The sequence below is a fragment of the Vigna unguiculata genome, chromosome 10 (genome assembly GCF_004118075.2).
Source record: "Vigna unguiculata cultivar IT97K-499-35 chromosome 10, ASM411807v1, whole genome shotgun sequence".
NCBI lineage: Eukaryota > Viridiplantae > Streptophyta > Magnoliopsida > Fabales > Fabaceae > Vigna > Vigna unguiculata.
The window spans coordinates 8,315,851-8,387,939 of record NC_040288.1 but is presented as its reverse complement, the minus strand read 5'-3'; the positions used below and the strand labels follow the sequence as shown (position 1 = coordinate 8,387,939).

The following is a 72,089-nucleotide window of genomic DNA, read 5'->3' as shown; positions in this document are numbered from 1 at the left end:
AACGAAGGTATAAGTTTGGTTAATGCAAAGGCCAAATATGAGCATTAAACGAGTCTAAGGATTAGACAAGTTAAGGTATTAGACGAGTCTAACAGTAGAAATCATCAAATGAGTACATTAGATGACTCAAGTCTCTAAACAACCTAAGTCACTGTGTTAGATAACTAAGGTGTTAGATAACTAAGGCTTTAGATAACCAAGGTATTAGACGACCTAAAGTAGTTTAAGTCATTAGACGACCTAAGTGTCAAACGACCTTTAATGTTGAAACATTTATAGTTTGCTTTAATGATACTATGATACTCGTACACGCCCCATTAACATATGGGTATAAAAATACATGTACTCATTATCTACGAACATCCATTTATAATATCCACTTCCTACCTATTGAGCAAGGACAAAGATAAGAAGAAGAACAAAATTATCATGGCCACATGGGAGGACATGGACTTTTCTAACTTAGATAGTGAAGAAGCAAAAAATTGACTTCATGAAAAATGCGAATAGTGACACATCACAAAAATACCATGGCCACTTGGAAGGACATGGACTCTTCTGACTTAGAAGGTGAGGAAGCAAACATTGACTTCATGAAAAATGTGAATAGTGACACATCAGACAACTCTGATGATGAAGAGGTAGATTTCTTTGACATTGATTATGATAGACAAGCATATTATGAATCTATTTCCCATAATGGTAAGCTCATAGAAATGTATAAAACATTAAAGAGAAATACCAAAGAAATATGTAAAGAACTTGAAGATAAATTAAGAATAGCAAATGAAGAAAATGAGAAGTTGAAGGTAGAAAATAGTATCCTAAGCAATGATAAGTTAGAACTAGAAATGAAATTAGTAGAAATTAACACAATACATAAGGAACTCAAAAAGAAATTATTTCTAACCCAAAAAATAAAGGTAAACAACCCATAGAATTGAATGAGAATAAAATAGAAGAAATTGAGGCATAAAATGTAGCCATGAGAAAAATATTAGCACGGGCTAGTTCAAATGACAATACTTAAACATGCTTCTTAAAAGCTCTTGGAAATCACATGACAAAATAGGGATTGGATATAAAGAAAAAAAATAAGACTTGCTTTAATAAAGGTAGAGTGTTCTACAAAATAACTAACATCAAAGGACCCATAGATGTTTGGGTACCTAAGTCACAAGTAGTTCCTATTACAAATATATTCAACCCAACCAAAGAAACCCATATCATGGTACCTGGACAATGGGTGCTCGTGACACGTGATAGGAGAAAAGTCTATATTACTAGACTATCAATTGAAGAAAGGAGGAAAGGTTATATTTTGAGGATACCAAGATGACAGAATCATAAGAACTAATCTAGTAAGCCTTAGCCCTCTATATACATTAGTAATGTCTTATGAGTTGATTGGTTGAATCAAAATCTATTGAGCATAAGTCAATTATGTGACAATGGTTGTGATGTATTGTTTGATAAACATAAATGTACTATAACCAAACATGATGGCACACATATTTTCACCACAAAGAGGAAAGGAAACTTGTATAAGATTCACATGGATGAATTGACAACTAAAAAGGTGTCCTACCTCATGACTATACAAGAAGATCGCTAGCTATGGCACATGAAATGTGGCCACACAAGCTTGAGACTACTCTCAAAGCTAAAGAAACAATGCCCTGTAAGAGGCTTGCCAGATCTATCATTCAAAGACAATTTTTTTGTGTGAATCATGTCTCAAGGGCAAGTAAGTCAAAAGTTCTTTTTAAAGCATAAATGATGTTTCAACACAAAGACCTCTTGAGTTGATTCATATTGATATATTCGGTCCTACAAAAACGTAGTCTCTATGTGGAAAAATGTATGTTTAGTAATTGGTGGTGATGATACTAAATGTACTTGGCTTAAATTCTTAAGAAATAAAGATGACTGTTATAAAGTCTTTTGCAAGTTTATTAAACAAGTGCAAAATTAAAAAGGTCTATCAATTCTCTTTGTAAGAAGTGATCATGGTTGGAATTTCAAAATGAAAATATTTATGAACTATTTGAAAGCTTTGGCATTATGCACAATTTCTCAACTCCAAGAACACCACAACAAAATAGTGTAGTAGAAACGAAAAGTAGAGATTTACAAGAAATGGCTAGAACAATGTTAAATTCTAACTTCACACCTAAACATCTTTTGGAAAAAGCAATTAATATAAATTGTTATTTACAAAATGGAGTCTACATAAGACCTTTAATTAAGAAGACTTCTTATGAATTATGGAAAGATAGAGAACCTAACATTTCATATTTTCACTTTTTTGCTGTGCAATGCTTCATATTAAACACTAGGAAAATTCAATTCCAAAAGTGATGAAGGTATTCTTCTTGGCTATTCAAAGACGTCCAAAGCATATAGAGTGTATAACTTTCGAACGAGTATTGTGGAAGAAGCCATACATGTGAATTTAATGATTGTAAGCCTGATAAGAAATTATCAAAGCTAGAACATTGATTTCGTTTTGACATGAAGGTTATAAAGAATACTTTGACTACAGATGATCCTACATTAGAGGCTCCCTTATAAGACAACTTGTACCAAACAAGGAGGAAGTAAATGCTAAAAATGACTCATTAGAAGGACCGAACGCACCCACTAAAGAAAAGGAACCCTCTTCACACATAAAGAAATACCATCCAACTAAAGACATCTTAGGTGATCCTGAGAAAAGAGTCACAACAAGATCAAAGCTAAAAAAACATGAAGCAATTATATCTCATATTAAGCCTAGAAATCTGGATGAAGCTCTGGAAGATGAAAGTTGGATACAAGAAATAAAGGAGGAACTAGACCAATTTGAAAAGAACACATTTTGGACACTGGTGAGTCCTCCTCGAAATACTGACTATATTTCCTTTCATTGATCTTTTATATTAGATGTTACAATTGTATATCTCTAAAGAAGAAAGGAAAAGTTAAAATTAAACTTACAAAAACACTTTACATATATCTTCACATCGTCCAATAGTGCTTGTACAAATGATAAAAGCGAAAAACTACAAAAAAATTAAAAATTATTCCACCCTCCCTTAATGTAATATTTTCTATTTTTCAAAATATGTGACTAATAACATTGGGTAACATGAATTAAATCTAATGTGTCCTTCTGATATGATTTAATGTGGATCATTACCTTTCACTAACATGTGTGGGATGAGATGTGTGGAAAAACATTAAGAACTTTATCATGAATAGTGGCATGTGAACAATTCCTTAGGTAAAAGAATTGAATATGATATATCCATCAAGCTGTATTTAATCGTGTTAGAGAAAAGTCCAACACCCTATACTCTTTATTTAGTGCTATAAACAACTAAGTATAAAAACATGATTATGATTGCTTTGATAGGTAATGATTAATGTCAACAAAAAATCATGTAAGGCACAATTATTTTTTTAGATAGATGATATAACATTGTGAAGTCTTGTTTTACATCTAACATGGTACAAATATGTTGAAACAATATGCATATAGAAGTAAGTTAACCTCGTATTGAATGAAGAATACATAAAAGCATATTATATATTTTGCAGGGATGTCTACCACTTTCGTTTGTCAAAAGAGATAAGTTAGAAAAAAGGATAAGTCCATTAGAGGATCAATTGAGGAAACAAATCCCTCAACTAAGTATTGTCAACTTTAGGAAAACTATATAATTCACATGACATTGCAATTTAAGACAAATCAAGGAAATGCACATTGTCCAAGAATAAGATAACTACCTCTAACTATTGAGATGTTGTGAAAAAAAAAGATAACATTTATTTTTGGATGAAGTGTAATAAATGCATCCATCATTATTAAGCTCCTTAGATGAAAGGAAAGGCGTTCAAAAGAGTTGAACGAGAAATGATATTTACAATGACTACTTTCTTTAGTCTATATGAAGATATTCAATAAGAAGAAAGAGAGAGGTTATGTTATATAGTTCAAAAACATTGTTGAGATCTCTGATTAATCAAAAGTTTCAAAGCTGAACATTGATCATGTTCAAACAACATGCTAGAGGAGAACATCAATCCTACATAGTCTTTAGATGATCAACCTACCTAGTGAGCAACTTAGTGATCATTGATCATTTTACACAAAAACTACTTATCTTAACTAAGAGTTTTTATTTGGTATAGAATTACTCGATTATTAGTCATGGGTGGTTCTTGTTCAAAGAATACTCAGATTGTGTGATAAGTGACTTCTAAAAGAATAGTTGCCTAAGCCAAAAGTGACTTGTATAAAGAATACTCAAGGGCTTATATAAGAGTAGCCACACGCCCAAACAATACTCAAGGGATTAACCAAGAATGGTTGCAAGCATAAAGAATAATCAAATTGTACTTTGTAGTGTTAGTTTAATCAATTGACTGAGAACTGGTCATAGTTTGGTTGATTAGACGAACCAATATAAAAACATAGTGTGTATTCTCTCTTCTTTCTTATATCTTTACATTGCATGTTATTTTTATTTGCAAAAGCAAAAAAAGAGAGTTATAAAAATATATACAGGCATATATTTTAAATCAACTAAATTAGTTAAGTCTCGAAGCTTTATCTACTTTATGTAACATCCCGATCGGATATTACAGATTTAAATAATAAAATAGAGAATTAATAAATAAACTTCATTTATTGAAATATCATTTCCCAAAAATGCAGGAAATTTAAAACTGAAATTCATCATGAAATAAACTTTAAAATCCTTAATTATAAACTCCATTCTAATTATCCATGTCTGTAGTATAAAAAAAATTACAATTTATTTAAAACATAAAACTGAAAACTCTAATAAATCCTTTTCTCCCAAATAGCCCCGCTCCGGCTCTATGCCTCACCAGGTCCACCTGCAACATCATCTGCTCCCGTGTACCGCATACATTGTAAGACCTGGGAAAATTAAATAGTTAATTAAATAATTATTGAATAAATGCGGGTAATGGAAGCCTTTAAGGCATTTAATGCAGAGGGATATGACGTGGAAAAGTACTAGCTCAAGTGGTTGAGAGTACTTAATTGTGTGAAAGGACTTGGGTTCGAGTCCTATGTATGCCATATGTGTGTTATTTGATTGATTATTAATTTTAATAAATTGCATGGTTATGTCGGGTACTAACATAATTATATAATTAGAGGATTTAACACAAACATGCCTTGGTTGAATTGGTTGTGTCTTAACTTTGGAAATTCAAGGGTGTGTGTTCAATTCCCATTCATAACGAAATTACTCTCTTTATTTTTGCTAATGAAATGGTGGTCTGAATGTGAAAGAGTGGGAAAACTCAGGCAATGGGCAGCCAAGGGAGTTGGGAAACAACCCATAATGGGCCTTAAAATGCATTTAGAGACACTTAAAAGAATCATAAGGGCTTTTGGAGTCTAAAACCTAGAAGGTAGTGAAGAGCACGGGTTTGGGAGTGAAGAGTGCAAAAAGGGAATCAAGAGGGCTGGAATTAGAGGGCACCAAGAGAAGTTAATTTTGGGCAAGAAGAACCATCATCCTTTCTTATTTAAAGCCTAGGAAACCAGGTTAGGGGAGCTCTTCTTGGTAGCTATCTACATAATCTGTAATCTTTTTGTGTTTGCTGTAGTGTGTAATGAATAATTGTATCTTTGCTATAAAAATTTGCGTGCTCTATGTGTTGTTATGGAGTTGTGATTGTGATTGTGGTATTTGAGCAAACCCCTAAGTTTGTATATGAATATGCTAATGGTTTCTGCAATGCGCGAATTGGTAGGGTGTAATCTAATGTTTTGGGGGTTTATTTGTGTACATGACTTGTGCTCGTGAATGGTCGTTAAAATTAGACTCTTGGTATGTTGTAATGAAGATTTAGAGACTTGAAATTGTGGTCTGGGTGCGTGAACAAAGGGGAGGTTCTGCTATTCTCGCTCAGGCGAGCAAGGTCGCTTAGGCGAAAATAACAGTAACCCAAAACCTGATATTGGTCGAGCAACTCGCTCAAGCGAGTAGCCCATGAATTGGGCGACAAAACACCTCGTTCAGGCGAGAGGTACTCGCCTAAGCGAGAAAGCGTGATGGATTGCTTGTGGTTGCAGGACTCGCCGCCTAGGCGAGAGAATTTTGGGGTTTAGGCGAAGTGTGCTCTCGCCTAAGCGAGTTCTCGTATATTGTTACTGTCTCAAGCTCGCCCAGGCGAGAGAGCCTAGCTTAAGCGAGTCAGGCCTGATCGCTTGAGCTAGAGCTTCTTGCCTAAGCGAGATTTGTGGTTTGTGTGTGTGTTGTTTGGATGCAATTGATGCGAAACTTGGATCAGGGGATGTTGTGCCATGAGCGGGTAGGTTCATGGATGGAGGTAACACGTGATGATATGAGCGGGGAGGTTCATATTCAGTTACTCTCGTGTGAGGATACGGGCGAGGTAGGTTCGTATGGTTCGGCTCACACTTGAGAGATGCTGCGTGCGGGGAGGTACGTAGCTAGTGGATCACGTGTATTGGACTACGGGCGGGTAGGTCCGTAGAGTAGGACTACGAGCGGGGAGGTTCGTAGAAGCAGGACCACGAACAGGCAGGTTGGTGCGAGCATCATAAACCCTGAGTCCAAGGCTAACAATGTTAAGTGAATTGAAGGTTGTAAAACCTTGAGAAGTTAGGAACTTGGCCAAGAATTATCTAGAATAGAATAAATGGGTGTGCTATTGTTATTTCTGTGTTATTATATGTTATTTAATCTTTTATAAGCTCACACTTTCTGTTTGTGTATGGCGATGATCGTGTAATTCGTTACACGGGAGCAGATGGTGTTTCAGGTGATGCCGAGAACGCTCAGGCGACAAAGTGAGGGCTAGCTGGGATTAAGCTAGGATTTTGTTTATGTTATAACTTATGTTTTGATTTGTTTTGGAAATTGTAAGGTTTTAAATGCTACGATTTTAATAAATGTGGCGCGATGTTAAAACAATCTAATTTTCCCGCGTTTTGGGAATAATAATATCATGATGTTTTTTTTCTTTTCTTTATGTATTTATTTAAATTAGTAATATTCCTTAGGGATGTTACATACATGGTCATCGCCAAACACAAGCAGATAGGGTGAGCTAATAGTAAAATAATCATATATACAATCATATACATATATCACAAACACACCAAAGGAATATCATCTTTTAATTCCATACCCCATGGTCATGTTAACCGTGTTCTACGTCTTCCTATGAGTATCTCAGGACGTCTTACTGCCACACCTACCAGCCACAACTAGTAAAGCACATGCGGGAAACCTTGCTACGGATCACACACTGTAACGCCAGGTGGAGTTCCCAATACGAATAACATTCGTAACGTCTTAAGACTACCAAACTCATCAGCTTAATACTAAGAGGGCAATCTAACTGGACCCATCCATACACGCCACAACGTGCACACTCACACCAACAACACTTGCCAACCCGAGCCACAACTCAAGAGTTTCTCGTGTTCATCCGCCATCTTGAGCCACAACTCCAGAGATGTCATTTCGAGCCACAACTCAAGGAATGCCACGTGCTTAACCCCTATCCCGAGCCACAACTCAAGGGATACGTTCCGAGCCATAACTCAAGGAACATCAACAAGCCGACCTTCGAGATATCACAGAAGCCTTGTAGACCACGCACCTCAATGCAAGAAAAAACATAATTCCACTGTAGCAATATCGCCTGACGCTACTCTCGAGGTGCTAGGCGAACCATGCTTCCAGGCCGCCTGGCAGGGGACATGTGCCGCTAGGCGCCAAGCGCCTCTGATGCTATTGATTTGCAGACTTTACCTGGCAAAACCATCCTCGCCGCCAGGCGCCACTTTATCCAGAGCCCACTGTTTTTATTGTTGTAGCCTGGCGGTAAATCACCACTGCCAGGCGCCACACCAGTACTTGTGAAGTACTGGTCTTAGTTCAAATTCAGGCACAATTCGCACAATCACTCTCCCTTGTCACTCATTCAGAGTACCATAACCTAGTTCATTGCTATCTACAATGGTTTCAGTCATCACAGGTCCTCATATGTGAATTCACTCTCTAAGTGTGGTCACCTAAGCAACATCCAGCTATTCACACTTGGTATTAGTCATGCACTAAGTACAATTGTCCTCATTCTTTTAACACAAACACTTCATTGCTTTCACTTTATCTTAAGATAACACATAACTCATGTTCAATTATTACGTCTTCCCTTGGGAACTTAACTCCTAATTGTATCATACCTCTCAATCCAACAATACTTTTTCTTAGTAATACTACCCATTCAACTATTATTATTGTCGTGATTATCATATCTCCCATTATCACTCACATTAATTCATGCTACTCATTTAGTTGTATAATCACCGTAGACCTCCATCTAAATAATTACTCACTTCAACATTTGACATTAACCCGATTCACTAGGATCCCATACTCCCTAATGCACCTTACAACCACGCAAGTCTCTTAATCTGCGATGGCGCCTGACGACCCAATCAGCACCGCTAGGCGGTGCATAGCATTCTGGGAAAAGCCTAGAATTTCTAGCACCTACAATATTCCCGGACCTAGAAAACCCCTCTATTATCACCAATACATCAGACCATAACTCAATCTACTACACTCAAACCTTAAATTTGGATAAAATGAACCACTTCTAGTCCAACTCACACGAAAATTAATTCAAGCATTCAAATTCCCTAATTACTCAACCTTAAAATAAGAATGGTGTCATAATCATCCAATTTCCCTTCTTTACATCATAATTTCACAATGATTCATTTCCATTTAATCATTTAATGAGTTAAGCCCCCTTTCCACCGATCAAAAATCACCCAGAAAGCCCAAAACACTACAATCGAACCAGATTGGCTCGCATCGCCTGGCGGGTATTCATCACTGTTAGGTAGTTCAAATAAAAACCCAAGAACTGGGTGAATCAGTCGCGCGTCGCCTAGCGGTCGGGACCTTACCGCTAGGCGGTTCCTCTGCAGGAATCCAGAATTATACAGGACTTGATTTGTCGCCTAGCGGGTACAGGATCAATATACATGCATTATACATTATATGCAATAATTTAATACTTAAACGCGGTGAGAGCACCCCTAACTTGGAAATCCTTGCTTAAACTTGAATTCTAGAGTTCTTCCTTTGTTCAACAATGGCTTCCCTTCAATTCAGCTCCATGTTACCTCAATTCTCACAGAACACTCTCCAATTCGCTCTCCTCTCACTATGCAACAATGGCAAGTACAAAAACCTCTCTTTTCCCTTTTAACTGCCTTCATGTGGCTGTTAGGGTTCCGATAATACATAATTAAAATAATAATCAAATGGCATATATAAGACTTGAACCCAAGTCCTCTCACACAATTAAGTACTCTCAACCACTTGAGCTAGTACTTTTCCACATCATACATGTCAGACTTAAATGTCATAAAGGCTCCCACTACCTGCATTTATTAACTAATTATTTATTTAATTAATAAATTTCACAAGTCTTACACTTTACTTCATCATACACAATTGTCATCCACATATTACTAAACATATAAAATTATCATTTGAATATTCATATTATTTGAATATTCATATTAGACGATATTTGTGAAGAGTGTCTTAAACATAGTTTAACCCTTTATTCTTATGTATTCCTTGTTGTTCTTACTAGGATCTGGAGCGTGGACCTTTGGACAAGTGGCAATATTTAAGTAGCTTGATGACTCTTGATGAATGCTCTAGAGGACAAGAACACAGGAAAAGATCCACCTGCAAAAGACTTTATGATGCTCAATGGCCCGTAAGCAATGCCTCTGATAATGACAATTGAATCTAGTGTGTCCATTAGACCAAATCTAATTGTCCATGAGCAGTGCCTTGAGAAATGATAATTTAACTAATTCGTTCATTACAATTGTTTATTCAATTGCCCCGATGACACAAAATGAAGAAAATGCATGCCTACTTTCAATATGTTTGACCAAAATTGATTATGATTCCTTATGATCAATTGTTTGAGAGTTTAAAATAGAGTTTGTATTGCTATAAGCATTAGTGAAAAAGAGACATGAACAATCATATTACTGTAAACCTAGACAAATAAGTGATGGTGTTTTTATGTATGATGCAACAAAGATATTAAGCAATGAGCATGTATCACACATGATTGGTTGAAAGTCTTCATTTATTTTCATTGATATGATAAAAATATATGTTATTTTTTCTAGTGATGAAATTATTAGGCTAAAGTATCAACCTATATTTCATATTTTACTTTATTGGCTTAATAAATATAATTATTTATTACCATGATAACTACCTTTTTAATATGAAATAAATTTTAAAAGTGCTTTTAGAAATTATAGTTCCCTTTAGAGCATTTTTTCTCTCTTTTTTAATTTCTCATATTCTTTTCTTTCATGTTTTCCTCTTGTTAACCTTATGTTTGACATTACTTTGGTGCACCACTAACCACACTTTAAATACTTGTTGCATATTTACGTTAAAGTTTGTAGTTAGTTATTGTAGATCTTCAAAGGTTTTTTTTTTCTATATATTTCTTTCCTTTCTAATTTCTTATTTTTAATTTTTCACATAATCATTTGTCTTGAACATTTCCAACATCATGCATTTCTTTATTCATCTTCAATATTATCAGTGGTTTTGTTAATGCTAACCCTCTCATTTTCATCATCTTCACTATTCTAGCATGTCATGTTTTAGGACTATTATGATATTTTTCTCCTATTACTTGGGTTGATATAGCGTCAATAATTGCAAAAGAAACAAAGAAACTTGTTAGGGATGATTTGAATGACCTTATGGGATCAATGTTGATTACTACTACATTGATTTATTTTTTATAATGTTAACCTTGTGCCTCACGTAATTTTACATAGATATTGACACAAAGACACCATTCTTTTATGCTTTGTTTTTGCTTAATGTTGTGTTTTTGCTTAATGTAATAGTGGGTGTGTATTTATCAATTGGAAAAAAGATACAAGATTAACAATATTATTTGGCAAAATTAAAAACAATATATAAGTCACTTAAAGTGCAAAAGGTGTTTAATGATATAACAATTTATCTACGTAAAATGAATTTTCCTTTATGAGTATCTCAAATTGTTATTATTGAATGTTGGTACTTGTTGCTAGTAGAAGATAATAGGAAAAACGTTGAGGAGTTTTATTGGAAATATTTTGTTAAAGTAAACAAACCTCGACAATTAATAAGGTTTTGATAAAACACTCTACCAGACAAGTAAATCTCTAGTCAGAAGTGAAAATGTGATTAAACGACTAAGAGAGAGTGTTTAATGAAATAATGAGAAAGAGAAATTGAGCAATGTTGTTCAAAGATCAAAACACATGATAAGTAATATTGCTTTCACATGCTAAATTGATTTATACTCATACATTACGTGTGTTAACAAAAGCAACAAGCTTGGTTGATCCAATAACTAAATCTAAGCATTAGACGAGTCAAGATGTTAGACGAGTCAAGATGTTAGAAGAGTCTAACAATACAAATCATCAGGCAAATGCATTACACAATTCAATTTCTAGATAACCTTGTTAGAATTAATTGACGAATTAATTCTATTAGTGACTCATTTGAAATATTATGATTGACTCAATTGCGATTTAATAAAATTTAAAGACCTGTTGATTATTGTTCCTGCAGAGAAGAAACAAGATAAGTTAGGCACGAGCGTCACCTTACCTATGCAGTCCACTATCTCCTCAGTTGGCCTCTTCCCGGTTGGTACATGTCTGCTTGGACCCGGGAGGGGTTACCTGCAAAAGGGACTACGAAGCTCAAGTCAGCTAAAGCTCTCAAAAAGTCAAATCAGGTGATTAATGGAGTAATGAATGCGTACCTTTGTTATGAGTTTAGGCTGGCTTAGGTCTATGCCGGCCTGAGGCGTGTACCTTAGCTGTTTCCAGCATATATGTTGTTATTTATATGGTTAAGTTGGCCAGGTACGGTACAATATTATTATGGGAAGTGATAATAAAATAAAATAAATATAAAATAAAATAAAAACCAACTTGATGGACGTTGGTTTATAAAAGGGATTGGGGTTTTGTCTCTAGCCATAAGGTTCTTTTCACAGTAACCCATCAAAAATGTGTGAGAAGAGAAAAGAAGGGCAAAGAGATAGATTGGGAAATGGTGGTTGAAGAACACACAAAATTAAAATTGAAGAATGCATATTTACAAGATCTCTCTTGGATCAAGGTTGGTGCTCTATTTTGTTTTATCATGTGAGAATCATAAATCTTAACGATCCTCTTAATTGTTTTACATGTGGTATTAGAGCGTGTGTTGTAGGATTTATAATTCTTCAATTATGTGATGATGTTTCCCTAATTAGATAAACCCTAATGAAGGATTTAGGGATTTTAAAATTTATGCTTCGCAATTTATTTGACGAACCCTAATTATACGATTTAGGGGATTTTAATGTTCTTCCGTTCCGTTGTTATTATGCTCTTATGTGCTTTGAAAGCTTTTGCTCTTACGTGCTTTTTTTATTGTTCTCTTACGTGAATTGAATCATGCCTTTTCTGTTTTATGAATTTCGCAAGTATTGAATAATTGATCATGTGGATCGTAAACCGCAAGTGCATGAATCATCGTTGCAAGCTATTTATTAGATTTGATTGGTATTTAATCTCGTGTGAGGTTACGTTTCTACCAATAACAGTAATGGTCATTTAGTTGTATTCAATAACAGTAATGCTATTGGATTAAGTTCGTGCATTGTGTGAGTTACAACTAATGTTTCAATTTTATTTTGTAATTATATATCAAAAGATTTGACATTGAAAAATATTCCACTTTATGAGATTTTAATCGCGTGATTTGAAATTATGGTTTTCGATTTTATTTAAGGCACATAATATTTTATGTGAATAATGTCTATATGTTTTTGATAAATTAAAATTAAAGAGAATGCTATGTATGGTTTATAGCAATTAAATGTGTATTTATTTATTTATTTGAAATCAAGTATGATAACTATACCACACCTAGCCGGTCCCGCTAGCATATCAACACATATCACCCTTGACCGACACCTATGTCGGTCAAGGCTGGGGGACTGGTGTACCACACCAAGCCCACTTAACAAAATAATAATAAAACGATCACCATACCTATATACCAAAGCATTCAAGTAACCAACCTAGGATGGGCTGACCTAAGCCTAACCGGCCTAAACCGGTAACCTAAACATCTAGAGGAACAACCTGCCTAAGACAGCACGTGAGCAACATAAACCGCCAAGGAAAGTAGTCGATTTAGGTCGAAAACCTCAATATACTTAGCAAAATCAAAGCCCCTCTGGTATTCAATGAGTCCACCTAAAGGCTTGGGTTAGGGCCCAGGCCCACTTACAACCCAAACCAGGGCCCAAGCTAGGGCCTGGCCCATGGTATAACCAGACATAATTAATACTCTATAAATACACGTGGACCCCAGTAATTAAAGGTACGCATTCATTACTCCATTAATCACTTGATTTGACTTTTGGAGAGCTTTAGCTGACTTGAGCTTCAGAGTCCCTTCTGCAAGTAACCCCTCCCGGGTCCAAGCAGACACGTACCAACCGGGAAGAGGCCAACTGAGGATATAGCGGACTACATAGGTAAGGTGACGCTCGTGCCTAACTTATCTTGTTCGTTCTCTACAGGAACAATAACTTTTGTTAGTCACCAAAGTGGCCAAAATTTTAAAATTTTTTGTGATTTCAAATTATTAATGTTTTTATTTCAATTACCCGTAGTATGGATGCTAAATTATGAATAATTAAATTTATGGGTTAATTGAAATTCATTAATTACAAGGCATTTAAGGATCGCTCAAAGGTTGATTAATTGTTCTTATAATTAATGAGCATGATTGTAGATAATTTTGTATGTGTCACTAGTTTTATTTATATACCTAGAGGTAGTAGGTGATTCTAGTTTATGTATAATTTAATTATCAATAATGTTATAATATGATTAGCATCATTATGTTTATGTTTGTGTATTAGTGGATCTCCCAAAGAAGAACATTAGTATGCATAGAATGATTGTTTATGTCTGAATCTGTTTTTACGTTTAGTTTTTATGACTCAAAGCATTAATGTTAGGCATGTGTTAATTGCAGTCTCTGTTTCGGTATCTTTACACTCGCATGCTACGTTTGTTCTAGTTTTTAATGGGTTGAATTTCCCTGATTGGAGTGAACAAGTCCAATTTCACTTAGGTGTATTGGATCTTGATCTAGCTTTTCAAGTTGAAAAGTCGGCTGCTATCACGGATGCTAGTAGCTATGAAGAGAAAGCCCATTAAAAGCTTGGAAAAGGTCAAACAGACTTCGCTTAATGTTTATGAGAATGAGCATAGCAAGCAATATTAAGTCAGCTCTTCCCAAAATCGATAACGCAAAAGAATTTATGAAATCTATGGAAGAGCGCTCCCAAACTATTGATAAATCTCTTGCTGGGACACTGATGAGTACGTTGACCACCATGAAGTTTGACGATTCACGTACTATGCATGAGCATGTGATCGAGATGACAAATATCACAGTAAGACTTAAGTCTCTAGGAATGGCAACGGATGAAGGTTTTCTCGTGCAATTCATTCTAAACTCATTACCGTTTGAGTATGGTCCGTTCCATATGAATTACAACACCATGAAAAACAAGTGGAATGTGCATGAATTGCACAATATGCTAGTTCAGGAGGATACCCGATTGAAGAACTTAGGAAGCCACTCTATTCAATATGTGAAAAATCAAAGAGCTGTTGGAAAGAAAGTTACTAAGAAACATGGAAAGGGTAAAGGACCACTGAAGATTGACGAGTTCTCAACCAAAATCCAGAAGAAAAATGACAAATGTCATTCTTGCGAGAAGTCTGGACATTTCCAGAAGGACTGCATAAAGCGTAGAGTTTGGTTCAAAAAGAAAGGTGAGCATAATGCTTACGTACGTTTTGAATCAAACTTAACTGAAGTTCCCCATAATACGTGGTGGATTGATTCTTGATGTACGACTCATGTTTCTAATGTGATGCAAGGATTTCTTACAACCCGAACCATAAACCCAAATGAGAAGTTCATCTTCATGGGCAATAAAGAGAAAGTTCCAATGGAAGGCAGTTAGGACTTATCGTCTAATCCTCTACACTGGATATCACTTAGACCTTATGGATACTTTTTATGTACCTAGTATCACTAGGAATTTAATTTCTTTGTCTAAGCTTGATGTTGTTGGATACTCTTTTAAGTTTGAGAATGGTTGTTTCAGTTTGTTTAAGCATACTTTTATGATTGGATCTGGTACACTTTATGATGGTTTATATAAATTGAATTTGGATAATTTATATGCTGAAACCTTTATGACTTTGCATCACAATGTTGGCACTAAATGTAGTTTAGTGGATGAACAATATGCTTACTTGTGGCATAAACGTTTGGGACATATTTCCAAAGAAAGAATGCAAAGATTAGTAAATAATGAATTCCTTTCGGATTTGGATTTTATTGATCTGAATGTGTGTGTGGATTGTATTAAAGGCAAACAAAAAAAACACACAAAGAAAGGAGTCACGAGAATGTTCTGTGATAGATCACAAGGACTGTTAGGTTTGTCTCAGAATGCATATATTAATAAAGTTTTAGAGAGATTTAGAATGGATAAATGTTCAGCATCTCCCGTTCCAATACAGAAAGGAGACAAGTTTAGTCTCATGCAATGTCCAAAGAATGATTTGGAATGGAAACATATGGAAAATATCCCTTATGCATTTGTTGTTGGGAGTTTGATGTATGCTCAAACATGTAAGAGGCCAGATATTATCTTTGTAGTTGGTATGCTTGGTAGATACCAAAGTAATCCAAGACTGGAGCATTGGAAAGCTACAAAGAAAGTTTAAAGATACCTATAAGGAACAAAGAATCACATGCTTACTTATAGAAAATCTGATCACCTTGAGCTAATAGGTTGTACAGATTCAGACTTTGCCGACTGTGTGGATACAAGAAAGTCAACATTTGGTTATGTGTATCTATTAGTAGGAGGAGGATTTCATGGAAAAGTGTGAAGCAGTCTGTCATTGCTGCATCTACCATGGAAGTTGAATTTGTGTCATGCTTTGAGGCCACAATTCAGGCTAATTGGTTGCGAAACTTTATTTCAGGACTTGGAGTAGTCGATAGTATTTCCAAGCCACTAAATATTTATTGTTATAATTCCGTAGCAATCTTCTTTTCTAAAAATGACAAGTATTCCAAAGGTGCTAAGCATATGGAATTGAAATACTTTGCCGTTAAAGAAGAAGTTCAGAAACGTAGAGTGTCAATAGAACATATTAGCACAGATCTTATGATTGCTAACCCTTTAATAAAAGGGTTACTGCCCAAATTGTATGCTAGTCATGTAAAGAATATGGGCAATATGTCTACTAGTGAATGATAAATGTTAATTGTTAATGTTATTAATGTTTATGTGACATTCTAAGCTCCCTAATGTAAAAATTTCTGAAATCTGTGTTTTCTTCTTTATATTTATGGACGCAAATTATGATGAAGAAAACAAATTATGTTATGTTATTGCTTTGTAAAATGACATTATGTTTGAACCCATTATGGACTTCTTGTTTTAAGGTCATATTAAGGAAAAAAGGATGATATAATAGTACATGAAAGAGATCATGTCGATCGAATGATGTGTGACCGCCATGACTCTTATTATTTTTGTATCTTTAATTATGAATAATGATGGAACCAATTTATGCAAGGTCTTTTAATGCGCATTATGTTTATGTATTAAATCACATTATGTTATGACATCATATGAGTCAAGTGGGAGAATGTTAGAATTAATTAACGAATTAATTCTATTAATGACTCATTTGAAATATTATGATGGACTCAATTGTGATTTAATAAAATTTAAAGACCTATTGATTATTGTTCCTGCAGAGGTACAAATAAGATAAGTTAGGCACGAGTGTCACCTTACCATGTAGTCCGCTATCTCTTTGGCTGGCCTCTTCCCATTCGATACATGTCGGCTTGAACCCAGGAGGGGTTACCTGCAGAAGGTTCTCCGAAGCTCAAGTAAGTCAAAGTTCTCAAGAGTCAAATCAGCAATTAATGAAAGCGTACCTTTAAATGATGGGGTCCACGTGCATTTATAGAGCATTAATGACGTTTGACCATTTCATGGGCTGGGCCTTGGCTTGGGCCCCAGCTTGGGCCATGAGTGGGCCTGGTCCTAAAACAGGTCTTAGAGGCGTATTGGGGCATTGATGTTGGCTAACTTTCTAGATAGGTAGTCGGCCGAGACCGACCACTTGTCTAGATGACTTGTGTTGGTGGCGTCCGGGTACTAGGTGGTATGTGGTTTTGACATGTGTACTATTTACTTGATTGAGTTTGGTTAGGTACGGTACACCAGTCCCCCAGCCTTGTCCGATAGGGGTTGTCGGTCAAGGATGACATGTGTTGGTGAACTAGCAAAACTGGCTAGGTGTGGTACACCAGTCCCCCAGCCTTTAAGTGTGGTGAACAGTGTTAAGGCTTGGAAGTGTCAGAAGGTAGGTGAAAGGGCGTCAGGTGGTCACATCGTTATACTTTTGGCGCCGCCGTTTCTCATGTGTCATATATTTCATAATGATGGTGTCGCTTGGTCTGGGGTTTCATTTTGGCGGGAAGAGTTTGAGTCGTTTGGGATCGTGGACTATAAATACGGGTTTGAATGCAGCTGATGGTTTACTTGGTTCATTTGCGAGTTTTGAAATCAGAGATCTTGTGCGCATCATCTTGTCCGACTAGTTCCCAATTTCCGCCGACATCTTTCCGTAAAAAATCAAACAGGTATGTCTAGTAGCGATAGCTCATCGTTATCTACGTCTAGTAGTAGTTAGAGTACTGAGTCGGATAGGAGTAGAGATAACCGGCTTCGTGGAGAGGGTGTGAGTACTGGAATTGGCACAAGCGGGGTGCCAATGGAGGTAGTGGGGGAGATCCGAGAAGATCCTCCTGAAGAACTGGAGGAAAGCAACTGGCCCGCTAAGGGCGGTTATGCGTGGGTTGCGTCCGATGTTCGTGACCAGTCGTCCTTGTTCAGGTGGTCTCGTCTGCTGAACTCCTGGCTCAACTGTACGCCCGTCATCTCTAAAGGGGTTAGTGGAGATATTGTCTCATTAGAAAGAGTGAGCGCCATAGACCGAGTATGCCATGGGCAAGAAGGGGCTGCCGAAAAGTTCTTCTATATGTACATGTGCCATTTTTCTCAACTTCATATACGACTACCTTTCGATGACTTTACTATGGGTGTGCTACGGGCTCTGAACGTGGCCCCTACCTAGTTACACCCGAATAGTTGGGCGTACTTACAGGCTTTCCGCATCCTGTGCGAGTCGTTGTACTTGGAGCCTTCACCATACGCGTTCCTATATTTTTATGATACCAGACCCCGGAGGCCGGCTACCTGGCTATCATTGATCAGCCGTCCCAGCATTAGCAGATTGGATGCATTCTCCCAATCTTTCAAGCACTTCAAGGATGGATACTTCAAGGTTGTGGTGAAGGAAGGAGGCGAGCAGTATTTTTTGAATGCGGATGGGAGTACGAAATTCCCTTTTAGTTGGACCAATAACCCTTCGCGGTATAAGGATATGGGAGTGGAGGAGTTGTCGCCCGGAGACAAGGAGGTGGTCGGGATGTTATTAAGATTTGTGGATAAGTTGCCCACTAAGGGCTTAGTTAGGGTTTATAATTCGGTGCATCCGATTATAGATATTGAAGGTATCTGTTTATTACTTAAGCTGCGTTAACGATGCTAAGTTGTTTTGATCCGAGTTTGTGATATGTTATTGCAGGGCATATGGCGCAGTCCGGCAAGAAGAACTTGGCGCTCTTTCAGGCACTGAGGAAAGAGATGGCCGCCAAGGCCAAGGACGCGGGGAAAGCTGGTGTTCCCAATCTGCAGGAATCTGTGGTGGAGGTTCATGTACAAGGCGGCATGAAGAGGAAAGCTGAACTACCGTCTCGACCGGGGAGGGGTAAGGACGTGAAGAAGGTAAGGGCGGCTATTCTTGGGTCAGGCAGTGGGGCTGGGTCGGCTAGTGGGGAGAAGCTGCCGGAGGCTGGGCCGATTGAGTTGCCCGAGATATCAGTGAGGAAGGACATCGCAATAAATCTCCCGGAGACTGTTGTAAATTCTATTGACAACATGGAGGTTGATCACATTGTGAGGACAATGGTTGAATTTGGAAGCAAGGCATTAGTCCTGGGTCGCCGGGTGGGGTCCCTTTACCGACGGGAAGTGAAGGAGGTGACGGAGTTACAAGGTAAGCTGGACAAACTTGCTGAGGAGAAGGCAGCGCTGGAGAAGGAGAAGGAGGGATGGGAAGCTGAGAGGAAAAGGTTGGCGTCGTGGAAGGTGCGTTGCTTAGATTTGGAGGAGAAGCTGAACAAACGCATTGGGGAGCTGGAGGAAGATTATGATGACTTGAAAGACAAATATGACGGAGCTGTCGGTGAGTTGGATGACCTGAAGAACAGTGTTATTCAGGAGCATATAAACGGCTTTGAGAAGGGTTTGCGGCAGGCGGCCTTCTTCTATAAAGATGTGGATGCACTTGATTCAAGGTTTGATGTAGATAAGGATGTGGTGGGTGGAAAGCTGGTAGGGGAGGATGAAGAGGGTGAGGATGAGGTTGGGGGTGAGGCGCCCGGGGCAGAGAAGGAAGCGGATGTGACAGTGGAGGGTGATGGCAACCCAACAGCTTAGGATATAGTTTTCATATTGTTTTATTGGTTTATGAATCCTAAGTCTGTAATAACTCGTACAATATTTTGATTTGTTTTTAATACGATGCATCTTGTGGATATGTACATGTTTTGTGGTTGTTGATTATAGCATGTGATAGGAACATGAGATATGTTGTGTTGTATGTGTATTTAATTAGGGGAACGTTGTGGACGTTTGTATGTTAAACACGAGTAGAGGGTGTTCGACCCAGGCCGCTTACTTGTGGTAAGGGTGGGGAACTTAAACGAATTAAACACAAGTAGAGGGTGTTCGACCCAGGCCGCTTACTTGTGGTAAGGGTGGGGAACTTAAACGAATTAAACACAAGTAGAGGGTGTTCGACCCAGGCCGCTTACTTGTGGTAAGGGTGGGGAACTTAAACGAATTAAACACAAGTAGAGGGTGTTCGACCCAGGCCGCTTACTTGTGGTAAGGGTGGGGAACTTAAACGAATTAAACGCAAGTAGGGGGTGTTCGACCCAGGCCGCTTACTTGTGGTAAGGGTGGGGAACTTAAACGAATTAAACACAAGTAGAGGGTGTTCGACCCAGGCCGGTTACTTGTGGTAAGGGTGGGGAACTTAAACGAATTAAACACAAGTAGAGGGTGTTCGACCCAGGCCGCTTACTTGTGGTAAGGGTGGGGAACTTAAACGAATTAAACACAAGTAGAGTAATATAGAGTCGTAAAGTACGGAACCACTCATTTTATTTATTTAAATGGGGGTGCCTCGTTAAAACCTCCTTGGCCAAAACCCTCCTTAGGGAAAAAAGACCAAGTGAGGAAAAAGAGTACACCCGTGGTTACAAGCGTGGATTTGCTTATGATACATGTTCAATTGAAATAAAACTTGAGGTGGGATACATTCCATGTGTTGGGGATTTCTTCCCCAGATAGTTGCTCTAGGCGATAAGCCCCACCACCTGTGTCTTCTCGTATGCGGTATGGGCCGTCCCAATTTGCGGAGAACTTGCCATCCTTCTTTCTAGCACTGCTGGCCATTCTCCATACTAAGTCTCCTATGACAAACGAACGCGGTTGTAGGTTTGCGTTATATTTTCTGGCGGCTCGTTGTTTGGCGGCGAGGTTGCGTATTTGGGCTTTTTCTCTGAGTTCGGGAAGGAGGTTGAGATGCAAAGCCATGTTTTGGTGGTTGTGCGCTGGGTCGTATAGTTCTCGGCGCAGGGATGGTTCGCCAATTTCTACCGGTATCATGGCGTCTGCACCGTAGACCAGACTAAAGGGGGATTCGTTGGTTGACGACTGCGGGGTACATCTGTAGGCCCATAGTACTTCAATTAATTCTTCTGGCCACCGGCCTTTCGCAGTATCCAATCTTTTACGCAGTTCTACGAGGATAACTTTGTTTGCCGCTTCTGCCTGCCCATTGGTTTGTGGGTGTTCTACTGAACTGGTGATATGTTTGATGCCCAAACCGGTGTAGAATTTTGCTAGCTCTTTGTCAATGAATTGTCGGCCGTTATCTGTTATGATGGTATGCGGTATACCATATCTGCATATGATGTCCTTCCACACGAACTGCTGGACTTGCTGGGCCGTGATAGTGGTCAATGGTTTGGCTTCAATCCACTTGGTGAAGTAGTCGACGGCTACGATTAGGAACTTGACCTGTCCCTTGCCGGGTGTGAATGGGCCTAGGATGTCCATTCCCCACTTAGCGAATGGCCAGGGGGATAATATGTGATGTAGCTGTTCTTGCTTCTGATGTATAAGGTTGTCATGCTTCTGGCATGGCTTGCACTTTTTGACGTAGTCGTGGCAGTCGGCCTCTATTGTAGGCCAGAAGTACCCGGCTCTGAGGATTCTTGTAGCCATGGTGCGCGCGCCTGAATGATATCCGCAAATTCCTTCGTGTAGTTCCTTAATGATGTACTGGGCTTGTTCTGGGATTACACATTTAAGCAAGGGTTGGCCGTATCCGCGTTTGTAAAGATCGTCGCCTACCATAGTGTATCTGGCGGCTTTGGCCAGCCAAGATTTGTCCGCGTCGGCCGGGGGGTTGCCAGTTTTGAGGTACTGAATGTAGGGGGCGGTCCAGTCTGGGTTTTGGGTAGGGGTAATATTGTCTGATGGGGTGTGAGTTAAGGTTTGGCAAGTGTGTGTGACGGAGGGTGCGGATAATGTTTGCTGTAGCAAGGACCGGTTGCGGTTTTTGAGTTTGGTGCTGGCTAATTTGGAGAGGATGTCGGCTCTGACATTGTCAATTCTGGGTATGTGTTCGACGCGGACTAGTTCGAAGGCGGATTAGATGATTGCGCGGACCAAGTGATAATATTGTTGGAGGACGGGGTCTTTGATTTGGAACTCGTCATTCAGATGACCCACTGTGAGTTTGGAGTCGGTTTTACATGTTAGTTTTTTGACGCCTACTTCACGGGCTAGAGAGAGACCGGCCAGGATAGCTTCGTACTCAGCTTGATTATTCGATGTTTTGAAAGCAAAATGAAGAGATTTTTCAATGAGGATGTCATTGGGGCCTTCCAGTACAATGCCGGCACCTGCGCCCCTTGGGTTCGAGGAGCCATCTACATGAAGCGTCCATTGGTCCTCGATAGGTGTTTGTTGTAGGTCGTTGACGAAGTCCAAGAGACATTGGGCTTTGATGGGGCCGTGTGGTTCATAGCGAATGTTAAATTCGGAGAGCTCCACGGCCCATGACGACATGCGCCCGGCTAAGTCTGGTTTTTGCAATATTTTCTGGATTGGATAATCGGTCTTGACGGTTATGGTATGGTTTTGAAAATATGGACGTAAGCGGCGTGCGGCGTGGACCAAGGACAGGGCTAGTTTCTCTACCATTTGGTATCTGGTCTCAGGGTCTTGGAGTGTCCTGCTTACAAAGTAAACAGGGTGCTGGGTGCCTTCTGCTTCTTGGACAAGGGCAGCGCTGACGGTGTGATTGGTGGCCGTGATGTATACCAGCAAGGGTTGGCTGGTGTCAGGTTTGCGAAGGATGGGGGGTGAGGTTAGGGATGCTTTGAGCTTGAGGAATATTTGTTCACAGTCTTCAGTCCACGTGAACCGGGCGGATTTCTTTAGGAGCTGAATTATGGGTTGAGTTTGTTCTGCCAGTTTAGGTAGGAAGCGAGATATGGCCGTGAGGCGGCCAATTAGTCGTTGTACTTCTTTGATGGTGGTGGGGCTACGCATCTCGATAATGGCCTTGCATTTTTCGAGGTTAACCTCTATGCCGCGCTGTGTCAACATGAAACCGAGGAATTTACCCCGGTCTACGCCGAATACGCACTTTTCTGGGTTCAAGCGGAGGTTGTACTGGCGTAATGCGGAGAATACTGCCTCTAAGTCTATGGCGTGTTGATGATGGCTTGGGGATTTGACGACCATGTCATCAACGTAGACTTCGACGCAGTGTCCTGTGAGGTGGCTGAAGACTTTGTCCATTAGCCGCTGGTATGTTGCCCCAGCGTTCTTGAGGCCGAAGGGCATGACTTTGTAGAAGTAGTTGGCATCATCTGTGATGAAGGCGGTCTTATGCATGTCTGCTGTGGCCATGGGTATTTGGTTGTAGCCTGAGTATGCGTCCAAAAAGCTGAGTACTTTATTTCCTGCCGCGCCGTCTACGAGGCGGTCGATGTTGGGTAGGGGGTAGGCGTCGCGAGGGCATGCCTTGTTTAGATCTGTGTAGTCCACGCACATCCGCCATTTACCGTTGGCTTTCTTCACCAAGACCACGTTAGAAAGCCAGGTGGTGTAATGCGCTTCATCTATGAATCCTGCGCTCAGCAATTTCTCGGCCTCTATTTTGGCTGCCTGTCTGCGTTCTTCACCAAGTTTGCGTTTTTTCTGGGATACGTAGCGGGCTTCTTTGTATACCGAGAGCTTGTGGGACGCGACGTTAGGGTCTACCCCTGGGAGGTCGGCGGCTGACCAAGCGAAGAGATCCGTGTTGTTTGTGAGGATGGGTGTAATTGTGGCACGCTCGTCAAGACTTAAACCAGTGCCCAAGTTGATGGAATGGCCGTTGGGGAGTTCCAGGGGGGTTGTGTCCTCGACTGGTTCGAGGCGGGCATCTCGGCCTATTCTGGGATCAAGGTCTTCGCCGGATAAGGCTATGCGGGAATTAGGTGGTCGTGCGATGTGGTTTGTCTGTTGGATTGGGAGTTGGGGCCTTAAGCTTGCCATGTAGCATTCGTGTGCCAAACGTTGGTCACAATGGATGGTTAAGATGTCCCCGGACGGTGCTGGGAACTTCATGGCTAAATGCGGGGTGGAGACGACTGCTCCGAGGGTGTTGAGTGAAGGACGGCCCAGGAGTATGTTGTAGGATGTGGGTGCGTCGACTATGAGGAAGCGGATTGGGATTGTTTTTGTTTGGGTTCCCTCCCGAAAGACGGTATGGGGGTCTATGTACCCGCGGGTAGATACCTGCTCTCCGGAAAAGCCGTATATGGGCTCGTCATAGGGGATCATAGCGGTGTCAGGGAGTTGTAATTTTTGGTAGGTGGCCCAGTAGAGGATGTCAACGGAGCTGCCTTGATCAACCAGTACCTTTTTAACGGCATAGTTTTCGATTTCGACTGTGATGACCATGGGGTCGTCTTGTTGGTGGTCGAGGCCGTGAAAATCATCATCTGTGAATACGATAGGGGGCATACGTCGTCTGTGATGGGTTTGGGTGATGTGGTTGATAGATTGTATGTGGCGGAGGTGTTTCTTTCTGGCGGATGAGGTGGAGCCTCCGCTTGCGAAGCCACCAGAGATGGTGTTAATAGTACCTCGCAAGGGGGGGTCAGCAGGGGTGATGTTGGTGTGGGCGGGTTGCGAGTGTTGGTCACTGGGTTGGTTGGGTTGGTTATTGTGGTTGGCGGCGGTTGGTTGTCGTCTGTGGTCGTTGCGTGGGGGGTGGTGGGTTCGGGAGGAGGTGTGGTCATCTCTGCGGATGAAGCGACGAAAGTGACCGGCGCGTACCAGTTCTTCAATCTTATCCTGTAGCGCTTTGCACTCTTCTGTAGTATGACCGTGATTGCGGTGGTATCGACAATACTTGGTCATGTCAGCGTTAGGAGGGGTGGTTGTTTTGCGTGGCGGGGGGAGAAGGTCAGCTTGGAGGGCTTCGTCAAGGATGCGGGAGCGGGCTACTGTGAGTGGGGCGTATCTGGTGAAACGTGGTTGGCGGGGTTCACGTGGACGGGTATCGGGGCGCGGGTGAGGCTGTGGGGTGGGATTGGGTGAGGGGTTGGGATTGGGGTTGGAGGTGTTGGCGGCATAGTCGTTACAAAATTTGGTGTGAAGGGTTTGCATTTCCTCCATGCGTACGTAGTCAGCGGCCCGTAGCTTGAGTTCGTGCATGGAGGTGGGTGGGTGAAGGTAGACGTTGTTAGCGAAGGGTCCGGGTTGCAGGGTGAGGGTCATGCATTGGAGTATCATTTCCTGGTTAAGGTGTGGTGTGCGGAGGGCTGCTTTGCTGAAGCGGTCGATGAATGTTCTGAGTGGTTCGTTGGGTTCCTGTTTGATGCCCAGTAGGGACATGGTGGTGGTTTGGTGAGGGCGGCTGCCGGCGAAATGTGTGGAGAACATGTGGGAAAGGGTGTCGAAGTTATCGATGGAGTAGGGTGGGAGGGTGGTGAACCACTCTAGGGCGGGGCCTTTGAGTGTTGTGGGGAAAGCTTTGCAGAAGACGGCGTCCTGGGACGTGTACAGGGCGACGTGTGTGATGTAAACTTTCAGGTGTTCATCGGGGTCAGTTTCGCCAGTGTAGCGATCGAGGTTGAATGGTTCCCACTGGGTTGGGAGAGGGGTGTTAGCGATAAAGTCCGTGAACGGGTGGCGGCGTCTGGGCTGGTGGGGGGTGGGAATGTGGGGTGGGGGTGGGTGGTTGATCATGGCAGGGAAGGTGGAGGTGATGTTGTGAGGAGGGATGTGGGTTGTGGGGAGATATGGGGGGTTGTAGGGTGGGACGTATGCGGTGTGGAGAGTAGTGGGTAGGTTGTGGGGAATGTGGGTTGTTGAGGGTGCTGTAAGCCCTGGGTGACCGGGTGGGAAGTGTTGGGGGTGTGTGGTAGTGAGAGGGGTTTGTTGGGTGGAGGTGAAGGTGTGGGGGGTGGGGTTGTATTCGCTCTCTTCCTCTGTGGGTTGGAAAGCCGAGACTTCACGGCTTCAGAGGTCTCTTTGGTTTTTCCCTTCAGGTCGGCATCTGCCTCGATTTTCCTCCTGAGGCGGGAGTTTTCTTGTTTGAGCGCTTCCATCTCTTCAGCGTTGCGCTTCTTCAGGTCTGCGATTTCCTGTTGCATTTTCATCTGGCCGTCTAGGATGGCGGCCAGGTCAGGGGTGACGCCAGAAGGTCCAGAGGGACCAGCGTCAACTTGCTTGCTAACTCCAGCCTTGCTGCGGGTAGAAACCATCTTCAGAGAAAAGCGGGTACCAAGGGTGTTCGTCTCGTGCCCCACGGTGGGCGCCAATTGTTCCTGCAGAGGTACAAATAAGATAAGTTAGGCACGAGTGTCACCTTACCATGTAGTCCGCTATCTCTTTGGCTGGCCTCTTCCCATTCGATACATGTCGGCTTGAACCCAGGAGGGGTTACCTGCAGAAGGTTCTCCGAAGCTCAAGTAAGTCAAAGTTCTCAAGAGTCAAATCAGCAATTAATGAAAGCGTACCTTTAAATGATGGGGTCCACGTGCATTTATAGAGCATTAATGACGTTTGACCATTTCATGGGCTGGGCCTTGGCTTGGGCCCCAGCTTGGGCCCCAGCTTGGGCCATGAGTGGGCCTGGTCCTAAAACAGGTCTTAGAGGCGTATTGGGGCATTGATGTTGGCTAACTTTCTAGATAGGTAGTCGGCCGAGACCGACCACTTGTCTAGATGACTTGTGTTGGTGGCGTCCGGGTACTAGGTGGTATGTGGTTTTGACATGTGTACTATTTACTTGATTGAGTTTGGTTAGGTACGGTACAATTATTATTTTGGGAAGTGATAATAAAATAAAATAAAAACCAACTTGATGGACGTTGGTTTATAAAAGGTATTGGGGTTCTGTCTCTAGCCATAAGGTTCTTTTCACAGTAACTCATCAAAAATGTGTGAGAAGAGAAAAGAAAGGCAAAGAGATAGATTGGGAAATGGTGGTTGAAGAACACACAAAATTAAAATTGAAGAACGCATATTTAAAAGATCTCTCATGGATCAAGGTTAGTGCTCTATTTTGTTTTATCATGTGAGAATCATAAATCTTAACGATCCTCTTAATTGTTTTACAAACCTAAGTCATTGCATTAGATGACTAAGGTGTTAGATAACTAAGGCAATAAGACGACCAATGGTTAGACAACCTAAGACAACTTTAGCCATTAGACGACCTAAGTGTCAAATGACCAAGGTATTAGACAACCCAAAGCAACTTGAGTCATTAGATGCCCTAAGAGTTAGATGACCATTAATGTTGAAACTTTTATCGCATGTTTTGATGATATGAAACAAGTTCTTGATCTCTAATTATTCATGCTAATTAACACATTGATACAAGTATGTGAAATGGAGATTCATTTATATGAACTACAACTAATACTATCATTTTGGGAGGAAAAATTTTTTGAATCAATCGTTCAAATGAAATTTTTATTGAAAAATATCTTATGGATGAATTGTTTGATTGAATGAACTATATTATTACTATCATTTATATGAATTACAACTAATATTATCATTTTGAGAGGAGAATTTTTTTGAATCAATCGTTCAAATGAAATTTTTATTGAAAAATATCTTATGAATGAATTGTTTGATTGAATGAACTATATTATTACTATCATTTATATGAACTACAACTAATACTATCATTTTGGAAGGAGAATTTTTTGAATCAATCGTTCAAATGAAATTTGTATTGAAAAATATCTTATGAATGAACTGTTTGATTTAATGAAATATATTATTACTCTAACAATTCAAATGCGGAATCAAGTTGCACAAAGTTCCCTTAACAACACAATGTGTGTACATTGAATAGAGCATAATTCACAATAAAATATGAGCTCAATCGCAAAAGGAAAGAAAATATCCCGAACAACATCAACTGATTCAGACTTGAAGCCTTGAAGAATGACATTAAAGATTCAAACTAAAGAATTAAGTCAAAGAATTGATCAAGTCATTTCATATCAAGAAGATTACAATGAAAAGCTACAATTCAAAGTCTCAATGGCTAGTTAAAGTAACATCTATATAATGAAGGTTGAGCCATACGTGAAGAACATGAACAAGAGAAAAGAGAAAGAACAAAGTGTTGTAAATTTGTCATATCTATAGTGTCTTGGAGAAATTGGATTGAGAACTTGATTGTTGTAATATCCTTCACTAGGTGAAGTTGTAATCTGTGAGATTTGTTGTACACTCTTGTTAAGAGAATGTCATTTGCTTATTGTTGTAATTGATAGTTCTTGATCTCAATGGGAGATTGAAAAGTATACTTGGATAGGTTGATACTTGGTGTAACCTAGAGAGGTATGCACTCATGTACTTGAAAAGGACAAAACTCGTATAACCTGGACAAGCTTATACTCGTTATTGGTCAAAGTTGTTGACTGATTAAGAGATTGGACATAGCCCCAGGTGGAGTTGAACTGGTATAAACTTGTTGTGTGCATTCTTTCCATCCCTACATTTTTAATTTCAAGTAGTAACTTTGTTTATAATTTTATACTTGTGTGCATAGTTTTTGAATTTTATTTTGAGGCTCTATTCAACCCCCTCATTATAGAGCCACACTACACCAATACATTTATATTTTTCTCTTAATAATGATTTTATTTTTTAATAAAATAATCATTATTATGTATCTTATTTCTTAAAAATATATATTTCTTCAAATTTTGATAATTATTTACTTTTAACTCTATTGATTAAAATGTTCTCAATTTGTAATTAATATTTAATTTAATGTATCATGACAATTTCTATTTGTTATTTTTATAATTTTATGACTTTTAGAATGCATTATGTTTGATGAAATAGAATAAAAACATGCGATGAAATAATTATGTGATTCAAAGATACATCAAAAGCAAAAGTAGACCAAATGATGTACTCATCAAAGATTGAAATTCCTTAATAAATAAAAAATGAATTATTACACATTTTAAGTAAAGTTACTTTCATTATATATTTATATCTTAACTTTAAATTTTATTTTTAAGCAATTTTATATTATAATATTGAATTATTTTTAGAAATTAAATTAATTATTGGCACAAAATCAATTGTCAAAAAGATAGTTAAATTGGTAATGCTATTTTCATGTTTCATATAGTTTGTGCAAATTTTGTAAAGGTTTTTTATATTTCACATATACAAATTTATTTTTATTCTTTTATTTAATCTAATATCATATTACCTTATTTAGTTTATTATCAATAGAAAGAATAATTAAAAAGTGATGAATGATCAAGTGCAATGGAAGTATGGTAAGCTATATATGAGATCTCATTAAACTTGATGTATTTGGAATAGAGACAAAATTATGGCAAGTGAAAAAAAAATACTTCATTTGTATTTTAATAGATTTAGATGTTGTATTTGTTCTCATTCAAGTTTTAAAATTTAAGTGTATATATTTGAATTATGTGTAAGAATTTTAAGTTGAAATATGTAAGCAAGACATCACGTATTTGCCCATAAAAAAAGTATATATATAAATATTAGGAGTTATTTATGATTTGCTTTATATGTTAAAATTTGAGTGTTACATTTTAATTAAATTTATTTTATGTATGAAACATTTATTTTTGGTCTAATAATATATTCATAGAACTATTTTAGCATATTATGAAATATTGTCAATGTTAATTATTATATCTTAACATTATATAGGATATTTTGAAAAAGGTGGATGGAAAGTATGGGGAAGAAATTTTAAAAGCATTTGTACCATTGGTTAAATCATTTGCATTTGTATTAGGATCTAAAACCAAATCATTCGCAAGGTATGTGAAGTGTATCAATGACAAAAACTATACAAAGACAATGTGTTCAACATCAAGCGGAGAATGTACAAAAAAGAGCAAAATGATTTAAATTTGAAACTGCAAAAGTCAACTAACATTATCTGAAAGCAAGAAGAGACTAACACTCAACTTCAAAGTGAATTGCAATCTCAACATTAATTAATCAAAGTTCAACAACTCATTGTAAAATCTCAATTTGACCAAATGAAGCAAGACAATGTAAGGGAGATGAAAAATCAAATTAATACTTTATATTATGTTTATCACTTAATATGTTTGCAATTATATATTTACGTTTCTAAAACATTATTTTTTTTCATTAACATTAACAATTTATTTTATTTATTTGTAGGATCACATCCTTGAAAACGTTATCATTTATTTTTATTTTTTAAATACTTTTTTAATTTAAATGTTCTAAAGTAGAATCATGTCTAATTTGATATATAGATGCTTGTGACATGAAAGTTATTTATGACAACTACAAAATAACATAATTTCTAACAATGGTGATAAAATATTAATAATTGAAAGCAAGTCATAAGTAATTGTCACATAAATTTTCACATTAAAATAATAGTAGTATTCAATTGGTAACATTTACTTTCAGTATCCACGAGCATTGGCAGACCTTCTGCTTGACATAGGGGAGCCACGGCTCCCCCAATATTTCTTTTTCATTTAATTTTTCATATGTATTTAAATTATTTATTTCATATTATTATATTATTTATATTAATTTTTTAAGTTTTTTCTTAAAATCTCATACATACTTTCTCCTCTTTTTTTTTTCATTTTTCTAATTTGTATATCCATCTCTCTTTCATATATATATATATATATATATATATATATATATATATATATATATATTTATATCAATTTTTACCTTCAATATTACTTCTTTTTCAAAATAAAATTGCACCACAATAAAATTGATGAGTTAAAGAACATTTTAGATCAATTAATTTATTCCTTTGAACTAATTTATTTTGTACTTTTTAAGCATATGTTTTCTTCTTGCATGTGATAAATTTATCTACTGTGTACCGCTAGGTAGTGACAAATTCATATTTTTTCTAAATAGGTGAGAGGTAGTAACTTTATAATAGAAAAATTATGATAAAGAGTAAAATAATTGATTTTTTTAAGAAGAAGACTTGTGATGCATGTACATCAATTAAACTTGAAAAACATCATGAAAATCCAAAAATTAAAGATTATGAAAAACAACTATCTAAAACTCTCAAAGTTACATATAATGAATTTGAAAAAATTTAATTTGGCACCACTAAACTGTTTTTTCAAGTTTCGCCACTGTCCACATGTATTAGATGAATGAATGCTTCATTATCAAGTTGTGAAACATAGCAATGATGAAGATGTGTAGGGCATGATTTAACAAATTCTTAGTCATAAAGTTAGACTTGTTACAACCTTCCTTGGATTTTCTCCATATTCATTGGAAAACCAATTTCATGCACAAACAAGTTATTTCACCTATTTGCTTTCTACCTTTTCCAAAACTATTATGCTTCCTTGTAGAACTTAAACCTTATTAATGATGTGTCACTTAGACCTTAGAACACTTACACCAATTTCATGGACAAACAAGTTCTTCTATTGGTGGAGAGTGGCCCATCGATTTTGACACATAAAAAGCGTAAAAAGTCATATTGTCTTTTATCATAAAGCACTAATGGCAAAGAAAAAAATAAATTGAAGACTTACATGGCAATTGGGAATGATCATAACATGATTTACTTAGGTTTCTAAATGCTTTGGAACCATATTTTAATGGATTTATTATTGAGAAACATACAAGACCACTGTACAACCAACAAGGTGACTAAGTTCATGATTATGTCTATTTCCATAAAGTATTTTGGACTTTTAAACCATGTATTGATACCGCTTCTCCATCCTGATACCAACAGAGATGAGTCCTACACCTCCTGCCATAAAGAGCCTCGTATGGCGCCATGCCAATGCTCGCATGAAAACTGTTATTGTAGGTGAACTCTATCAAAGGTAATACCTCATCCCAAGCACCCAGGTAGTCTAATATGCATGTCCTCAACAAATCTTCTAACGACTGAATCGTCCTCTCAGATTGGCCATCGATCTGAGGGTGATAAGCTGAACTCATGGTGAGCTTGCTACCCATAGCACTTTGTAGTGTCTGCCAAAACGAGACGTGAACCACGGGTCTCTGTCGGAAACTATGCTCGAAGGCACCCCATGAAGCCTTATTATCTCTCTAATGTACAGCTGGGCCAACTTGGCCATTGACATCCTCAAGTTCATCGCCAAGAAGTGAGCACTCTTGGTCAATCGATCCACTATCACCTAGATGGTGTCATGCCCTCTAAAAGTTCGTGGCAAATGGGTTACAAAGTCCATTGAGATGTTGTCCCATTTCCACACTAGTACATCCAACGACTGTAGAATCCCACCGGGTCTCTGATGTTCCACCTTTGCCCTCTGACAGGTCAGACAAGCGGATACAAATAGTGCAACATCCTTTTTCATTCCCTGCCACTAGAAAGTTTCCTTAAGATCTTGGTACATCTTAGTCATGCCAGGATGCAGACTAAGGCGACTCTTATGCCCCTCCTCAAGGATCAACCGTTTTACCTCAACATCATCAGGTATACATACTCTGCCTTGGAACCTCAGTATGCCATCATCACCCAAAGCAAAGTCTTTGGCTTCATCTGATCCAAGTTGTTCTCTAACCTTGTTCAAACTGGCATCCAATAACTGTCTCTCCTTGATTGAGTCAAAGAAGTCACTTGATATAGCAAGAGTACTACACCTAATGGACTCAGACCCCAACTCCACATGTAGCCTCATGTCTCTGAACTTCTCCAGTAGTTCCACCTCCTTAATCATAAGGTGTGTAATGTGCACCGTCTTCCAACTCAAGGCATCTGCCACCACATTTGCCTTCCCTGGATGATATAGGAGCTCGAAGTCATAATCCTTCAGGAATTCCATCCACCTCCTCTGCCTCATATTCAGTTCCTTCTGATCAAACAAGTACGTGAGACTCTTGTGGTCACTGAACACGCGAAACTGAGCACCATACAGATAGTGTCTCCAGATCTTCAAAGCGAATACTATGGCTGCCAACTCCAGATCATGAGTGGGATAGTTACGCTCATGCACCTTAAGTTGTCTTGAAGCATACACCACCGCCTTCTTTTCCTGTATTAGAACACAGCCGAGCCCCAAATGAGATGCGTCACAGTAGACTTCAAACAGTTTCCCAACATCCGGAATTACCAATATGGGAGCACTAGTCAACCTCCGTTTAAGCTCCTAAAAACTCTTCTCACACTTGTCTGTCCAAGTGAAGGTTGGTCTTTCCGAGTAAGCAGTGTCAGAGGTGCCACTACCTTGGAGAATCCCTCTACTAAATCTCCTATAGTAGCCCGCTAACCCCACAAAGCTCCTTATCTCTGTGGCCGACTTAGGACTTTTCCACTTAACCACTGCCTCGACCTTCGTTGGGTCCACTAAAATATCTTGCACCAATATCACGTGCCCCAAAAACTGAACTTCATCCATCCAGAACTCACACTTAGATAACTTGGCATAAAGTTGCTTCTCTCTCAAGACGCTGAGCACTAACCTCAAGTGTTCTGTGTGCTCCTCCCGAGTCTTGGAGTAGATAAGTATGTCGTTTATGAAGACCACGACAAACTTATCTAAGAACGGTCTGAAAATCCGGTTCATGTAGTCTATGAACATTGCCGGAGCGTTAGTCACACCAAACGGCATAACCACATACTCATAATGTTCGTATCACGACCGGAAGACAGTCTTCTGTACATCTTCTGCCTTCACCAAGATTTGGTGGTATCCCGACCGTAGATCTATCTTTGAGAACACTGACGACCTATGCAGCTGATCCATTAAGTCATTAATTCTTGGAAGCGGGTACTTGTTCTTGATTGTCATCTTGTTTAACTACTTGTAGTCCACACACAGGCGCGAACTCCCATCCTTCTTCTTCACTAACAACACTAGTGCTCCCCAAGGCGAAGTGCTAGGTCAGATAAACTGCTTCTCCATAAGTTTCTCTATTGTTTCTTGAGTTCCACTAACTCTGCTGGAGCCATACGGTATGGAGCCATCGACACTGGACCGGTTCCTGGTACTAGATCGATAAAGAATTCCATTTCTCTGTGGGGAGGCAACCTTGACACCTCGTCCGGAAATACATCTTCGAACTCATGCACGACCGGTATCACTAACGTCTTCACCTCTTGCTCCACCCCCAGATGTGTGAAGATTATGTAACCCTGTGCACCCCCTGTAGCTCCTTCATAACCCCTTGAGATGTTAACAACACAGGCTCCTCTGAGTTGGGAAAAAACAGCTTCTTCTCTTGACAATCTATAAGAATGTGATTGGCAAAGAGTCAATTCATCCCCAAGATCACTTCTAACTCCTGCAGGGGTAGGCAGATCAAATTCACCTTGTACCTATGTCCCTCCACCTCCACAGGACACCTCACACATAAGGAAGACGTCCTAACCAGACCCGACGCCGGAGTAGACACCGCAAGCTCGCACTGCAGCTCGCACATTGGTAGACCCAGACGTTTCACACAATCATCTAACACAAAGGAGTGTGTCGCTCTAGAATCATACAATACACAACAAGACACACCAGCTATCATGCAACTACCCATAACTAGGTTACCTGAACCAGTTGCCTCTACTCTTGTCATAACATAGACTCTGCCCGTCGCCTGAGGCTTGTTGCCTCTGTCTCTCTGCTGGTGCTGGTGAGGAGTCTGAACTGGAGGGCGTGTCACTGCCCTGGCAAGGTTGGGACAATCCTTCCCAAAGTGGTCTTCCTTGCCATAGTTGTTGCACCGACGATAACCCTCCATATGTGGGCAAGCGTTCCTCAGGTGAGGGCCTCCACATATATAACACTGCACTCGGCCCTGCTGAGGGGAGAAACTCCTAGACCCCTGAGGCTGATGGTGAGGTCTATCATATGGCCTCCTCCGCTTTTCGTGCCTAGGTTTGGACCCAGATGGTCCACCGATCCTCTGAGGCTGTTGTGGCTGCTGTGGTTGCTATAGGTGCTGGCCTTCCACTTCCCGTTTCATCTTTTCCATCACCCTGGCCTTCTCTACCAGGGCAGCAAAGTCCTTGATGAACAAGGGAGCTACCATCAAGCGGATATCACCGCAGAGACAATTCTTGAACTTCCTACATTGCCACTCCTCGTCAAGTGGTAAAGTGTAGAAACGACTAAGGTGCTTGAATCTCTTAGCAGATTCTGTCACGGTCTTCCCTCCCTTGGTCAACTGGAGGAATTCCACCTCCTTGGCGAACCGGATGCTGTTTGGAAAATACTCGGAGAGGAACCTCTCTCTGAAAGCCTCCTACGTCACTGGCTCCCCTCTCTCCTCCAGGATGGATTTGGTGCTTATCCACCAATGCTCCGCCTCCCCTGTGAGCATATACACGGAGAATGCTAGTCTGTTCTCCGCGGGATACATCTTTGCATCATAGATGCGCTTCAGGTCCTTCAGCCATTGATCTGCGGTGTCAAGACTAGTCTTGCCGTCAAACTTCGCCGGGTGATGCTTCAGAAAGTCCTCCAAGCTCCACTCCCTGACTATAGGTCGTGGTTCAAGACCAAACATAGGGGCAGACGCCCTGTTCTGCTCCAGCTAGCGGAGGGCCTCCATATGCTGCCGATGAGCATCCTCAGCAACTACTCTTGCAGCCTCCATCTGCTACATCACTAACTGCTATTGTTCGAGCGACGTTGCTTGTCGCTGCATAGATGCCTCGTGTTGCTGCATCATAGTTGTGCTTTGCTGCGTCATAACAGCTACCATCGCCTTTATTGCTCTGGCGATATCGGGTGCGTCTCCATGAGATGATTGGGAGGTTCTACGATGAGGTGCCATAGGTCACTGGCACAAGGAAATCACTTGGTTAGGCTCGACAAGATAAAAATTTAACTAAGAACACTCAGAAAGACACAAAGAAAGCTAAGCGCACATCCAAGTCCACAGACCTAAGGAATGACCGCTTTGATACCATAAATGTAACGTCCCATTTAATTATTAAGCGAAATTAAAAGAAACGTCACACAAAGATAGTACAACAGCGCAGTCCTAGGGTCCTTAACACAATCCCTACAAAACTAGGCACACCACGATGCCAACGGAAAACCAGATAAAAAGATATCCAACAAATGAGAGTAGAGTAATGAAGCATAAGGCAATACATGGGCCATAACCCTAAAGAAAACCCATTAAGAAACAAAGTCTAGCCCATGGAGACTATGCGGTGGAACCATCACCTCCTTGTTGCCCACGGGTGTTCCTCGCATCTGCTCACATCAACAAGTTGATGCTCATCGCAAAAGAGAGTACCACACAGCGAACACACAACAATAAAAGTAGGGTAAGCTAGAGCACAAAAAATTTCATCCATCAAATTATATATAATTTCACAATATCATACACTCAAATCAACCCAGCATGTTATGACTTTTCAGGCAATACACTACGACACGACTCGACTCATCCGGATACGTATAACCTGGTCGGATTCAGCGAATGCTTGCACTTGTGGTGGATACCTCTGCTCACCCCCGAGCTATGTGTTACAAGTGTTACAATGAATCAATTTCCCTCACCACAAGGTTAGCCCTTAATGAATTTCAGGCCTCCTGCTACTCTCACCACAGGAGTCAGTCCGCTCTAGGTGAGACTAACTAACTCCTTAGAGTGTTAAGATGCAAGCTTACCTTGAATCCTTACCTAGTTATATAGATGGGGCACCACCATGGACACCCACTAACAGGGGCCATGGAATTACGTCCCGACCACTGAAGCACGACCCCGAAAGTCTCACCTAGAGACTCCAAGGAATTACGCACTGACACAGACCAAACATAATTATACAGCTAAATAATATCCACCATGCAAGTGTATATTCATTATGCCAATCTTTAAAGCCAATACCTTTCATGTTTCTAGGTCCAACTCATTCCAACTCATCATAACCTATCCATGCACATAGGATTTCAACTCATCTCGTTATCATGCCACTTTAATACCAACTGTCTCATTTAGTTCACATGCCAAGTTCATACCAAACCCATCATCCACAATCCATGAATCATGTCACACATACATAACACTCCATTATATATTTCTCATCATAACAATCATACTTAAACAAATACCAATCATCCAAGAGCAACAAAGCAACCCAACAGCGCACTATCTCGCCCAGCCCCTCACTCAGGCTGAAGGGTCTCGCTCAGGCGAGACGTTCTCGCTCAAGCGAGCCCCCTTCGCCTAGGCAAGGGCTCGAAAAGGGGAAACTGGAGTTAACGCGGGATCTCGCTTAGGCGAGACCCCTCTCGCTTGGGCGAGATACTCACTCGCTCAAAAGCTGAGCTGGTCGCCTGGGCGACCTTTCGCGTAAAAGGGTTTGGGCAAGTCCCTGTCCATCTCGCCAAGCGAGACTAGCTCGCTTGGGCGAGATTAGCAGGTCTCACCACTATTTTCCTGCAACAGTCACCCACACCAAACCAGAAGAAAGCATTCATACATTGACAGTTAACATATCATCGCATCAACCACAGGAACTCGAAATAACAACCAACAACATGGAAACAAGGAATATAGTAGTAACCCAGAGCTTCCCTACTTGGAAATGGGCTCGTACGGGACTTCGACACTGAACCAAGAGCACAACAACTCTAGAACCAAACTCGTAAACTGAACAGCGGACAAAAACGAGTTATTACAGGGCTTCTAACCGTGACCACGAAAACCATACTAGAAAAGGCGGTAGGCATTAAAAGATACTTACGTGAGCAGAACAATGGCCAAGCTAAGCGTGAATCTGAGGAACTTTGGAACCCTAGCAGAAGACGGCAGCAGCAGCTCTGGGAGGTGTGGTTTTTGTTTACGAAAAGTGAGCTTAGGTTAGGGTTTGGGGCGGACTAGGTCTGTTTTTCCTTTCTGGGCCAGCCCTAAGGCCCAATAGTTAAGGTAGCCCTAAAAAAAAGGGGCAGAATGAAAAGTGGGTCTTACATAAATAGAAATTAAAATATACTTAAAAAATAAATACTTAAATTATAATAAAAAATAAAAATATTATTTTAAAATAAAACATTTTGAAAATTTAAAAAAATTAAATGTAAAACAAAATAAACTTAGGAAAAAAATTAATTGAGAAATCCTAACAATTTCTCATTTTTCAATTATTAAAGAAATCGCCTTCAAGATATAACCATTTCTAACCCTACACATAAAATATAATCATTTAGTAAATAAAACTAAAAACAGTATATTTAAAGGAAGAAAAAGTTACAAATCACACCTCATTATATCTATTTTAGGTGAAGGTTAATATCAAAAAGCTTAAATACAATATTATACATATTATTTAGTACTTAAAATTAAAGTCTTGTTCCAATATTACACTATAATATTTAATGAACTTTTTATTATATAAATTACTAAGGTACATTTATTTATTTTATCAACATTATAAATAAAAATGCTTATTTTTTCAGAAAGCCAAGTTAGTATCTCATGTAGTAAATTGCACCCCACAAAATTGGAATAGAAAAAAAAAGAAAATGAAAAATTAATATAAAGTTGGTAAAGAAAATGAAGTCTAAAAAAAAGAATTTGTAAAGACATTGGTTTAAACCCTACAAAATGCAGAAAACAGGGTTTTGTATAAGAATGGAAGAAGAATGAGTGTTGGAAGAAAGTAAAGAAAGGCTGGCATGTGGGCTGTGACAGCACAACCATTTATCAAATCCCATTTTCTCAAACACACACTTCCACTTCTTCTCATGGCAAACCAAACATCACTCTCCTTCTCTTCTGGGTCTCCCGTTCACGCGCCTCTGAAGCGCGTGGGCACGCACAATGGAAGCTTTCACTGCGACGAGGCCCTTGGTTGCTTCATGATTCGCCTCACTCACAAATTCAACAACGCCGAAATCGTTCGCACCCGAGACCCTCAGGTTTGGTTCATCTCTCATCCCACTCGTTTTTAGTTTTTTTTTTTTTTTGCTTGATTGCTGAGGAAATATGATGTTTTTTGTATGGTTGATGGTGAAATGTGATATTTTTGGGGGTTTGGCTTGTGGAAAACATTTTGTTTTGGTTTGGTCTTCGGAAATATGACTTTTATTTTCTTTTGGTTGATTAGAAATTTTGTTTTTCTGGGTGGGGTTGTGATTTCCTTAATGGTTTGCATGTTTAGTTGCTGAGAAAATGTGGACAACGGTGTTGCCTTTTGAGTTGCCGGCATTTTGGTTTGTTGGGGGAGTTTTCTTTATATAAACTTAATTGTCAGTGAAGAATGAATGGGAGTGGCAGTGGAAATTTTGTTGGGATGTTGTGTTAAGGTTTTATATTGTTGCTGGTGTTGGTTTTTTGATGTTTCCCTATGTGTTTAGGGTAGACTTTAGCGAATGAATGGGGTGGAAGTTTGTGGCGTAATATCTGTTTGAAGCTTTTTGCATAAATTAAACTTTGTATCTCTAGGTGTTGGAGGGTCTTGATGCTGTTCTTGATGTTGGGGGAGTCTATGACCCTGCTCGAGATCGGTATGATCATCATCAGAAGGGTTTCGAAGAAGTTTTTGGGCATGGTTTCTCCACTAAATTGAGCAGTGCTGGTCTTGTTTATAAGGTAAAATTCTCATCTAAACCACCTATTTGGTCATGGTTTTATTATGACATTTTGTTTATGTCATGTACTTCAATTGCACAGTGGTGAGTTCCTCTGTTTTGTACAATGTTGAATTGTTTGTGGGAAAATTTCTTCTGAATGTGAATATACGTTGAAAATTATATTTAGCTTGTGTTTTCTGTCTAGCATTTTGGAAAGGAGATTATAGCCAAAGAACTGAAGGTAGATGAGGAAAACCAAGATGTCCATCAGATATATTTGGCTGTTTACAAGAGCTTCATGGAGGTAATATATTTTTGAATATTGTCCCTGTCTTCTTGTCTCCATGCATACTTTGGATGAACTTGCTTGATTTAATTCTCTTATGTACTGGTTCATTTTTAGTTATTATGTTCTTCCAATTGAGCAAAATCTAGGTTGAGGGGATTGAGGAAATAATTTATCCAGAAAATGGATGCTGAGAGGAGTCAAACATCCTGATAGATGCTTTTTAATAGAGAATGGGAACTAGCAGGAGGGGAAAAAAATATTGAACGGACTCCACTAGATTTGGGAAACTCTGGAGAGAAATAGGGCTTGAAGGATTTGAGAGTCTAAACAAATAACCAACTAACTTCGTTTACATTCTCTGTCTATGTGTCTATCTACCTAAGTAGTTAACTGACTTTGATAAGACAAGGCTTATCCACTTGATGCCTCGTGTCCATTCTTATTTATCCTGCCCTAAACATTTCTATTTGCGGGTCAAGTAATCAAACATTCTTTATTTTTTTCTTGCATTACAATAGCGAGTGTTTCAAAGTATAGTGTATATTTCATCTGTATTATATATAGTTTTGAATTTGGCATGTTGTATAATAAAATGTGGACTTTAAGCTTAACTCAACCTTACAAAATTGGTTTTGAATAATGAGGTATGCATTCACTTATATAATATACTTTGGTCATATCTTTAGTTGATGTGGGATTTTCAACAATAGAAATAGAATGAGAAAGATGGATTCAGTTTTGCACCATAACCCAATTATATCAAGGTTCTGGTGTAGTTATGGAATGCCATGTTTCCACTTTTTTTTGTTGAAATATGTCAATACTCACATAGAGCCATTTATGTTCTATATACAGTACAAGTGTGGTAATAATTAATTCTAGGCTTTGCGAATAATTGGTCTGTGGGTGGTCTAGTGTCTTATTAACTTCTATGACTTCTGCTACAAATTTTTGTTTCTTTGATGGGGACATATGTCTGGAAATTGTACATTCATGCCGTAGACCAGTTTTTGTTTATTGATATTCATTACCAAATTATTGATTGTGAGAGGACTTTGGTTGACTTTTGTTTTGGGACATTCAACTATGAATCACTTGTTCTTGGGTTAATTTGATAAAGGCCTGCAGGATGGTGTATGGAATTAATGGTGAATTTGGGGTTAGTTAGTCTATCCAAAATGGATGATCAGTGAAAACAGCATGTTTCTAACTTACATGTTTATGATATTAGTGTTATTGTTTAATGATATCAGGCAATTGATGCTATAGACAATGGGATCAATCGGTATGATACAGACCAGCCTCCAAAATATGTGAATAATACTCATTTATCCTCAAGAGTAGGGAGGTTAAATTTGGACTGGACAGATCCTGATCAATCAGCTGAAAAAGAAAATGAGGCCTTTCAACGTGCCATGGCTCTTGCTGGCAGTGAATTTCTGGATGTGAGTCTCTTGGGCACTTTCTTTTTGAACTTCAACAGGAATAAGTGGTTTTAAAAATTATCTTGCCTGTTTTACATTTTGGTTTGTTGTTTGAGATAGCTCCCCTCTTCACTTGTAGAGTGTTCGATTTCATGTAAAGTCATGGTTACCGGCAAGGTCAATTGTAATGGAGACCTTAGCAGCAAGACAGACTGTTGATCCTAGTGGAGAAATTCTAGTTTTGACCAAATTTTGTCCTGTAAGTTGAAAATTCTTGCCTCTTCTAACATTTTGTTTAACATTTGAATTTGATTCATTCAACTTATTTCTATTCAGCTGTGCTATATTAAGAAATAATGATTTGAAGCTTGAACATGTTCAACAGTTTTAACATGTTGACGAATACGCTAGAGGATCTTGTAAATTTTCATGCTAAAATTAACTAGTATGCATCTCATCTCACGTACAAAATTTCTTATTATTGAATATTAATACTGAAAATGATGGTTTGATCCTTGAATGTGTATTTATTTAGACATCTTCTGGAGCTCAACATTTCTTGATGAAAAAAGGATCTAATTCTCTTATAATGCAAGTAAATATAATCAGTTGAAGCAATGATTTCTTGATGAAAAAAGGATATAATTTTCTTATCACACAAGTGAATACAATCAGTTGAAGCAGGATATGATAACCTTTTTATCAAATAAGTTTACATACGAGCTTGTGATTCTTAGTTCCTGTTGATGGCTATACTTGTTTTCAACTCCCTAGCTGTTTTCTGTGAGTTTTTTCCTGCGTTGTGTGATTTGTGACCTAACAACACTAGTAGTTTTGGAGCAAAACAAATCCCTGGTGGTGTGATCATAGCTGTTGTGGCACATCTATGTTAGTACATTGAACCGACTATTTTGGCTTACTTTCCTATTATAATTCTGTTAAATGTTATAATTTCATAAAGCTGTATTATTGTATCAGTTAAGTCTGTTAATGCATTATTTATATACGTGTATATATAGTCCAGAGCATTGTATCACTGTCTTTCAGTCTGTAATCTTCTATTCACTCATTTTTGAATATGAATACATTTTTTTCTGCATTCTCTGGTTCGATATGGTATTCAGGAGACATTCAGCTTCTGCAACTCCGATTCTTTTTTATCCAATCATATAAAAGCCATCAACAGGCTGCTGCTATGATCTAGAATGGTCATCTTTGGCCAATGTTCAGTTATATATCTGTCTTCTGAAAATACTTCAAGTCCTCCAGTTTTTTATTCTCCCTGGGTATCAGCTACATAATACTATTAGCATTGTACTTTCAGAAATTGTTAGCTTGTGTTTTGTTTTCTGCAGTGGAAGCTGCACTTATTCGAGCTTGAAGGGGAGTTGAAAACTGATCCTCCAATCAAATATGTTCTATATCAGGTATTTGCTTATTTTCATTTTCTCTCGGGTTCTATTCTCTGTTTCTAGCCTCCATTAAGTCTCAAAATAATGTGTGGTAGTTGTTTTTTTACCTTTGACACTAATTGGTGCATGTTGTTCGAGGTGCAAATATTTTTGATAAGCTACAATAGGATTTGTAATATTACTTTTGGTCATTTTGTATCATTGTTTTTCAGTCTGTAATCTTCTATTCACTCAGTTTTGAATATGAATACATTTTTTTCGGCATTCTCTGGTTCGATATGGTATCAGGAGACATTCAGCTTCTGCAACTCCGATTCTTTTTTATCCGATCATATAAAAGCCATCAACAGGCTGCTGCTATGATCTAGATTAGAGTTCTGTATGTTTCATAGAATATCATGTCACATAGAATAAGTATTTGTGAGGTCTTCATAAATTTCATAGGCCCATTGGAGTAAAACATATAATTTCTACTGATTTTTTGTAGTCGTGGATCCTTATTGCCATGTAATAATTCGTGATTCATCATTGTTCCAAATTTGGAAATTAGGGTTATCCAGAGATACAACCTCTCCTTCAATATGGTTGAGCTTACTCGTACCCTTCAATATGTGTCTAATAAATTGAGCCCATTGGAGATAATTTCATTCATTAAAAGTGACTATCATCAGGTAAGTCTGAAAGATCGGTGGAGTTGCCATGGCCAAGATGTGAGCAATGTTGCCATGGACAATGCTCCTTTCAAATGAGAGATACGTACTCTGATGCAAGCAGTAGTGGGAATGGTTGTTGGACGAGCTATCATGCATCGAAAATTTGTGGCATATGAAACTCACTAGCAGTGGAAGAGGAGGTGTGTGGTAGCTTTGATTTTGTCATGACTCAAGTGATGGACATATCACGACAATGGTGGAAATTGTAGTGACAGAGTTGGTTGCTAGGAAACACAAACCAGGTGCACTTCAGGCAACCCCAATCATCAAAAGGAAATAGGTCCACTCTAGGCAAACCCCAAAAAGGAATCGTAACTAAGACACTAAAGAAGAAATGCAAAAGTAGAACCTCAAAGATTAGGAGCTTTGATACTAACTTAGTAAAGGATTAATCTGAATGGGAAAAGATTTTATTCAGTTCATTGATTTAAAGTAGTACATTGGCACTCTAACCGTAAAGTAAAGATTATGAAGAGGTCTCTAGAATCTTCTAACAACACACTTAATATCCTAGAGTAGCTTATTCACTATATTTTCTTTCGAATCAACAAGTAACCATATGAATTTTTAGCCTCATGCAATGAATTGCATGCGGAATGAATTTGAGTATATTTGGTCAAGTGCATTCCAAGAAAAATTGTCAATTGGAACAACAAAGGATAAAAGTTGTGTATGTTAAATATAATATTAAACTTGAGATGAGATAAAGTGTAGAGAAGACAAAGACCTATGATCCCATATACTTGTCTCGTATTGAATTAGATGATGAGTGGATAACCGTAAAGGGAAAGTCCTTGCTTGGTTATGCATGCTTCATGGATGAATGTACATGAGTGTTTTGATGTTGATGAGGGAGCTAGAAGTAAAAGTGGTCCAAGAAACTTGAATGCCAGGGTCAACATGTAGGGAAATCCTCAATAGATGAGGATGAAGTTGAAGATGTTAGTGAGGAAAGGGAAGAACTTTTGATAGTCGAGGATGATGTTTTGTAGGAGTTTTTGTAGGCTATATTCCTGAATCTATGTAGCAGCAGCAAACTGCCCTTATTATGCAGCAACATCACTGTTTTTTGGGAGTATATGTTGCTGAATTGTGCAGCATCAAACAATAGTTGTTTATTTAATTTGTGGAGTTGGTAGCTACTTTTCTTGGCCTTGTGGCTGTTTTTATGTACACAATATCTGTTTTGTAATTATACGACAATTAGCTTTTTGGCGTTGTGCTTATATATGTGTGTGTGTTTTATCTTGACTACCGTTTATATATATATATATATATAAATATATATATATATATATATAAATACACACACACACACACGACAGTAACCACCGTTTACCAAGGGAGTAAAAAACTGTTTTACCCATCTTTCCCTATGAGCAAAATTGTTTAAAATAAACCTTCATACATCAATATTGTTCAATGATAGCTTATTATCGAAAGTTTATTATTGATTATTTAATTTGAAAAATTGACTAATCAATAACTTTAATCGATTAATACTTGAGAAGTTTCTACATTTGGTTTGTAACTTTGAGGATATAATGCGTATTTACTTATGCTAACAATTATATCAAATCACATTTTTAAAATATATTTCTATTCTATTTTATCTATTTTTACTCTACCAAACAATTATACATTCAATTTTATTTCTTACCTCTTTCTCTTTTCTTATAAGTGTTTCTCTATTTCCATTCCCTAGAGCAAGCAAGTTGTTAGTCCTTCCTATGTTCCTTCCATCCCATTTCCACCAAAATAGACAAAAGTTAAAAAAAGAGATAGGAAAGCTATGGGCTTTATCATTGTTAGAAGTGGAGTTTAAGTCTAACTCAACCCCACAAAACTGACTTGTAAGGTTAAGTTTTCACTCTACCTATATACTATGAAATTGTCTTATTTCTTGTCGATGTGGGACTTCCAACACACCCTCTCATGCTGAAGTATATACATCTCGTGCGTGGGTCTAGAAATGGGTGGTCCGATAGCGACTTGATAGCGGGTGGAATAGAATGTCTAAGAAATCTCGTTAGGATAGACTTTTAATTATGGTTCTGATACCATGTTAGAAGTGGAGTTTAAGCCTAACTCAACCCCACAAAATCGGCTTGTAAAGTGAGGTTTGCACCTAACTTATATACTATGAAATTGTCTTATCTTTAGTCGATGTGGGACTTCCAACAATCATTATTGACACATAGAAAACTCTAATGACTGCATGCGGATGTGGTTTAGCTCAAGTAGTAAGATCAAAATAGTCCACTTGAAGGGCATAGGTTAGATTCTTTGTGCTAACAATTTCCTTCACTTAAAAAATCTTTAAGTAAGAAGTTCATCGGGATGTCATCAGAAAGTCAAAAATATTTATCGTTGACCTTGGCCTAGGAAAATACTGGTATGTTATCGAAAGGGGGATCAAAAGTCAAAATTTACTTAAATGTAATATTTGTTGATATTTTATTTTGTACTAGTGATGGTTTTTAGTACCAAATAAGTATAGTTTTTCTTAAGAAATGAACTTTAAGTAATTTAATCATATAAAATCAACTTCTAAGTTGAGGTTTGCATCTACTCATATATTATATAATTTGGCCTTGGAAAATACTGGTATGTTATCAAAACGGGGGATCAAAAGTCAAAATTTATTGAAATGTAATATTTGTTGATAGTCTATTTTGTACTAGTGGTGGTTTTTAGTACCAAATAAATACAATTTTTCTTAAGAAATAAACTTTAAGTCTAATTTAATCATACAAAATCAATTTCTGAGGTGAGGTTTGCATTGCATCCACTCATATATTATATAATTTGGCCTTATCTCTGTCAATGTGGGCTCTTCAACACCCTCTCATGTTGAGAACTAGATATCTCGAGTGTGTGACTAGGGGAGAACCTATTAATTGGTGACATGAGGCCCAACACATTGGCACGATAAATTTTGAATGACTCTTGTACCATATAAAGAAGTGGACTAAGTCTAATTTAACTCCTCAAAACTAACTTCTAAGATGAGATTACTAACTTATATATTATAATTTAGTTTTATTTCTAGTCAATATGAGCTCTTCAACCATTTTCCTTTTTCAAAAATGAAATTTTGGAATCATTGGTGAAACCTTAGTACTTGATAAGTGATTTCTTTCACTTATTGAATTTCTGTTAGAATTTTTCTTCAAAGTTAAGTCTATAATTTTTGTATGGAAAGGTTCTTCACATCTATGTTTTGAAAACCAGTCAGGTCATTGAATGAGTCAAAGGCACCAGTTCAGGTTCACTTGATGAGCCACTTTAAAAAAAATAATAGTGATTAAAATATATGAAAAGTAACATTAGAGATATAATTTCATAATATAGTAATACACTACCAAAAATTAGAAGTACACAAATAAGTTATAGTATATAAGTGAGGTGCAAATCTCTTCTTACAGGTTAGTTATACAAGGTTGAATTAAACATAAACCAACTTACTACTTTGAAGTTAATAAGTTTCTTGATAAGAAAAGAAATGAAAATAACATTTGTTTTTTTTTTTTTCAAAAAGGGATTGTTTATTTAACTGTCATGAACCAGTTTTTCCAGTTTTTCACCTGTTCAATTGAAAACCAGTTTTATAATTTAAATGGATTGGACACTGGAATGGTTTTCCGGTTGAACGGGTTGTTCCTGGTCAGTTCTAACAAATCTTATGGTAAAATGATAAATATATATCTAGTCTAGGTTCTGTTACACATTTACATATTTCTTTACATCACCTAATGTCATTTACAGGATGAAAGAAGCAAACAATGGAGAGTGCAGGCAGTTGCAGTATCTCCTGACAGTTTTGATAGCCGAAAGGCTCTTCCCTTGCAGTGGCGAGGATTAAGGGATGAAGAACTGTCAAAGGAGGCTGGAATTCCTGGCTGTGTTTTTGTGCACATGAGTGGATTTATTGGTGGAAACCAAAACTTTGATGGTGCCTTGGCCATGGCAAGGGCTGCTTTGAAGATGTAGACAGGATCATGTGAACCAAGGAGGGCTATCATCATTAATTTTCCATACTCAACAAGATTAGGACTTGGCACAGTGGCTTAAAGATTGTTCGATATCAACTTCAAGAACTTATTTACTGATATGTGGGTATACCTTATCCATATTTTCTTTCAATAGTTTAACCATGTATAATGAATATATGATGTTTAATTTATTGATAATTGTTGTTTGTTGATTTTATCGTTATTATCATCTATTATAGGATATGAATATTCTTGTGGCTATTTTGTTCTCTTGAGACAGCATAAGAAACATCAGAAATCGATAAACCAATTTTAAGAATCCATATTTCTTCTATCATATTTTCTGTCACTGTATACTTTGATATAGTAATATGTGTGGTCTATGAATGTGTCTCTAATTCCTATTGAAAAAAGGAACACTATTTGCAGCATATGATCTCTAGTAGCACCATTGCAAAACTGTGGCAAAGCCTCAATTGTGATTGGATCTTCTGGAAACTATTCTTGTGCATAGTTCTCCACCATTATAGTAAGTGAGGAGACTGTGAACCCCTGTGGCATGTTTGGAATTCATTATAGTCTCTACAAATACCATTTACTTGTAAATTCTATTTTTAATTTCTTTTACTGTCATTTAAGTTCAGAGAGTACAGGAAATAAGACTAAAAGGAATGATATTTAAATAGAGATTAAAAAGGTAAAATTTGTTGTACCATAGGAGCTAAATGAATAATTTTACCTGCAGGTTATGTTTTAAAACAATTGAACAATTCCTTAGTCTTAGATTGGATTTTTTAGTTCATGGAAGTAAAAAGTTTTCAATATCAATTTCTTAGCATCTAATATTACACTAGGTTATAAAATGCAGGCGAGCAAGTAAAAATTGCTATTGAGGATTGCTCCATTTATTTGTAAATACAAGATATTATACTTAATGTACACGATTAGGGGATTTAGATTGAAAGTATGGATTCTTCTGTAGAAGAATAGTTTCTATATTTACTCTTAAATGGAGAATAATTGTACTAAATTTTAAATTTAAACTATTTAAATGACCGATTTGGGCGTTAAATTTGTAAACAAATGAACAATTTAGTTTTGAAAAATAGAAAAAAATACGATTTAGTCCTGAATAATTAGTTTTTAAACTTTTACTACTTTATATTAAAATTAGTTTAACAAATACATTTTAGTAGCAAATTAGTTCTTCAACGTTAATTGAATGACAGAGTATTGCACAAAACAATACAACAATTGCGCATTTTAAACATTCAAACATTAAATCGAAATTGTAAGAAAAGTTTTTTTTTTTATTGATTTATATATTCCAACAAATTAATTGGTCTTTTTCAATTCTTCAATTCTACCTCCGAGGAAAAAAAAAAGAGAGAATTCATAACATTCATCATTTGCTTACTAAAATAATAAAGAATATTTATCAGCTGAATTAAAAATATAGTTTCCTCAGTGGTAGGTTTCCCAAGTGAAATCTTTTCAAAGCAAGCATGTCTCAGACATATCAATTGTAACAATAGTTTATGTAAAGTCTTCATCAACAAAGTCTGCCACTACCAATTCCTCAATGGCAATTGCTTCCTACACCCAATATTGAATGTGTGAATTGATAAAACCGATCTTTTAACTCATTTTTTTAACCCTAGAATTTTATCCCCTCTTTCTTCACTTGTTTATGTAAAGTGTAGTTGTGTAATACGTAAACCGAAAAATGCTATCCCTAATTTTTGTAGAAGAAAAAACTATCCAGAATATGTTTTCGAAAATGAAAGTGTCAAATTAGATTCTGGATAACATATTTCGTAATGGACAATTTTTCACTTCCACATGAAAACACAAATAGGACATTAGATCTTGATTGAACGTCTCACATAAAGTCAATTAAAAATATATAAATAAATATAAATTTTACTTTACAAGATGGTTTAATAAAATTGAGTTAGATTTAAAGTTTATATCTTAATATACTATCAACCATAAATTATGACATTAGAAAGAAGATCAATATAAGATATATAAGTAAGTGCAAACTTTATCTTACAAGTCAGTTTTGTCAACTAATAAATTGAAAATGTGTTGTCAACTTTTGTAGTATCCAATGAATTGTAGAAACAAAAAAAAAAATTATATGAAAAGAGAACTTCCAAGAAGGAATCATGATGCAATTTTTTTTTGTTTAAAATGGATGTATGGACTTTTGGATAAAATTTTTACCTAAATAATTTTATGAGATAAATAAATAAAATAAACTTTTGTACAAGTTAAAATTAATTTTTATGTAAATTAAGAAATTTTGAGTTATATGAGAAAACTTAATGATAACAAATCCAAAATCAAACGCTGTAAACATAAAAGTTAATGATATCAACGAGAAAATTTGGAAGGATAATAATAAATAGTTGAAATAATTTTTTAAACAATAATTTATAAATTTCAAATAAAGATCTTAAGAGAAAAAGTTTACAAAACCGAAACAAAGTCTTGAAGAAATGTAAATAACAGGAATACCGTTCTTTAAGCACATTTCTAAATTTGTAATCTTATAAATATGTTTTTTTTGTTAAATTAAAATTAACCACAATGTAATTAACAAGTGATTTGTGAAAGTGAAGTACATACCAATTTCCAATTCAACTGTGACGTAAGTGAGTGATAATGTAAAAGATTCTAGAAATAGAATAAAGCTACTGTTAACCTTGTGCCTTATGCAATTTTACAAGGATATTGACATAAATGCTTCATTCTTTTATGTTTTTTTTTTTGTCTAGTGTTGTGGTTTTTCTTAATGTAATAGTGGATGTGTATTTGTGAATAGGATGCAAGAAAGAAGATTATTACTATTATTTGCCGGAATTCAAAGTAATAGATAAGTCACTTCAAGCATAAAAGTTATTTAATGGTATAACAATTTATCTATGAAAAGTGAGTTTGCCTTTAAAAGTATGTTAAATTGTTGCTATTGAATGTTGTTACTTGTTGCTTTCCATGTTAGTAGAAGATGATAGAATAATTAAACAAGACAATCTAACTTTGTACCAGAGCTGTCAAAATGGGTAGGAATTTACGAGCCAACCCGGCTTACCACGAGTTCGAGTTGGGTTGAAATTTTTTTACAAATTTCAATACGGGTTGATTTTTGACCGAACTCATCTAGAACTCGGCTCAGCTGGGTTGAACCCGTGGTGAGCCAGGTTGGCTTACTAACTCGCAGATAAAAGAGTTACACAAGTGTTTTTTATTAAGTTGGACTTTATATTTGGGTCATGTTAGGTTTATTGTTTTAGCCAACACAAATAATTTGTATTTTTTTTATTTTGGTTTGTAGTTGGATTGTATTAAAGTTTATTTAGATTTTAATTAGAATTATAATTTAGTTTAGACTGAAAAAAAAAATAAAAAAATTGTATTTTGTTTAATTAAGTCAATCCGTGAGCCAACCAGTTTAACCCGCCAACCCGTGGTGGGCCGAGCCGGGTTCAAATTTTTTTGGCTCACTAAAAAGTGAACCAGGTTGGGTTGGCTCACTAAATAATCAACTCGTGATGGGTCGAACCGGGTCGGCTGGGTTATCCGTTTTGACAGCTCTACTTTGTACTCATCATATGAGCAATTTTTTTAAGGTCAAATGATATAACTTTGTAATTATTAGATAATTAATCATATTATTAAGCTCAAATGTCTCCAAACTTGTACTGATCAGACGACATGCATCAGATTGTCTATTTTGTGTAAAGATCACCCAATGATTTTGCTGATAACATTAAAGTGAATTTATATATCTTATCTCTTTGACATGTGTGTTTATGCAATTGAAAGTCTCTATCAAAGTTTGTTTTTCTCTTCAACCAGACACTTAAAAGATATTGTCTAATACGTTCATTAGACGATCAAAGGATATCGTCTAACACACTTTCAAACAAAAAACTAATTTGTTCTAATTGTCTTTATTATTCAAGTTTTGTTTAAATTCGGTTTGAATAAGTCAAAATAAGCCATAAATGAGCACAATATTTTTGGATAATAAAAGGATTCCGTAATGAAAATGTATATATTGTTGGGTAAACTTAAATGTTAGTAGTTGCATTTAATGGTGTTGGTAGAAATGTCTTTGAAAAATGTAAATGTTAGGAGTACATCTAGTAATGATTGTGACATGTACTAGGGTTCATTAATTATGGTTTAGGTAATGGTTGTATTGAATGCATGTAGTTGAAGGACCATGTCCAAAAATCTATAAATTGACAATGTACTCCTCATTGTAAAATACAACAAGATATAATATACAAGAGTGTTTATCCGAAGACCTGTTTGTCAATAAATTGGCATGAGAGCTTCAGAACTCTAGTGTCTAAGCGCTTTAGAGAGTGTTTGAGAGTTTGAGAGTTTGATCAAGATGGCCAACTTAGATAACAACATGCCCTTGCCAAAGTTATCAAAAGGTGTCAGCTATGACAATTAGAGTTTGCAAACGAAGGCCTTACTTGGTTCCCAGGAAGTATGGGATGTGGTCCAAAATGGGCATTAAGAACCATATGATATTAAAGAATAGACGATTGCCCGCCTACTACGTTGAGAGTAATGTGGGTAAAGGACAAAACGACTTTGTACGTGCTGTATCAAGTTGTTGATGAGTCCGAGTTTGAGAAGATAAAAAAATGATAAATCTTCAAAAGAAGCATGGAATATTCTAGAGAAGGAATACAAAGGGGATAATTGTGTGAAGCAAGTCAGACTTCAAACTCTGAAAGGTGAGCTTGAAAACATGAGAATGAAAGATGGGGTTGCCGAGTACGTCTTTCGTGTTGAGACCATGGTGAAACAACTCGAAAGGAATGGAGAGACACTATCCACTTGTTGAGTGGTGGAGAAAATCTTAAGGTCGTTAATTAACGACTTTGAGAATATTGTTTGTGCAATCAAGAAGTCCAAGGACTTGTTAGTGCTCTTAGTGGAAGAGTTTAACGGGTCACTTGAGGTGCATGAGCAATGGATAAGAAAGAAGAAGGTGGAGTCTTTCAATCAAGCACTTCAAACAAAGGCAACCATTAAGGAGAAGAAGGTTCCTTATACTTAGAGCACTCAAGGCCTTGGTGGTAGAGGTAGATGAGGATATGAAAGAGGTAAATAACAAGCCAATCAACAAAACTGGCATGGCCGAGGACAAAGTAGAGTTCATGGTGGTAGAGGTCGAGGAGGACAATCAAGCAACTTAAGAGTTGAGTGCTTGACATGTGGGAAGTACGATCATTTTGCTAAGAATTGCAACTCATGAATCAAATGTTATAATTGTGGGAAGGTCAGACATTTCACGAAGGACTGCTAATTTGAGAGCAAGAAGGAAACAAACTTCCTGTCTAAAGATGTTGAGGAAGAGGGATTATTTATGATGTCAAGGAGTTAGGGTGCCTAGCTAATTCGGTTTGATACCTTGATACATGAGCAAGTAATCACATGTGTGGAGACAAGAACCTTTTTAAGGAGCTCACTATAGTTGAGGCCGAACACGTGTCATTTGGAGATGCATCCAAGGTAGCGGGAAAAAGTCGAGGTACAATTTGGTACCTGCAAAAGAATAGCAGAATTGGAGAAATCAAAGACGTATACTATGTACCCGATCTCAAGAGCAATGTATTGAGTATGAGCCAACTGATGGAGGAAGGTTACTCGATTCTGATGAAAGATCGAGTACTATACTTGAAAGAAAAGTCAGATCATTTGATTATCGAGTAGAAATGAAGAAGGACAATATGTACATGCTAGACTTGAAGATAGTCTAAAAGAGGTGTTTGAAACTTGACGTGAATGATGAAACAATGATATGGCATTTGCGGTTTGGCCATTTGCATTTTTGCGGGCTGACCGAGTTGGTTAAGAAAGAGATGGTGTGTGGACTCCCATCTATGTAGTTTGAAAAGAAATTTTGTGAAGAGTGTGTGCTTGAGAAGCATGTGAGGACCTCATTTTCGAGGACTATTGAGTATCGCGCAAAGGAACAACTCATATGGATTCACACAGATCTTTGTGGATCGATTACCCTTGAGTCTTTTAGTGGGAAAATGTATTTTATTTCCTTCATAACTGATTTTTTCAGGAAAAACCTCGGTGTATTTTTTGACAATGAAATCTAAGGTGTTCGAAGTGTTTAAAAGGTTCAAAGCAATGGTTGAGAAAGAGATAAACATGCTTATCAAATTTGTTAGGTATGATCGATGAGGCAAGTTCATTTCATCCGAGCTCATGAAGTATTGCAAAGAGCAAGGGATAAGGAGTTTTTTTTACAACATTATACTCGTCCCAACAAAATGAAGTTGGCGATAGGAAGAACATGATTCAAACAATGTTGAGAAGCAAGAACATGCCTAAAGAGTTATGGGTAGAAGCAATGTAGTGCACCATCTATGTGAAAAATAGGTGTCCACATGTTAACTTGAATGAGAAAACACCATAAGAAGTCTGGAGTGGAAGAAAGCCAGGTGTGTTTCACCTTAAAGTGTTCGACAACATTGCTTATGGTCATGTTCCAACTCAACATAGGACCAAACTTGAATAGAAGAGCAAGAAGTACGTGTTTATTGGGTATGATGAAAAAAACCAAGGCATACATGTTGTTTAACCCAATAATAAAGAAGGCCATTATGATTCGAGATTTTCAAATTGATTAACAGAGTGACTGGAATTGGAAAAAATTGGAGGAGGAGTCTACTAGAAATAAAAGCTCAAATATTGATACACTACTTGTTGTGAGAGATCATGAGACTTTTGATGAAGTAGATGAACCACTATGTTGCAACCTAAATCGCGACGAGACGATGAACTAAAAAGAAATTGTTTGAGAAAAGAGATTTGAAATCGCTACCATAGTTTATTTTGGAAAACTATGGAAAACCATAAAGATTAAACAAAGTCCACGAAAACCAAATTTTGGGTCCGAGGGTCGATTACGCGTAGGGAATATATTAACACCCTACAACTCCTACTGGAAGGTGGTACATTTAATTAAATTTGCAAAAGAGATGTGTTTATTTTTTAATATTTATTTTTCACAAAATAAATCGAACAAATATATATTCTTTGAGTGAAAAGGACCCGACAAGGGTTAACCTTGGTCTTACGTGTTCTCATTAAAAATGAGAAAGTATGACTATGTAAGTCTTTAAAAAAGTATTTGAAAATGATTTGGAAAACCTTTTAATATTTGGTAAGTGAACCTGACAAGGACTTGTCTTGTTCCTACGTATCTCCATTCACAGTGCAGAATCAAGGATCACATAGTTTTTTGAAAATATTTTGAGAAATTGAGCCAGCGAGAGCTGGGCTTGAATGAAAGGGAATGCTAGTGAGAATTGGACTTAAGTTAACTAGTGTTTAATATTCTTAATTTTGAAAATTTTATATTTTTAGAATTCTTTTAAGAGAAGAAAACGTATCGCGTACTAGGAGGACGCGAACAATCACATAAGTACTTGAACTTTTATTATGGATGTCAGACGACTCAGACGACCATACAAACTTCCAAAAAATATCTTTAAAAAAATTTGAATAAAAGAGTTGGATACCAGACGATGCAGACAACCGTACAAGTATCCAAAACATTTATTAGGGATGTCAAATGATATGGACGACTATACAAACACCCAAAAAAATTATCTTTTTTTTTTTGAAAGATATTGGATAAAAATATTGGATACTTGATGATATAGACAACCATACAAGCATCCCACATTTTAAATGTGTAAGTATGAAATAAAATGAGATAAAAAGAAAATAAATGTTGTACTTAGAATAATTTGAAACCACATATCACAATAAAAAATTCTCAACCACAAACCCACCATTCATAAATCACACTTATCAAAAAGACCCTAGTGACCCCACTCATGCAATTAGAAAAGAATCACCTGTTTCTCGCAAGCACTAAACATGACCCCTTACAAATACTTTAACACCATTAATGTGATAAAAATGTGGACAAGTAATAATTATAACATTAAAACACTAGGAACCACATATTTCAAATGTGTGCAAACTTAAATACATGAAACAATTACTTTTTTTAAAAAATTGTGGGTTCTATTAAGAGAAAATTTTGAAATTTTTTTCACAAGCTTCTACGTAGCATATGTTTTCAATTTTTTTAATTTTCAAAAGTTTTTCCGTGTGGCAGAGGAGAGAAACGTTTTCAGTCCATTTTCATTTCGCGTTTCTGTTCTCCCTCATTCTCCATCCATCGATGTATAGAACCAAGAATGGCATTAAAGCTGAAACCACTACCTCTTCCTTCCTATCATCATTCCTCTCCCCATAAGAACCCTAATTTCTCACTTTTCAATCATCGTCTTCCTAGTTTTCTCTTTGCACATTCTCTTCCTCTCAATCTCTTTCTCATCCACACTTTCAAAATTCATGTTTCATGGCAATGCCTTCGTAATCTCTCATGCATTTCGAAGTGATGAAATCGCTAACGAAGGTGAAGAAGAAAAGGAAGAACCAATATTGATGCAGGGTGAGAAAAAGGAACTGCTACTATTCTGTCAAGCCCATCTAACGATTATCTCTTTCACAACCTCTGTCCTCACCATGGTTTTGTCTTCTTTTCCACAGGGTCGCGCCTTCACCCCTTAATTTCCTTGGTTGTCTCTCGCAAGGTAACAATGTCATACTTGGAGGATTGGTGTTCGCGACTTCGATCTCTTTCTGGAGGTTGGCCCTCTTTTCTCTCTTTGACAGCCTCCACGAAAAAATTTGCTGTGGTAACTATTCAATGTTTCACTTTGGAATAGAAATTAGAATGCTTTCCACTGATGTTTTGTTCCCTTCGCTGGTGCAAAGGCTTTTTCTCTGTATATTAGTGTTGTTGTTTTGCACTTATCATTGGAATTGGAAAATTTGGTAGAGGGTACTATCAGTGTGTGAGTGGATTAAAGTTTTCACTAAGGTTTAGGGGATTTATAGGGTTTATGTTTTTCAAGGTATCCAGTGACAATAACATTAACTTGCTTTATTTGTTTTGAATTTGATTCAGTTGGAATTAGGGTGTTTCTTTGAGGGCAGTAGATTGAGGGTCCAACATGCATGTTCCGTTTTATAACGTATAAAGCTATCAGTTTCAAAAATAAAAGATGGCACCTGACCTATATCTTTTCCTAATATTAGTCAATATTATGTTACATATATGAGAGGTTTTCATGTCTGCGAAAGTTTTGATTAAGATTATTCTTGTCTAACGGTTTTGAATATTATCTTAGAAGCATATCTAGTGAAAAAAAGAAAAGACTGAACATAGGATAATAAATGTTATTTGGTAAGCATGTTAAGAGGTAGATGTCAATGTAATTGATGTGGGAAACTTCAAAAAATCTTACCATAATAAGTTGCTTATTGAGTCAAATTAATCTTAAATATTACCGTTTTGTTCATTAGTTTCAATTATTGTGGCAGAAGTTTCAAGGCTTAAGAGGATAAAGAAAAACAACAGATTGAGCACATGATGGATAATGTAGAAGATGTTGTCACAAATGCCGCAGGGAGAATGATATCTATAGCATCAAGTAACATTTGTTCATTCATTGCCACTGTATCGATCTCTTTCATGTACGACTCTTGATTAAATTTTGGTATCTTTTGATTTGTTTGTAGGAGCTTTGGATTATGATTCCGAAATTCTTGAAATATGGTAAAGCAAGTGAGGTTTATGATGAATCTAGGGATAAAGTGAAAGCATTGGATTGAGGAAATATGGTTGTGGATGTCTTTGATGAGGTAAATGATTCTAAAGATAACATAGGCGTGGGAAATGAATATGGAGTCCACAAAGTAGCCGAAACTTTTGACCAACCTAAACGTGCAATGGAGGAATCATATGAGTTAACAAAGAATACAATGAATCAAGAGGCAAAGGCTAAGTACAAGGCTGGAATGGAGAAGGCTTCAGATGCCAAAGGATATGTCAAAGCTAAGATGAGGAACACCCCAAACCAATGAACCTATGGGCATTGCATATATTCAAAATTTGAGCAGTTCTAAGAATAACGAGGATAAATAGACTGAATGTTAGGAAATATTTGATACCCCAACAAGGTGCATGACAAAATATTTCATGATATTGATTTTAGTTTTTCAATTTATAGGCGTTTCTTATGAAATCAACATGAATATTGCGCTTAATACAAAGCCTTTTATTTCTTATGTTTTTAACCCTTATTGTCAATGTTTGAATTTGTCATTGAATTTTTATTCTTCATGGTTCTATTATAAGTGTTATTATCTTCAATGGTAGCTTGTTGTTAATTACAATTTTTAATGGTAGCTTGTTGTTATTTTTTTCGTGAATTTTTCCGTTTTTTAATTATTCAGTTTAGTTTGTAAAAATTTCAGTTCGATAAATGAAAATCTATATAATCCCACATACTTGGAATATGTAGATTGATATATTATATGCATTTCCTTAGACCCTTATGTCATTGTATGAAACATAGTTCTGGAGATGAAAAGCTTAATGAGGTGGTAAAAATGTTACTTTTATGTTGTCTATATTTAATAGGATTGTTTGTAATTCTTAAGTACGACATGCCAAGAATCACTGTGTTATAAAACCTTCTGGCTTATCTATATGGAAAAACTAGTTTATTTTTTAGTTGCATGATGTCTTTCTAGTCTGGTAGACATAAATTATAGTATGTTACCGAGACCGAGAAATTTAAATTGTGTTAATGGATTAACCACTCATTTATTGTAATTATGAAAAAACTAATATTGCATTTGTCACATAATTACTCTATGTTTGGTACCTAAAAAATTGAAAAAAATAGTAAATATATATTTTTAAATTTATTTTTCCCAATTCCAAGAGTCCATGCCTGTACATATTGTAAATACCATTCAATTATGAGCTTGAAAAATTCTTCATAACTAATATGGGTAGTTAACCACTTATTTATTATAATTATGAAAAAAAGTATCATTGTGTTTGCCACATAATTACTCTATGTTTGTACCTAATACTTTGAAAAAAATAGTAAACACATATTTTTTAAAATCCATTTTTCTCAATTGCAAGAGACCAATCCTACCCATTTTGTAAATATCATTCAACTATGAACTTGTAAAAATTCTTCATAATGTATACAAGGTAGTTAATCATTCACTTATTATAATTATGAAAAAGTAACATTGCATTTGCCACATAATTACTATATGTTTGGTACCTAATACTTTGGAGAAAATAGTAAATATATATTTATTTAATTAATTTTTTCCATTTGCAAGAGTCCAAGCCTACACATTTTGTAAATACCATTCAGTTGTGAGCTTGTAAAATTTCTATACAAGACAATTAACCATTCATTTATTATAATTATGAAAAATGTAACACTGCATTTTCCAGATAATTACTTTATAATTGGTACCTAATAAGTTGAAAGAAATAGTAAACATGCATTTTCTAAATCCATTTTTCCCAATTGCAAAAGTCGAAACCTATAAATATTGTAAATATTATTCAATTGTGATCTTGAAAAATTCTTCATAATGTATACAAGGTAGTTAATGTCCTACCCGTACCCCGACCTCAATTACCAAGGCCAGGCACTAAGTACTGGTTTCCACAAGAGATCAAGAATCCAACAGTACCCGTACCTGACCTCATCTACCAAGGACAGGTACTAGGTACTGGTTTCCACACGAGATCAAGAATCCCAGAGTACCCATACCCAGCCTCATTTACCAAGGCCAATTATTGGGTATTGGTTTCGACAAGAGATTAAGAATCCCACAATACCAGTACTCGACCTCAACTACCAAGGCCAAGTACTAGATACTAGTTTCCACAAGAGATAAAAAATCCCATAATACCCGTATAGGCCTCATCCACCAAGACAAGTACTGGGTACTAGTTTTCACAAGAGATCAAGAATACCATGGTACCCGTACTCGACCCCATCCACCAAGGCAAGGTACTAGGTACTAGTTTCCACAAGAGATCAAGAACCCTATAAATACCCGTACCCAGGACCATCTATCAAGGCCAGGTATTGGGTACTGGATTCCGCAAGGGATCAAGAATCCCATAGTACTCGTACATGGCCTCATTCACCATGGCCTATTATTAGGTACTAGCTTCAGCAGGAGAATAAGGATTCCACAATATAGATACCCAACCTCATCCCACCATGATTGAGTATCGAGTATGAATCTTAGAGAATCAAAGAATAGCAAGGGCTGTGTGGATATTTCTCCAATCTCATTGGATCCAAAAAACGGTTGAAAAAGGTATTTTGGGCCAAAAAGCCCATCCCATTAAGACCCATAGGAAAAATAATATATATAGCACGTTACTCAATGCATTCATTACACAATTAATATATCCTGAAATCCTTTGATATTCTTTAACAACACTAGTGCTAACTTAAACATCAAAGTGTCTTTTACAAGCACACGTGCACCCTAGACGAGGACCACTAGAAGTGAAGAATTTCTAGACTGAAGATCAAGGGTCAGAGTACAATTTGGTCCTGTAAGAACAATTAATCACTCATTTATTATAATTATCAACAAAAGTAACATTGCGTTTGCCACATAATTACTCTATGTTTAATACCTTATACTTTGAAAAAAATAGTAAATATATATTTTTTAAATTCATTTTTCCCAATTGGAAGAGTTCAAACCTACACATTTGGTAAATACCATTCAATTATGTGTTTTAAAAATTCTTCATAATGTATACAGCGTAATTAACCATTCATTTATTATGATTATGAAAAAAAGTAATATTGCATTTGCCACATAATTACTCTATGTTTGGTACCTAATACTTTGAGAAAAACAATAAATATATATTTTTTAAATTCCTTTTTCCCAATTGCAAGAGTTCAAATCTGCACATTTTGTAAATACCATTCAATTGTGAGCTTGAAAAATTCTCATAACGTATATAACGTAATTAACCACTCATTTATTATAATTATGAAAAAAGTAACATTGTGTTTGCCACATAACTACTCTATGTTTGATACCTAATACTCTGAAAAAAAATAGTAAATATATATTTTTAAAATTCAGTTTTCCTAATTGCAAGAGTTCAAACCTACACATTTTGTAAATAGTATTCAATTTTTAGCTTGAAAAAATCTTCATGACGTATACAACACAAATAACCACTCATTAATTATAATTATGAAAAAAAGTAATATTGCGTTTGCCACATAATTACTTTATGTTTGATACCTAATACTTTGAAAAAAAATAGTAAATATATATTTTTTAAATTCATTTGCCAATTGCAAGAGTTCAAACCAACACATTTTGTAAATACCATTCAATTGTGAGCTTGAAAAATTCTTCATAATGTATACAACATAATTAACCACTCATCTATTATAATTATGAAAAAAGTTATATTATGTTTGCCACATAATCACTCTATGTTTGGTACCTAATACATTAAAAAAATAGTAAATATATTTTTTAAATTCCTTTTTCCAAATTGCAAGAGTTCAAGCTTACACATTTTGTAAATACCATTCAATTGTGAGGTTGAAAAATTCTTCATAATGTATACAACATAATTAACCATTCATTTATTATATATATGAAAAAAAGTAACATTGCGTTGCTACTTAATTACTCTATGTTTGGTGCCTAATACTTTGAAAAAATAGTAAATATATATTTTTCAAAATTCATTTTTCCTAGTTCCAAGAGTTCAAACCTACACATTTTGTAAATATCATTCAATTGTGAGCTTGAAAAATTCTTCATAAATTATACAACGTAATTAACGACTCATTTATTATAATTATGAAAAAAGGTTATATTGCATTTGCCACATAATTATTCTATGTTTTGTACCTAATACTTTGAAAAAAATAGTAAATATATATTTTTGAAATTCCTTTGTCCCAATTGCATGAGTTCAAGTCTACACATTTTTGTAAATACCATTCAATTGTGAACTTGGAAAATTCTTCATAACTTATACAATGTAATTAACCACTCATTTATTATAAGTATGAAAAAGGTAACATTGCGTTTGTCATATAATTATTCTATGTCTGGTACCTAATACTTTTAGAAAATAGTAAATCTTTTTTTTTTGTACTATACTATACGGATAGGACCGACAACCATGAATACCCGTCCCTAGCCGCCAACTATAGTCCTGTTTGGAATACACCACCAATCAACTATATACAAAACTAATCCATACATAGCGACCAAAGTTAAATATCAGTATGGACCACCTACTCTGGACTTACAAAGTGACATCTACCTTTACAGAGCCAATCCATAAGCCTAACACGTGGGCTTTGATAAGGCCCATGTAAGCCCAAAAGAGACCCAATGAGTCCATTTAAGGCCCAACCCATGGACCAGGTAATCTATGGTTAATATTCTATAAATATAGGTGGAACCTAACGATTAAAGGTATGCAATTTATTAATACTGAAAATTAAGATTTGACTTTGAGAACTCTCGCTAACTTGATCGTTGGAGTCCTTTTTGATGCCTCATCCGGTAGCTGGATATTAAGACATGCCCCGCAAGATCGTAGAGTACTTGTCTTGGAGATTCAATGATTGGGTAAGACAATATTTGTGTCTCATGATAATCTATTATTGTTTCTGCAGGAACATTTTTAGATTCATTTTTTCCGATTTGCCTAAAATATATATTTTGCTTATGAAGAAGTCACATTCATTTTCTATTGTAATTTCTCTTGCCTAAAATGGCCTTTGGAGAAACTCGTCCAAGCATCCAAGTCTTTCCAAAGATTGCATACTAGTATGTGGTGCAACATTAGATGTATAATAACTATTGAAAAAAAATCCAAAGTATGCTTATTCTTACATTTGGAAGAGGAAGAGATTCCAACAGTCGGGACAAGTTGCAAAAAACAAAATAAAATTCCAATTTATTCACCATGGGCTAATTAGGAACTTGTCAAATAGTTATACAGACTAGTTAAAGTAAAAAGAAAAATTAAAACTATTTATATGCTAAGAATATGCTTGAGTAGATTAACTACACATGTGAATTACATCATCCGTACCTAATTTTGCAAGATGAAAATGGAGACATGAACATGTAGCTCATGCAATCACAAACAACACTAGCAATTCCTTTTTCTAATTCTACGTCAATATTTGTTTTTCCTTTTCTTCTTCTTCTTCACCTTCATTAGCGATTTCCTCACTTCAAAATGTGTAATTAATTATGAAGGGCATTGTGATTAAACATGGATGCTGAAGTTATAGTCGAGAGAGAGATCGAGAGGAAAAAACTGTGCATAGAGAAAAAAGAGGAAGTCAATGATTTAAAAGTATGAAATTAAGGTTTTGGCGGGGAGAGGAGTGAAAATAGGAAGGAAGTGGTTTGAGTTTGAATGCCATTTTTTGTACAGTTACTCCACCTAACTATTCAAATTATTTTGTTTTTTACATTTGTAAAAAATTTCAAGTGTAAAAAATTACAACTGAAAAAAATGTAAGAAATAAAATAACATGAGTATTTAGAGAGTAATTTGATGTATAAATGATTAAAAATTATTTTAACATGAATACTTAAGTTGTAATTAAGCTTAATTGTTAATTTGGTGTCAAATTGGAGAGGAAAAAATTGAATTAGTTTAAAAAAGAGGGACTAAATTGAATCAAAATTCTAAATAAAAGGACTAAATTGGTTAAGGTAATTGTTCGACACTTCAAAAAAAGTTAACGTAATTGTGTTAAAATGACTATATTCATAGTGCAGAGACTAAAAACATACTTAACCTTAAATTTTATAATGATTTATAATTCATTTGGAATGTTTATAATTTATTTATTTTACTTTTCTTGTACTGTCTATGTTTTTGTGCGTGTGTTTAACAAGAAAGATGTGATGGTTGATATATTTCAGTATTAGGACAATGTTAATAAAAAAGCAAAAGCCACTCTATATCAGAGCCAGGTTTCGATCCTGGGACCTGTGGGTTATGGGCCCACCACGCTTCCGCTACGCCACTCTGATTGATAAAATATGATTCACAATAAGTACAAATGATTTTAAATTTCAGAAAAACTGGCCAAAATAAAGAATTAGGATTTGAGTTTTGCCAAAATCAATTGACAATAATTTTGAACTCTTAAATTTGGTCTATTTTTCTTATAAGTGCACACCCTAAATTTTAATTGCGTTAACTATGTTTTTGGTCCCTAAACTATAACACGATTTTGGTTTTAGTCCCTATTTCAAAGTTTGATCTTGTTAAGTTACTGTTCTTATAAAGCACATGAATTTGGTCTTCAATATTGGACGACGTTAACGGTTTTCGTGACATTGCAAACGGTGTGCAAGTTCACCATTCATTTTTGACACTTCTCTTTAAAATTACACGTGTAAGTTTATTTATTTTTTACCATTCACCAATTTTCTCAGTTTCTCCAATTCCAAAAAAATCAGAATGTGTGCGAACATATTTAGAGATGTCAACTACGCATATTAACCTACACAAATGCCTACTCAATGGATGGGTCACCTACCTTATCAATGTTTTGTTTAAATTTTGACCCGTTCACCTTGAAATAATAACTCCTTCCTTTACTTTTACTTTTATCAAAGAGAAAATAAAACAATAGTTTTAAAAAGTTTTAAATTATTGAATACATTCTTTTGGAGAGCATAAACTAATACTCATGCTATGAATTATTCTAAAAGAGAAATTCGTAATTATTAAAATTGAAAATAATAAGTGTGTTTTAACTTTTTTTAATCTCTTCGTGCTCTCTTTTCATTAGTTTTTTTAATAAGCTTGTTAAGAGTAATTTTTTGGACAAATAGCATGTTCATTATTTTTATATATTAAACAAATATATAATTTCAATACAAAATTTTACTTTGATTAATTTTGAAGAATTGAATATGTGTTTGATATTTAGTAATTGTTGTCATATTTATTTGTTAAAAAAGTTATTGTTAATATATAATTAATTTTGAAAAAAAATTACCTTTCACTACAAAAAAATATAAATTTACTGGAGGTTTATTGTTTGCGGTTATACTAACCCCTACTAAGAAATATATATAATAGAGGTTTTAGGAACCCAGAGTAACTAGTAGCGGTTCTTTTAAAAACCTGTAGTAAATTTTAGATTTCTAATTTATTACTTTTTTTTTCTCAAAAATCCTAGAAGCAGCTTTGACTCGTGCAGCGTTCACTCCCGTTCCATCATCTCCCTCTGTGTCTCTCAACGTTCTTCTTTTTTTATTTCATATATGATTTCATCTCTTTGATTTCATCTCTCTGATTTTGCCAGTTAGTGCCTAGGAGGAAGACGAAGCTCGTGCATCTCACTGTTCGGTCAAGGTAAGATTTCAATTTCATTATCGATATTCTGATTTTATTTCCATGCTTTCAATTTTGTCTCTCTGATTTCAGCGTGCCTCTAGTTCTTCCTACGTGCTTGAAGATCAAGGTAATAAACATTGTTCTCTCTACTCTCAATTTTGTCTCTCAATTTCATTACCATTCTTTCAATTTTAACTCCATGCTTTCCTTTTCGTCTCAATTCAATTTTGTCTCCCTGATTTCATTTCCCTGCATCATTGTCCTCTTTCGATTTCGCCTCTTTTACTCATGCTCTAGTGCACTACTTATTTTGCTTTTACGGAATAAATTAGGTTTTCAGTTTTTTATCTTTTAGTTCTTGTCCTCTACTTTCAATGTGTCAAAATCCTTCCTTATTGCCTTCTAGCCAGTTTTGTTTCTGCTGTTTTCCCCTACTTAGTTTTTGTGCTCTTTTATAGTTCGTCAATGGAGAAAAGTAAACATTGAAAAAACTTTTTCTAACCTTTTCATATACCATTTTGTTCCATGGATTTGTAAAACCATAAATTTATGTTGAGATTATACTTACTGAGACTTTTTTGATAAATTATGTTGAGATTTTGTGAGGTTGCCTTTCACTTTATAATTATTTGATATTCTTGGATACTTGTATTAATAAGAAGCCAAAAAGCTATATATAGAGGTTATGAGTTGAGATTAAAGAAGTGTTTTGTTGTTGCGATTGAAATGTTAGATTAGTGATTGGGGTAGGTATGAGCATTTGTTTTATTGCCAAGTCATATAATCTAACCCTAGTTATTATATAAGTCACTTTCTTCCTAGTTATTCCCACCTCACATGATTACTAGATCTTAATACAGGTATGCACAAATCTATGTGTTGTGTTGGGGCTTAATTGTGTTGGTGGTGCTTAATTGTTTTCATCGGTATCATCTATGGTTCAAATTAATCAACTTTCAAACTTGATATGAAATATTATGGTTCATCGACTGCATTTTTGCTTGTGAATTTTCAGAATTTTGCAATCTTAGTGGTGTGCTGAGGCTACTCCTGAGGACCAACAATGTGTGGACCAACTCCAACTGAAAACTAGCAAATTCATTGAGTGATACGAAGGTACATATTAAAGTTGCCTAGTTAAAATCTTATTAAACAAAACTTTTTATATGCTATTATTAAATAGATTTATTACTTTGTAAGTTTAGCTAGCCTTGGAGAAATTCCTTTTGTTCATGAAGCATAAATTAGTGTATCAGGGAACATGTGTCTTGTATGATTAGATTTCAGCTTCAATTAATCAATAAAATTAATGAAGAAGGTAAAGAAACAACATCTAATGCCTAAATTATAGAAAGATTTCTCAAACTTGTTGCCTTATGGCCCTTGGTTGAATTTTGAACCAAATTTATTATGGACATTGGAAAAAATAGAAATCTCTTTATCATGTAAAGTCTTAAAATTAATAAAATGTCTAAGTTTTTTATGAGCAAAACTATTGATTAATATTATTTTTATTAATTATATAGAAACTCAGAATAAAAATTATATTCGTAACTTATAATAGTTAACTTGAAATTTGAATATGATTTAATTGTAATATTTATTCTAAAAGAAGAAAAATATTAATTTATTTTGGCTATTTATCAAGTATTGGATTGTGGAACATTGACATGTGTAGAAAAGATTTGATATAGGGTACCTTATGTAATCTAAGACCCTTTATAATATACAATTGATACACAGGGTATCTTATGTAATCTAAGACCCTTTATAATATACAATTGATACACGCACTAAATTATGGGAGTAAAAGTCCCAATATAACAATTAAGAAGTTGTGGACAACAATACTTGACTCTATCATGAATTGGATTACCAAAATCACATTGTTGTCTAAGTTTAACAACCTTTTTTTATCCCTTTTTTCTGTAACTAAAAATTAATTAAGGTAACAAGATCTTTCATATCTGTTTTCAACACTTGATTAATTTCTCTCATGGATCAATGCATTGGTTCAATACCAAATCAAATAGAAAAATAAAAATGTTGCAAATATATGCTCAAATAACCGTTACTTTAATTAGAATAAGTTAGTTTTTAGGATTTTTTTTCCTAATGTTGGATATAAATTGATTTCAAGTTTGATTTCGATTTTAATTTCATGTTCGATTGCGATTTGATCTCACTCCATCATCTACCCTAATTACTTTTTTCATGATTTTCAATTTCAATGAGCATGGTTTAAGTTTCTCTATGTGTTATGTGCATGAGAGTTTCATTATTATTGAGATAAAATATGTTGTCTCTTTCTGTAACTAAGAGTTTGATGTTCATAGTTGTTGATGCAAGTGGAGCAATAGATAGTAGAAGGCGATTGAGGATGCTCGTAAGGTTGCTGATCAAGATGTAGCCACACAAAGATATGTTGCCCAAGTCCTTCAGGCTACCCTTTACTCTGTTTCATCTTGTATCTGTCTAATAATTATTTTGGCATGGACTATACTTGACTGCCTCTAGTTGGAAGAAAGTGCATCCTATTGGAACATTTTAGTCAAATATGTTGTATATAGTTGATCATGTTTGATTTAGTTTTTTTATTCTTTTGCGGTGGGATTGGTGGTGATTGTGATTGCATTATACTTGTTGTATTAAGCATTATTTGATTCAGCACCATTGCCTTGACTAAGGCATGTTCTAAATACACTGATACTTATAAATTTATATTATGTTCATCTATGTCAAGACCAATGCTTTCATATATTGCTATATTATATTTTGACTGACAAATGTTGAATTTTGGTACAACTCAAATAATTTAGTTATTGATTTATTATTTAAACAGTTACAGTTTTAATGAGTCAGAATGTAAACCCTAAGCAGAAACAGGTTTTGAAAACCCAAGACAATAGTGGGGGTTTCGAAAACCCCTGGGAATAAAACCCCTGGCACTAACGGGGGTTTTGAGAACCCCAAGTAAGTTGCATTTTTCCAGGGGTTGCTAAAAACCCCTGATAATTCGTTAGCTATGCTTGTTCTTCCAAGGAAATTGCAAACTCTGGGTAAACCCATTTGTGGGGGTTAAAATCTCTGCAAAAGCCAAATATAACCCCCACTAAAAATAATTCTTTTTGTAGTGTTTTACCTTTTATTTATAAGTTTAAAATTCTCTATAACTCCTTAAAAGTTAATTATATATTAATATTATTTTTTTACTAAACACACAAATATTAAGTTATTTTTATTGTATTAAAAATAAAACATAATTAATATCTATACTGCATTAGTTGTTTATCTATTTAAACATCATCATTCTTCCAAAAAATAAAAATGTAAGCCCACAAAATTTATTATATATTTTGAAGGATTTGCATTCCATAGAAAGAGTTGAAAGATTTATTGGAAGAAAAAATGGATAGGTCCAAGAGGATGAGCGTGATAAAGGAGGAGAAAAGAGGAGAATTGATGGAGAAGATGAAAATGGGGAAATGAATTATTTATTAACTCTATTGATGGAAAATAAAGGGAGGAAGAAGATTATGGCTAGTTGAAGGTGGGGGAGGCGAAGGAAGGAGATGGTGGAGGGAGGAAAGAAGATGAAGATGAAGGTTAGAAGGGAGACGAAGATGGTTGGAGAAGAGGGAAAAGAAAAAAAAATTAGAAAAAGATAAAATGATAAAAAAAAAAAAACTTACACGTGTTATTTTAAAGAGAACACATGTACAAAAATGAATGGTGGACGTGCAAACCGTTTGCCATTTCATAAAAACTGTTAACTCCGTCCAATATTGAGGACTAAATTCATGTGTTTTATAAGGATAGGGACTTAACAGGATCAAACTTTGAAATATAGACTAAAACAAAAATCGTGTTATAGTGTAGGGATCAAAAACATAGTTAACCCATTTTAATTTATGGTTACGAATCCTTAAACTTTACATTTTTTTTATAAATAAACATATTGTATTTTAATACTTTTATCTCTTCTACAAGATCACCACCTTAATTTCAAATTGATCGTAATTATTTCTAAAATATTATTTTCATTATATTTTAATAATTACAAAAGAAAAAAAATATTAATAAACTATTCATATTTAATGAATATTAATTAACTTAAATATGTTAGCAAAACAACAAACTAAAGAAAGATTATAATTTTTAAGAACTAACTAGAATTGTAAGAACCTTAACATAAAATCAAAAAGTAAAAGTAATTTTATAAATGATACTTAATTATTTTATTATTAAAATGTCAAACAAAAAAAATCATTTTATTTTATAAAAATAATTATCTTTCTAAAATACATTATATAATAATTTTCTACATTCTTTTTAGATTTATGATTATATTACCATCTCTTTGAACACCAAAGCATACCATAAGAATTTTTGCTAATAATAATAAAAATCTATCTTATCAGATTTGTAATTAGAATAAGTTAAACATTTACCTTGTGTTTGGATGAAAGATTTCAACAATTATAAAAAATTATAATACCTTGTATGTAAATTACTTGCAATTGAATTATTTTCATTTCTTAAATAATTAGTTTTAATGAAGTAATTAAAATATTTTAAATTTCAATTTTCTATTTTAGATAAAATAAATTAATTTTTATTTTATAGTGTTTGCCACATAACTACTCCATGTTTGATACCTAATATGATGCAATTTTTTTTGTTTAAAACGGATGTATAGACTTTTGGATAAAATTTTTACATAAATAATTTTATGAGATAAATAAATAAAATAAACTTTTGTACAAGTTAAAATTAATTTTTATGTAAATTAGAAATAAGAAATTTTGAGTTATATGAGAAAACTTAATGATAACAAATCCAAAATCAAACGCTGTAAACATAAAAATTAATGATATCAACGAGAAAATTTGGAAGGATAATAATAAATAGTTGAAATAATTTTTTAAACAAAAATTTATAAATTTCAAATAAAATCTTAAGACAAAAAGTTTGCAAAACCGAAACAAAGTCTTGAAGAAATGTAAATAACGGGAATACCGTTCTTTAAGCACATTTCTAAATTTGTAATCTTATAAATATGTTTTTTTTGTTAAATTAAAATTAACCACAATGTAATTAACAAGTGATTTGTGAAAGTGAAGTACATACCAATTTCCAATTCAACTGTGACGTAAGTGAGTGATAATGTAAAAGATTCTAGAAATAGAATAAAGCTACTGTTAACCTTGTGCCTTATGCAATTTTACAAGGATATTGAAATAAATGCAGCATTCTTTTATGTTTTTTCTTTGTCTAGTGTTGTGGTTTTGCTTAATGTAATAGTGGATGTGTATTTGTGAATAGGATGTAAGAAAGAAGATTATTACTATTACGGAAATGATATTTGAACAAAACTTTTGGACTCAATTTTGACATAGAAGAGGTGACACAATAGTTAAGTTTTTTAAATTGATTTTCATTAAAAGGTTTTATCTTCTTTCACGTGCGGACATTTTTTTGGAGGGAAAAGAAAAAAAGCATTGTGTTTTGCAGAGAGAAGACAAAGGCATTTTGTTTTGTTGAGAGAAGACAGAGGTGACGAAAACACATCGTTGAGAACAAGGGTTTCCATTACCGTCATCCATGCCCACGGTTGTTTGTGAGTTTCCTCTAATTTTATCTCACGACTTTCTCACACCTTCATCATTTCTGGGTTGGTAACCCATTCATGATTTGTTTATTTCTTTGGCACAGAGAACCTGCAACCCAAACATCAAAATGTTTGGTTTGTGTGAGATTCACCAGAAAAGTTGAAACATTGGGTTTATTTAAGCAAAATGGTCTAATATTTTGGGTAGTAGGAGTCATTGCAAGTAAGGAATGCGGTAAGAGTTATTGCAAGGTTAGGAGAATCAAGTATTTTGAGTGTTGTTGTTGGAATCCTTCCTTCGTCGATGTTCATTCGTTGTGGGTTCTGTATGTGGGGAGTAGTGTTGGAATAAGTGAGGAGTTATTGTAAATTTTTTTATTATCTGTTGCAGTAACTCAAAATATGAAACAAAACTAGTACTGATGACCAAAATATCCAACATAACTTCCCACTTAATTGTTCTCCACTCCTCACTTTCGAACATAGTGTGACTCAAAAATTCCAAAAAATCCTCGTGGCCACATTACCCAGTATTTAATGTCATGGTCATGGAAATGAATTTGTATTATGTTAAGGTTAGTGTGAGGATATTATGTTCACAACGAAGTTTGATTTTTATATAAAAATTGGGTAATGAAGACCAAAATAGTCATCACAACTCCTCACTTACTACATATGTACTCCCCACTTACGAATAATATCAGTATTAGCACAATTTCAAAAAGGTCCACCATCCACATAACCCAATAATGAATGTTGTCGTACTGGTTAAATTTTTTATGTACATAATGTACCATGCATGAATTATTCCATAAGTGGTGAGTATAAAGTTATTAATGGGGAGTGGTGATGAATATTTTGGTCTAATAATTTCCACTTTAAAAATGGATTTCAAACTTGATGACCTTAATGTACTGCAAATTGATTTTCACAACCTAAATACTCAATATTTGGTTATCTTCATGACGTTAGTCTTTTATAAAAGTAATCATCAATAGCTGATAACATAACTGGGGAGCATTGGCTAAAAAAGTGGGGAGTGGAAATGAATATTTTGGTCTAATAATTTCCACTTTAAAAATGGAATTCAAACTTGATAACCTTAATGTACTGCAAATTGATTTTCACTACCTAAATACTCAATATTCGATTATCTTTTATAATTGGGTTTTTTTATAAAAGTAACCATCAATAACTGAATCCATAAGTGTGGAGTACTGATTAAAAAAGTGGGGAGTGGTGACGAATATTTTGGTCTAATAATTTCCACTTTAAAAATGGAGTACAAACTTTATTGTCCACACTGACCTTAATGTACAAGAAATTGATTTCCACTACCTAAACACTCAATATTCGGTTATCTTCATTACTTGGGTTTTTTTAATAAAAGTAATCATCAATAATTGAATCCATAAGTGGGAAGTATTGACTAAAAAGGTGGAAAGTGGTGTTGAAGATTTTTGTCTAATTTCCACTTCAAAAATGGGGTTCAAAGTTTATTGCCCACAAAACATGATGACCTTAATGTACTACAAATTGATTTCCATTACCTAAATACTCACTTTTTAGTTATGTTCATTACTTGGATTTATTGTAAAAGTAATCATCTATAACTGATAACATAAATGGGGACTACTGACTCAAAAAGTGGGGAGTGATGATAAATATTTTAGACTTTTTCGCAGTATTTCATTGAAGTGAAAAATTAGGTGTCGGAAAATGATCCTTACAATGTGACCCTGATTTTCTAAAAAATGATTTCAATTACCAAAACATAGAATATTGGATTATGATATTC

General features: G+C 35.9%; 3 protein-coding genes, 1 long non-coding RNA gene and 1 other non-coding gene across 6 annotated transcripts; 2 read left to right on the top strand and 3 right to left on the bottom strand.

Moving 5' to 3' along the window:
* Nucleotides 1-33,901: 33,901 nt before the first annotated feature.
* LOC114165180 lies at nt 33,902-34,554 on the bottom strand. The gene is made up of 2 exons (XM_028049843.1): nt 34,307-34,554; nt 33,902-34,217 (listed from the first exon to the last, which is right to left on the bottom strand). The coding sequence occupies exons 1-2, from the start codon at nt 34,552-34,554 to the stop codon at nt 33,902-33,904; spliced, it is 564 nt and encodes a 187-aa protein (XP_027905644.1).
* A 357-nt stretch (nt 34,555-34,911) lies between these two features.
* On the bottom strand, nt 34,912-35,487 carry LOC114165179. Its single transcript, XM_028049842.1, has 2 exons — nt 35,228-35,487; nt 34,912-35,179 (listed from the first exon to the last, which is right to left on the bottom strand). Exons 1-2 carry the CDS (start codon nt 35,485-35,487, stop codon nt 34,912-34,914), a joined length of 528 nt encoding a protein of 175 aa, XP_027905643.1.
* Nucleotides 35,488-38,546: 3,059 nt separating this feature from the next.
* On the top strand, nt 38,547-47,662 carry LOC114167488 (UPF0160 protein). The gene is made up of 7 exons (XM_028052585.1): nt 38,547-38,852; nt 39,379-39,525; nt 39,712-39,810; nt 41,049-41,240; nt 41,359-41,478; nt 42,575-42,646; nt 47,113-47,662. Exons 1-7 carry the CDS (start codon nt 38,610-38,612, stop codon nt 47,335-47,337), a joined length of 1,098 nt encoding a protein of 365 aa, XP_027908386.1. The 5' UTR covers nt 38,547-38,609; the 3' UTR covers nt 47,338-47,662.
* Nucleotides 47,663-55,481: 7,819 nt separating this feature from the next.
* LOC114166595 lies at nt 55,482-57,571 on the top strand. 2 transcript variants are annotated; one of them, XR_003599969.1, is made up of 4 exons: nt 55,482-55,857; nt 55,956-56,104; nt 56,793-56,902; nt 56,991-57,571. It is a non-coding gene; the product is annotated as an uncharacterized LOC114166595 (long non-coding RNA). The 2 variants fall into 2 exon arrangements; XR_003599970.1 differs by having other exon boundaries at nt 55,956-56,054; nt 56,991-57,570.
* A 5,719-nt stretch (nt 57,572-63,290) lies between these two features.
* Nucleotides 63,291-63,362, bottom strand: TRNAM-CAU. Its single transcript has one exon. It is a non-coding gene; the product is annotated as a tRNA-Met (tRNA).
* Nucleotides 63,363-72,089: the final 8,727 nt, after the last annotated feature.

Excerpts from the sequence above, each read along its gene's own strand:
- LOC114165180 (XM_028049843.1), bottom strand. The coding sequence starts at position 34,554 with ATGACAAGAGTAGAGGCAACTGGTTCAGGTAACCTAGTTATGGGTAGT. Across the intron at positions 34,218-34,306 it reads GTGGAGGTGGAGGGACATAG|ATTGTCAAGAGAAGAAGCTG; the intron begins GTACAAGGTGAA and ends ACATTCTTATAG.
- LOC114165179 (XM_028049842.1), bottom strand. The coding sequence starts at position 35,487 with ATGTTTGGTCTTGAACCACGACCTATAGTCAGGGAGTGGAGCTTGGAG. Across the intron at positions 35,180-35,227 it reads GAGAGAGGGGAGCCAGTGAC|CATCCGGTTCGCCAAGGAGG; the intron begins GTAGGAGGCTTT and ends TTTTCCAAACAG.
- LOC114167488 (XM_028052585.1), top strand. The coding sequence starts at position 38,610 with ATGTGGGCTGTGACAGCACAACCATTTATCAAATCCCATTTTCTCAAA. Across the intron at positions 38,853-39,378 it reads TTCGCACCCGAGACCCTCAG|GTGTTGGAGGGTCTTGATGC; the intron begins GTTTGGTTCATC and ends TTGTATCTCTAG. Across the intron at positions 41,479-42,574 it reads TTTTGACCAAATTTTGTCCT|TGGAAGCTGCACTTATTCGA; the intron begins GTAAGTTGAAAA and ends TGTTTTCTGCAG.